Consider the following 72,089-nt stretch of genomic DNA (forward strand, 5'->3'; position numbering starts at 1 on the left):
GATTCGCACTCGTTCCCTCTGGTGACGCCGTCGGAGCCGGAACTGGCGGCGAAAGGCGCGTACGGCGAGGAGATGAAATACATGGTGGCGGATGTGAAGAAGGTTTGTTCAATAGTCGATTAAGTTAATCTATTGTGCTCTGGTAGTCGATTAAGGTTTATCGACTCCAATTTTTATTTTATTTTTGGACTTTTTGTTTATTGATTCCAATTGTATAACTAAGTTATAATGTTTGTATTTTTTTTTAAATATAGTTGTTTTGCATTTTTTGTAGTTGTGATTTGATATTTTTAGTAGTTAGATTCTTAATCGATTATGCTTCATAGGTAGGGGTGGAAATCGAAAATAAGTTTCTGATTTCCGCCGAATCCGATCCGAAGATTTCCGATTTTGGAACATTTTTTGGTAGTTCGATTCCGAAATTCCAATTTCCGAATTTTCCGAAATCAATCGGATCGGAATCGAATTTGATACCAAATTTTTGGAATTTCAGAATTCCGATCCGAAAATATTTCCGAATAATTCCGTTTTTTCCGGAATAATTCCGATTTTTTCCGAAATAATTTCGATTTTTTCCGAATTATATATATATTTTCATACTAAAAGTAGGTCACTACTTTTGGCTGGGCCATAAAAATAGTCTTACAAATATTAGGATTTTAACTCATTGGCCCATTCAACAAACCACACCCGCCCACCATCCACCCCATCTTTTACTTCAAACCTAGTTCTTTTACTTCTTTGTAGCTGCGCCGCTTTGCTTCTCCTTTACTGGTCTTTTTTCTTCTTCTTTTTCTTCTTCTTCTTCTTCTTCTTCAACATTCAACTGCATTCCATATGACAATGATCGTTTCTTCGAGCACCCAAATGGCAAAGGCGTCCTTGTCGGGCCGGCTTAAGCCTTGGCGGTTAGGGGTTTCAGCTATCTACAAATATTTTTTTCTATTTTTCTAACCTTGGTAGATATTTTAGGAATTATTTGTGTCTAATCTGTTCATTTTTTCCGGTAATAAGGAGAGAATATAATTTTTTTTATTTATTTAGCTGTGTGGAGAGATTTGATGTCGATTGTTTTTGGGTTTTGGCTGCTTTTTGGGTGCTTTCGAATTTTGTTTTTTTTCTTCCCTTTTATTCCGAAAAATTACGAAAAATTTGGAACCGGAACTCATTTTCAGATTCCGAAAATTTCGGAATCGGAATCGGAAGTGACATTTAAGTTACGAAACAAACCGTAATTTTTCCGAAGAGCCCATATTCGATGTGATTCGTCCGATCTCCACCCCTATTCATAGGCGATTAATATACCTATGAGAAAAAAAAATTAAAAACGAAAAAAAAGGGCTGATGACTAGCGCATGATGCAATGATGATGTGTGTGTTTGCTGCAATGATGATGTGGCGGGCAGGGGCAAAATTGGAAAAAATAATGGCTCGAAATGGGTGTGAGTTTTTCTCAAATGTAGCTAAATATTTTGGGCTTCTCTCCATTAAAAGAAGTGATGGGGGTTTTTCTCAAAGTACCCCAATTCATTTTGCACCTCTGTAATATGTGAAATGTATCATTTATATATCCTGATGTAGAGAAAATATCAAAGCCTTCCTATTGTTGTTAGCCACTTTTCTGATTCCGTTAGTTAAACCATTTGATTGACTATTACAAAGAGAGGTGTTGGCCATTTAATTTTTTGACGAAAATACCCCAAAGAATGTCTATATAAAGGTTGCTTAGTTTTGACCATTTTAAACCAGATTTTTTACTCTTTTCAGCCTTCCTTTTCACTTTATTCAGTTATTTTTTTCACTTTTTTCAACCATTTTTTTCTCTTCTTTTATGTATAAAAATGAAAAAATCGAACCAATAAATGCAACACGCACAAAAAGAAAACTGAAAACCCCTTAAGTCTAAAAGAAATCCTAAAATTGAAATAAAGCTCTAATTTGAAAAAAAATGAAAAAATACCCCAAAAAAGAAAACTAAAAACACTAAAATCGACAAAAATTTCTAATTTGAACAAACGCTAAAAATCGTCGATAATCCATAAAAATACACCTTATTTTTACTTAAAATTGTATCCTTAACCTCCGAAGTTCATTTGATTAAAGAATCCCTAAAAAATTTCACTGTATCCGAAAGTTCATCCTAAGATCAAAATTCGTGCACTCAAACCAAAAGTTCCTCAGAAGTTCCTCTTTCTAATGTTCTCATATAAGAGTTCTTAAACAAAATTTGAAGAAAAACTTTGAAATTCATAATGATTTTGTAGGTTTTGTTTTTTACGTGTACTTCTGCGCTAGTGTTTTGGTACGTGTAATTTTTTGCGAGTCAAAAAATCCTCCTTTTATTACAAAGAATCACTAGTGACAACAACATTAGTAGTACTGAGGTCGTGTCTGCAAAACTTTTTTGTTTTTTTTTTTCTAATTATTATTTTTGTAACTCTTAATCATTTTTTGAGTGTTCATAAATATAAGGGTAAATTACAACCACCCCTTGAGGTATGGTCAATTTACGAAAAACCCCTCTTGTTTGGATAATTACATGTACCCCTCAACTATTATTTTTTCTTACACCTTCACCTTTATGGTTTCAAATTCGATATATTCATCTAGATTTCGTGGAATGTGCTCTAGTCTGTACTCGTTAGTTTCTGATGCACCACAATCTGATATATACAAGACAAAAAACACATATTATGATCATCTTGCTTCAAAATGTGGAGTTCGAATGGGATAAAACGGGTACAAAAGTGATAATATTTCATATAATCTCGAAGATTCCACTAAATTTGAAACTGCAAAGGTGGATGTGTAAGAAGATTTATAGTTGAGAGGTGGTTGTAATTAACCAAACAGAAGGGGGTTTTCGTAATTTGACCATACCTTAGGGGTGGTTGTAATTCACCCTAAATATAACCTTTTATTTTACTTATCTTAAAAATAAATTTAGCTCTCAGCCAATGACAGCTGGACAAGTAGCGTCATTAACTACCAGTTAGAGTGAATACTCTGAAGCCGGGAAACAAAAGTCAATTATTCAGAGCAGAAATCAGTTATATTTCTCTCTCCCTCTCTCTCTCCTCAACATCTCTTCCTTCTCGTGTTTCTCTCTGTCTATCCTTCTAAGTTCCAGATTAGGATTAGGGGTTAGGGTTGGGGTTTTCAAGCATTCGTGATTTTCCGTGAGTTTTAACACAAGTCCGGCCGAAATGGAGGAATCCGTGGGCGAAACCCTAATGATCGAAGATTTAGGAGATGATGTTATACTAGAAATTCTCAGTCTGCTGCCGGCAAAATCATTCGCTTCGGCGGCGCTTGTTTGCCGCAAATGGAACGTTATCTGCAATTGCATTTTGTCTTCTCCGAAACTCTCCTCTGCCGTCTCTCTTAATCCCTCCCTCGAGGTGCTACCTTTTTCCCCCTTTTTTTTTTTGTTTTTTGAGTTTTGAGAACCGGTTTCTTTGTTTTCTTGCTGTTGATTTCCATTTATTTTCTTGAATTTTTGTTCTACAGAAAAGGGGATTTTTTTTACTTGGTGAATTGTAGGTTGATTGGTTAACCAAAGAAATTGAATTTGCTTTTCTCATGAAATTGTTTTCTTCCCGATTTTATATGAATTGTAACTTATAAGCAAGTGATATTTGAGGCTGTGGAATTTTGTGTCTTAGATATGGTGTATAATAGCAGATAATACGATGAGAAGGAAATAATTTCGTAAACAACCATGAGATACAATCTTTTTCATTTTTCCAGCATATTTTAGTTTTTCCGATTTTATGTTATGGTGATAGGAAGCTGTGAATGAGGTTGTTGACAAGGTTTTGTCGGAACCAATCCGACTTCATTTTGCACTGGCCTCTATTGGCACCTCCTTTGTTTTGCAAGAAGCTCTGCTATTGGTAAGATTCCTCGTTTTCCTTGTACCTGTACATGTATATCAGGTTGTGTTAAATAAGATAATTATTATTTGCATATTGAAAGGAAATTGTGTTCCAAGATTCCTATTATTGTCAGTGTGGCTGAGGGAGTCATTGGCAAAGATGTGCTCACAGATAAGTTTGTAGAGGTAATATCTTATTTTAATTTGTAGATATTGAATGGTTCTTTTTTCCGAGTTTTGCGAATACTTATCTGAATGATCTGAGTTATTGGTCTAGGTACAATGGACTGAGCATACCGTGACATGTGGCATTATTTTGACAGTTGGATTTTTGCCAGGAGTGACGGTCCATTTATGTCTTATATTCCAATATCAGGTAAACGTGTTTTCATTTCAATGTATGAATTGAATATAGTGGAGAAACTGCATCCTCTCCATCAACTTTAACAAAGGACTTTTTTCTTTGTGCAGATTGTACCGATTGATAAAACTAATTTTTTCTCTGTGCGATTGATCAATCAGTAGTTGAATATTGTTTTTAGATATTGACTTGTGGCTTTGAAATATCAGGTACCTCAAGGCATTGAAATGGATTTCCAAGCTGCATCATTTGATTCACATGTTTCATCTCCTGTCGGACTTATTCTCTATGCTGTGAGTTGAATATTCTTGTTTATTTTTTTTCTCCCTTTTCCTCTCACAAATTTTATTGTGCTGATGTCTTATTATCTTCTGAGTTGAGTTCCTTGGACTCTTTCTTAGTTTTGAAAATTGTAGTTACTTCAACAATCGGTTAAGCAAAAACTACTCTCTTGTTGTTATTTGGTTGGATTAAAAGTTTGTTGAGTGTTTCTTACTTTGTCCACTGTTGTCCCAAAAGAAAAAAAAAACGAAAAAAAAATACTCTTAAGGTGTGCATTGGACTTCAGATATTAGGGGGAAGGCTGAAAATTTTGGTTATATTTGAGGGTTTTAGACACTTGTTACATATTTTAGTAGGTTTCTTTGTTCAAGTTGTTTCTTATATATGAACTGAATGATATGCTAGGGCCGGAAAGCAGACGTCAGACGTACTGTTCAAGGAATTGGTAAGTAAACTATGTTTAGACATTGTTATGGCACACACATTAAATTAAGTTTAAATTAAGAAAAAGAACTTGCTTTTTATCTGTCTTTGACACTTGTCTGTTGGTATTTTTCCTTAGAATTAGTCTTTCCCGAGGATGGTTTCATTGTGGGTGATGGAGGTAGCAGTAATTTCATAGTTCGATATCAAAATACTACCACGCTTCCAGGTTTGGCTGGCGTTTCCCTATTATTCACAAGGGACATAAACAAGCCATCAGGTAAGTCATCTTTTCCTATCGGTCTCATGAGAAAAAAATCTATTCAGATGGAGTTTAATATTTTTTTTTTATTTTTTTGAAATACAGATAGAGTTTAATTTACAAGATCAATATTTTTTTTATCTTTACTTATTTATTTGCGTATAGGTGTTGGAGAAACTGAGTTTCATGTCATGTTCTCAACTGGTGTATCACCAGTTGGTCCCACGTACGAGGCAAATATTATTAGAGATGAAGAAAGTTCAATGCATATGCTCACTGCAACCAGAGAAACAGTTCCGCATGATCTTGGAGGTTATGCTATTCTAGATGATTTACGCAATCAGGTATCTATAATTGACATTCAAAATTTTAATCATAATTTATTCTTTTACCGTTTCATCTCTAACAAGGATAGTTGAGACAGGTTGGAGAAATTATTCAATTTCCTGTTGCCCCCTCTCTATGTTGGAGTAATAAGAAGTAGAGGAGCTACAGATGGAATGGAAATAGCACCACAGATGCGATTTCACGAGCTCCATAAAGTTTTGGTGTAAGTTTTATTTTGTTCTGCTCGACTCATTTATGTACAAATTCTCTTTCTTGATGAGGCGAAAATTTCTTGCCTTATTCGTCTTTGTAATTGTCCAGAGAATGAGCAACTTTTTTTTTCTTTTCTTTTTGGCCTTTCAGATGCGATGAAGAGTACCTAGGTGTGAATGATGATATTATTTCTGGAGCGAAATTCCGTTTCTACATCCCCGATTCACAAGCTGCTTTGTCTTCTAAGAAAAGTGTTTATGATAAGCTGATGCATCTAAAGCTGGATTGTGAGAAAAGTGTAAGTAGTAATGAAAAAGTACAAGTCTTTGGTGGAATTATCTTCTGCTGCCGTGGGCGTGATAGCTCCTTTTACAAAGAACCTAGTACAGATATCTCCCCTTTTGTGGATAACTTTCCCGGTGTTACTTTTGGGGGAACATATTGTTCTGCCGAAATTGCTCGTGGGAATTTCGGCTATTTGTATGACCTATCTAATGAAGAAGACAACTCTGTACACTACAATCGTCATTCCTACAGCGCGGTTTACCTGGTTATGTTGTACCGTAGTCCAATACGTAGTAGGACTTTATCAGGTGGTCTTAAAGATTGTTCAGGTGCAGATGTAGTGAAGCTTCAAGATTAGTGATGATGGATGGCCTCTTGTAAATTCTTTCTGAACAATGTGGGCTTTGCTATAAAGTTCAAAATACTTCCTATTATGAATGTGCAGTTTCTACTCCCTTTTTGAAATAATTTCGTCTTCTTATTTTTTGAATCGCGTTGGGTTTCATTGACGGTATTACGGTTGTTTTTATTACTTTTAGTAATCAATTTCATAATTTGACAAAGATTTTAATAGTATGTTCCTTAATCTACTATGCCTTAGTTGATAATCGATTAATTCACCTGACAACAGAAAGAAAAAAAAAGTTATACTATGGAAAAATAAAAATAAAATAAATAAATAAACATAATAAAAAATAGTAATAATAAAATAAAAATTAGAAAACGAAAATTAATTTGAAAAAGGAAATGAAATGAGAAATTGGAAGGGAGAAGTAGGAATAACACAGTAAAAATGGCAATTTGGAAATTATAGAGAAGAGAAATGAGTATTCATTTATCTCCAAAAGTGAAATATGGATTGAACCTCTCCAAAAGGTTTGAGGGGGGTTTTCCCAAAAAAAAACATTTTTTTTTTGTATAATTAATTTCGAGCAAATCAACAAACAAATAGGATTAAACATTAGGTTGAAATTAAACTTTAAAGGAGGTTTGAATAATTTCTCAATTTTGAGGGACCTAGTTGTAACTAAACGTTATTCAGAAGAAGGTTGGTGTAATTTACCCAATAAATAAATTAAGTACTTACAGCGTTTTCAGCATATTTAACTGCAATTACACTTTAATTTAGGGTAGTTGTAATTTCCACTTATATTATCTCCCTAAGAACCCCCAAAAAATGGGCTTATTTTATATACCCCTATATACCAAATAAACTAGGGATAAACCCAAGTTGGATTTTTCCTTTGACATACTCCTGAAGAGGTGAAAGTACTATACTACCCTTATATGCAATTTTCGTCCAAACTGCATTCAACATTTCTGGTCTTGCATTTAGCATTTTTGCTGATTTATTTATTATTACTTTTTAACCTGTTTGTTAATTTATATATTATTCTGTTAATTTTGTTATTAATTTTGTTATTAACTTTTATTTACCTTTTTTAATTTTTTTAAAAATTTTTTTGTAGAATCAATATGTTTACTGTACTGAAAATAACTACATATAATTGTAGTAAACTATAATCATTCGTAGTTATGTTATTTTTCTTACCCCATATTTTTAGTCGATCAATTATGTACACACACGAATATTGGCTTATACAAAAGAAATTCATAAACCCCAACAACAAAAAATTACAAATTTTAATATTTATATTATAAATTACATCATAACCAATAAAATACAAATCGAAAATACACAAAATATATGCATATGTAACTACATGTAACTATAGTAAACTGATACGAACCAGCCAAGTACGCAAGCTAGTGCCGAGCTAGATGAAGGAGTTGATGACTTGGACGAGTTGCATGTGCCAAGAGGACCGATTACGCAAGCTCGGGCCAAGCGCATTAAAGCAGCCATACTTAACTTAGTGGAACACGAGCTCCAAAAGGAAGAATTTACGAAGTCTAGTTCAATCCCAGCTGAGTTTAATTGGAGCGAATTATCGGGCCAGGTTGTGAAGCAAGCCGAGCTCTAGGACTTGAGCCCCTCTAGTCTTCCAGCCGAGAAGACGTGACTTGGAAAAGATGATTATTATTTATTTTCGTATTTTATTATTGAACAATTTATTTCTTGCTATTTAGAGTCCGATTTGGTCTAAATTTAGTTTATTTGGTTATTTCCTTATGATAGATAAGTTAAGATTTATTTTCCTTGTTAGATTAGATCTCTTTGACACTTATAAATACGTTGTTTTAGGGTCATTATTATTTGGACATTTTAAAGTATTATTTTGAGAGATTAAAATTCTCCTTTGTTGTTCTTCAACAACTCTTCGGGATATTTTGCGAGTGGATTCTTGTGAATTATTCTTAGCAATATAAACCCTAACTATCGACCAAATTAAACCCTAACTGTCATAGCCGTCGATCAAATTGAACCCTACCCTACCTCCAAAAATCTAGTCGTCTACCAACCCTAGGCACCTACCAAATTAAACCCTAGCCATCAACCAAATTAATCCCTAGCCGCCATAGCCGTCGACCAAATTAAACCCTAGCCGTCGACCAAATTAAAACCTAACCGCCACCATCTGGCGTAGATATGACCAAATTAAACCCTAGCCATCGACCAAATTAAACCGTAGCCGTCGATCAAATTAGAACCTAGCCGCCATAGCCGCCACCATCCGCCGTAGATCTGTCCTCCACCACCATAGTCATCGTCACCTCCTCCCTCCATAACCATCCCATTATTAACGTCGCCTCCATCGCCATAGTTGCGCATAGCCATCGCCCCCTCAGGAATGGTGAGAAGTCATGGAGAGAGAGAGAGAGAGAGAGAGAGAGAGAGAGAGAGAGAGAGAGAGAGAGAGAGAGAGAGAGAGAGAGAGAGAGAGAGAGAGAGAGAGAGAGAGAGAGAGAGAGAGAAAGGGAGAGCGAAAGAGGGAGAACGAGAAAGAGAGTGAACGAGCGAGAGAAACAGAAGAGGGAAGAATATAAGAAAAATAGATCTGAGAGAAACGTGTTGAATTTATGGATTTAGGTTGAGGGAAAATTTGGGACTAAAAAAAAAAAGGTAAATGATGTGGGTCATATTTATTTTTGAAAAATGTTTTAGTTCAGAAAAAAAATTAGGGTTGTATCCCATATCTAATTACGTTTCCAACTAGGGACCTCTAGCATATCAACCCTATATTTTAAGTGTTATATTTCAACGCCCATTTTAAGTGTTAGTTAAATAATTAAAGATTGTGAATATAGAGTTGGGAACTTTTACAATTGTACTATGATTTTATTTTACAAAAATGATTTTGCCACTTCATAATCTTGGTGTTTCAAATTTGACAAGCTGAATTTATAATATGCCATGTAGTTTATAATATAAAAGAGTTGTTGGAGCTCCAATTTTAAGTAAAAGTTGTAAAATTTGCTGAAATTTAGCATATAGCACAACTGCTGGAATTGTTCTAATATCATTGTCAATCACATCAATATTAATTCTTTTAGCTTTTTATTATGTTAAAATTTGTTGAACGGTCAACATATTAATATTACTCTATTACACAATAATAATAACTTTTGTTGTGTTAAAATTACTGTGGTAGAGATTAATATAGCAATATTAGTGTGTTAAACTTTAGTATTGTTAATAATACTGTGTTTAACAATAATATAGTTAATATGATTGTCAACCACAACAATATTGTTGTTTAAACGGCGCAAAGGATGTTAAAGAAAGAAAAAAAAAAGTCAACACCGGAGATCGGCAGTCAACAAGCGAAATTGTAATCAAAATTGAGTTTTGGGTCAAAGTTAAATAATTTGTGAAATTTGGGGTCAAATTGAGGTTAAATTAAATTAAAGGGTGAAATTGGAGCATATTAAAACGTGAGGGTTTAGTCATTTACACATCTCTGGACAATGTGTCAATTTTTTTGTAATTTTTTTTTTGTCTGGACTCCTTTATGAAGAAGTATTCTATGATGGGCTTATTTGTAATATGCCCTATAATATTTTTTTAATAAATTAAAGGGCTTATTTTATATGGGCTATTAGTCCATCTAACCTTTTTTTTAAAATGGGTTTATGAGGCATAACTCCCCATTACAAAAAATATTAGGACTAACCACCTCTCATTTTAAATGGGTCAAACCCCATCACATTTACCAATTACTAATCTACCCCCATATTTCTAATAGCAATGACCCTCTACCGTTTTCCCCTAAATCAGTAAATCTTCAACAATTTCTTCAATGTAACATCTCCCCAAATTTCCACTAGTTTGCTATATTTCTTCCAAGAAAATCGCAAAAAAAATATGTAAAATATATAAGATCCTTTCCCGATTCCAACAATACCCTAGATTGCTACATGTGTTCACAAAACGAAAAAACTAACATTTGTGTGAATTGCAGAGAAATACAGGCTGACAACAATGGTGAAAGCTAGCAAACCGAAGACAGGTAGTTTCCTATACATTTATGGCTTCCGTGCACTTCTATTAACCTAATTTATGTAGTTTTACAACATAATTTATGTTTTTCACCGTTCTCAGCGACATTGAAGGACAAATCGAAGTCTCATATAGAAATCCTATGCAACAGTAAGCCTGAAATCGACGAATGATTTCACTTAGATTTGTTGCAAAGTTGATAGTTGTTCTGCGAATTATGTTAGTTTTCATATATGAATCACTGAATTTTCCCTAATTTCAGTGTTGCTGAAATCAAAGAAACGCGACGACCATATGCAACTGTCTCCGGCGTTGACTTTTTTTTTTTTTTTTTTTGAAAAACTTTTTTTCCCGGAATTTTTTTTCCGGCAAGTCTCCGGCGTTGACCTTTTTTTTTTAATTTTGTTTTTTCTTAAAAAAAATATTTTAATTAATATTACTGTCTTGGCTGCTAAATTACTGTCTCCGGCAGTTATTTAACTGCCGGAGACAGTAATTTAACTGTTAATTGACTTCTTTTTTTTTTTTCAAAAATATTTTAATTAATATTACTGTATTCGTTGCTAAATTACTGTCTGCAACAGTTATTTAACTGTCGGAGATAGTAATTAACCGTTAATTGACTTTTTTATTCTTACAATTTTTTTTTAATTAATATTATTGTATTTGTTGCTAAATTAGTGTCTCCAGCAGTTATTTAACTGTCGGAGACAGTAATTTAACTGTTAATTGACTTTTTTATTCTTAAAAAAATATTTTTAATTTATATTACTGTATTCGTTGCTACATTACTGTCTCCAGCAGTTATTTAACTGTCGGGACACAGTAATTTAACTGTTATTGACTTTTTAAAAAAAAAAAATTTCTTAAACAAAATTATTTTAATTAATATTATTGCCTTGGTTGCTAAATTACTGTTTCCAACAGTAATTTAACTTTCTTAGACAATAATATTAATAATATTACTGTTCGAGAAAATAATATTCATAATATTAATGTCCCAAACAGTAATATTACTGTCTGAGACAGTAATTTAGTAACCAAAACAGTAATATTAATTAAAATAATTTTTTCTAAGAAAAAAAATTCAAAAAAAAAAAAAAAAAAGTCAACGCCGGAGACCGGCGGTCAACGGTGGTTGACCGGCCGGAACAAAATTTCAAGAAAAAAAAAGAAAAAGAGTCAACGCCGGAGACCGGCGGTCTCCGGCAGTCAACCCCGGAATCTGGTCGGAAAAAAAAATTTAGAAAAAAAGTTATTTTCCGAAAAAAAAAAATTGGGGGTTAATGTGATATATTTGTTTAAATTCGGGGTCAATGTGTAATATTAAGGAAGTTTGAGCATAATGGATGGAATTGATAAGATTATATTAAGGAGGGTATTTCAAGCTAAAGACATGGGGATGAGTTTCATTGAGAGACTGTTTTTTTTTTTTTGGACCAAAATGCATTTAAGTCCCATGTGATGGGCCTTTTTGCCATTCGCCCTTTATATATATACACCCCTAGATGCCTGATAACCTAGGGATACACCCAAGAGAAAATCATCCTTAGGTGTACCCCTAGAGAAGAGAAAGTACTATACCGCCCTTATATGCTATTTTCGCCCAAACTACATTCAACATTTCTGGTCTTGCATTTAGCATTTTCGCGATTTATTTATTATTTTTTTAATAAAAACCTATTTGTTTATTTTATAATATATATATATATATATATATATATATATATATATATATATATATATATATATATATATATATATATATATTATTTTCGCTGATATATTTATTATTTTTTTAATAAAACTTTTTTATTTATTTTATTTTATTATATATATATATATATATATATATATATATATATATATATATATATATATATATATATATATATATATATATATATATATATATAATATTAATTTTATTTTATTTTATTTTTATTAATATTTGTTTTCTTAAATCAATATGTTTACTGTACTAAAAATAACTACATGTAACTGTAGTAAACTGTAGTCATTCGTAGTTATGTTCTTTTTTTGTACCCTAATTTTTTTGTCGACAAATCATGCACACACACGAATATTGGCTTATACAAAAGAAATTCATAAACCCAACAACTAAAATTCAAAATTTCAATATTTATATTATAAATCACCTCATAGCCAACAAATACAAATAAAAAATACAGAAATATATGAATATGTTACTTCATATTACTATATGTAAATAGTAATGTATAGTAATGTACACTAAGAGCATCTCCAACCATGATGAATATGGAGAGTTAAAAGTTAATATAGCTTTTACCTCTTGTAAATAGATAAAAATCATCTCCAACGGGTAAGCTAAAATTTAGCTCACATGCTAAAGGAGGAGAGAGGAATGGTATACATAGCATTCAACTATTCACAAATGGTATAAGAAATAATATTAAAATAATAGATTTTTGGTGGTAAAAAGTAGAAAGTTAAAATAATAAATATTCAACACATAATTAAATATAATAGAATGGTAAATTATACATAATATGATTGGAGTGAATGGTAGAGAATGAGTTGTTAAAACACTATTTGTTAGCTAAAATAGATATAGCATCCCATATTTTACCACTCAAGGTTGGAGATGCCCTAATGGATACAATCTATAGAACACAATAACTTGAAGCAAATGCAACTTCAACCAATTTTTTTGATACCTTCAAGGAGAGGATCAATGGCTTCCATTAAGCTGTAATTGCAAAAAAAATAAAAATTTATTTTAGTGCAAATCAACAAAAATTGAAGAAACATCAAAAATCAAAAAAACACTCAGAGATCGAGAGGCCATATCTGCGAAATACTACGAATTTTAGACCAAATCGCCAATGACTCCTCACCCCAAGCGCCTCCTACCAAAACTCTAGCCGCTGCTAACCAGCCAAGGTTTCGCGCTCGCAAATGAAAAAAATTGTATAAACAAATCAGACAATAAAAAAATGAATGAAATTTCCAACAAAATATAGAGCTCGATGAGAGGAATCCAATGGTGGATAGTCCGTCAAGTTCCGACTCTCGGAACACAAATTACACCTACGACAAGACCCACCATCGTCGAAATACGCGTCGACCGTAAAACGATTGGTGAAACAGATTCAGATCTTGAAACTGTATGAAATCATTACCAAAAGAAATAGCTCGACGAGAGAAATCTAACGGTTGTTAAACCATCGATTTCCGAACAAAGGAGAGAGAGTTATGACTCCGAGAAGCAACATCACCGGTTGGAGACCTATGGGGGCGGAACTTGAATTTGAGAGTTGAGAGAGAAAGAGAAAAACGATTGTGAGTTGGCTAGGATTTTAAAACTGATTTTAAAATGACATTTATGTAATTCAAAGTGGCCAGAGGGTATATCAAATTATTATCATAAAGCAGGAAGTTTGCACTAAGGTGTAATTTGCTTGGTGGTTAGTTATATATAATTTCCATATGAGAGGGTCCCTACAATAATCCCTAAATTAAATAACTATCCATTTTATATATTTTCTATGACAAATTGATACACTAGTTTATATTTTTTATGTTTTTAAATATTAAATAAATACGACAAAAATTGACTTAATTGTGATTGTAATAAACTTGTTAGTAGCAATAGTTTTATACATGTATATATAGTACACAAAAATAGTTACATATATATTGTACTGTTAAAAAAAAACTGACATATAAATGACGAACATTAAAATTTGAGGAACATAGTGATGGATAAATGATAAAACTCAAAATATGATGTATTTGTGACTAAATGACATGTGACATATGATGTTGTGATGGACAATTGGCAGAAAGTTTAAATATGGCAGATTTGTGACATACTTGTGACGAAAACATATTGTGACAGAATAATGACGGAACTTAGAATATGACAAACTTGTGACCGAATTATATGTGATACATTTGTGAAAAAAAAAGTTTTGTGAAGTACCACCGATATAATTTACAATGTGATGGTATTTGTGACCGAATTTTATGACACACTTGTGACAAAAAGGGTGTTAAGACAGATTTGTAACTGACTTATACATCCATAAGTATAGTATGACTTATACAGTGATGGATTCTGAGATACTGTGACCAAATATTTATTGTCAAAAAATGGGTCACATCATTCATCACATATCCGTCACAATTAATCGTAATTCTTTTTACTGGAGTCCGTCATAAATTCATCATTCATTCAGTCGGTCATTGTGACAAATTTAGTTTGTCACATGATTTATGTCACAAAAGCCATGTTTCTTGGTACTGACCTATTCAAGAGCTGGGGCTTTTCTTATTTATTAGGGGGCTTTTTTCTAAAATGAAATTCACGGTATTTTTTTGGCACATGGTTTTAACACAAAGGATAATTACAAAAAAAAAATATTATGAGAAAAATAAATGTCATTAAAAAAGAAAATACTGTGAAGCGTATTCAATTATATAATATTTCTAGTTCTACGGTGCAAGTTTAAAGCCATTTTGCCTTTTAAATTTATATTTTACTCAAAAAAATTCTTGTTGCATGCATGTATATAAATATAATTAATGAGCCACAATACTATTTACCGTCCCATAAGGCACCATAAATGCCAAAATCTCTTCATAAATCAATAAATCTCAGCTGTAACTCTTATGATACGGTGTCGTAGAAAAGGAAACATATATTGTAAGAAAATAAAATTAATAGGTAGACAATATTGCGGGTGATTGATAAGTGTTCGTTTTGCACTATTTTTCTTTAACGAATCATTGAATTTTGATGTTCGTCCATTTGAGTTTTCGGCTTTATTTGTATATATTATGTCTTTCTTGATTTGTTTTTATTTTAGGAAAAGACAAGCTATTTTTTTCGATTCGAAACAATTTGAAAGCGAGACCACCCAAATTGCGACCCACTTCTGGATCGCGATCAGTTGGTTTATTTCAGGAGACAAGTGATCAGGACCAAGACTCTAATCGCGATCCACTTCCTGATCGCGGTCTGGGAGCAAAATAAAGATAATTAAGCTCCCATCCGTATTGCGATGCACACAAACCTGATCGCGATCTAGCTAGGCGGTTACCAATTTCCCGAGTCACCAGATAGCGATCCAAGAAGCCCATATCACGTTCTGGGCACAATTTTTGAGGCCAAATATGTTGTTTAAAAAGTTTCCTCGAGAAGCTTAGCAAATTACTATAAATAGAAGGCCCTATTCATTTGAACATTTTTCTTCGACTTTTCTTCGGTATTCGATAGTTCTTCGCAGGAAGCTTCGATAGGGTTCTGACTCAGGTTTTTCTTAGAATTTTTTTTACGAATAGTTTATCATTTCTCTCCTTCTTTCTTTTGACTCGTTATTTGTAATGAACTAAATATTTTTTTTCTAGGGAAACAAAAACTTGTATATTTTAATTTTAATTTTCAGATTTGTTATCTAATCGACTTATTTCAATTTCGCTTATATTTTTCTATATTAAATACTTTTGATTGATTGATCACCTGTCAGATTAATGTTAAATATGAGTGAACTAAGAGAATATTTCTTGTTTGAAGTTATGAAAATATAGTTTGGGTTGTGGAAAGGGAGTCGTGATACATCTCTGGTAGACCTTAAGGAATTGACCTAAATGTTCTCTTAATAGCAAGTTCTGAATGGAGATGTCAGATCTTTGAGTAGAATCTAACTTCACTAAAGATGGATGTTAGGGTATTTTAGTGTTTTGGTTAGCGAATATGAACTTGGTGTTGGGGACCAGGCACGTGTACGCAGCGGAAAACAAAAAAAAGAAATTATTTAATTTATATAAACAAACACGTGCACAATAATTACAATTAATTGCCTACCTTTGCCCTTCCAATCACCGACAAACATGCTCGCATATATAATTAATTTAAATAACATAGATTAAATAATCATACCATGCTCGTGGAATTAAATCAAATAATAAACATGCTCAACGAACGATTCACATAAATACATAATCGAACATATAGATGCATGTGATTCAATAATCAATTAACATGCATTAATCTCAATTAATATAAATTAATTGATATATGTATATTAATTAGGGAAACTATATGTTACCCTTGAAGCGTGAATGGAACGAAGACTCGAGAAGATGGCTAGGTGTTCTTCCTACTCCAACTGATCCAACATCTTCTCTGATCCAAAATTACAGGTCTGCTCCGACTTCAATATCGCCATGTTTATTGATTGAATGGACAATTCCTTCGATTGATTGTAGATCTGGACGATTTGAAGCGTCAGCCAAACTTCCACATTCATCCGATAACCGATTGATTTATGGCGAATTTTCTCGGTGGACTGCGCAGAAAATTCGAGAGTAGTTTTTCAGAATTGTCTTCTCACATCACTGGCTTGTGGCGGCGCATGGAGACGACCCTGGTGATGGCGTTGGCGGCAGAAGAATCTTCCTCCTCTTAGGTTTCACCTCGTATATTCAATTCACTATCCACGCAACAATAGATACGTGATAGGCTAAGTACAATGAAGAAGAACGAGGGAAAAAGAATGATGCCGATGCGGCGGCGACTGGAGGCGGCGCGACGGCTGGTGGCGGAGATAGGGTTTCGGTTACAAGGTGGACAGCTGATTTAGGGAGAGAGACTAGGGTTTCATAGATACGTTTCGTTGTTTTTGTGTGTGTTTCACAAAACATATAAATCCTATTTATATGCTCCTTGTGAAAACCCTAACAGGCCTTAAGTTGGGTTAGGCCCAACAACTCAAGTCCACTCTCTTTCACGGCTCGTTCCTAACAAACAAACGCTCGCAAAAATATAACAATTATATTTTGACGACAAGAATAAATTCTCATCGATACGAGTACCACTTTGCAATTTACCGATTTCCGACATTGGAAACCCTAATTTAGGACCTGCCAAATTGAGAAACTTCCCAAAATAAAAAGTTCACTAAATTTCCGTAGGATTCTTTTCGTCTACTTATTTTCATCCGTAAATAACAACTACGAATGTTGGAATCAATCACATTGACTTCCAATTACACTAAGATTAACTAATTAATCTTTGCTTGTTGCATTAAGGATCTCAAGTACACGAGCAGTGTGACCCTCGATGCTTCAGGTGTAAGCTAGCCTTGGGCCCACATCCCATTGTGGTTAAACTCGTCCCTAGAGTTACAATTAAGTTGAAGCTAGTTTCAACTTAACTACCCAACGAATCAAGATTGGCGTCTAGCAACTACGCGTCATGATTCCCTAGATACAAATGAAATGCCTACAAGAACTGTGTGATATAGTTAACGTACAGTACGATCCCTTCGATACATATATTCCGATTGAACTAGAGGCATTGGTTCATCGATACCTCTTTATGAGTTCAATAACTGTGTGGTCGTTCTTGATTATATAGTCCGTTCGTGTTTGACTTAGAGAAACATATTTCTCTAATCTCGACACTTTCAGCTGTGGCCACAGACTTCATGGATTATAAATTGTAAGAACACACAGGATATCCATGACTGATCAATGATCGCATCCCCTACTACAATGCACAGACCTCCCACTAGATTTCGGACTGCACAAACACTAGCCCTTGGGACGGTCCTCGGTGGAACTTAGGGATAGGTCACGATACAGTTGGTCCTCTAATGAAGTCACGGTGATGTATGGGTGTTAAAGATTAATGGTGTACAACTATATCATAAAAACCTCTACTCAATTATTGGGAACCACTTAGAGATTTCTAGATTGAGGGGATTCATTGAACTCATAAACTTACTTATGAGCACCCACTTATGTATGCCGATGTCACAACACCGTTGACTGATGAGACGCAGTACACATACAATAAGTACTAGTCTTGAATGGGAAAGGCCGATATCCTCATTAATGGCGTAACCCGTTGACTAGGAACCACGTTTAACAGTTACTATACTTAAATAAATAATTTCACGATTCTACTAGATCTCTTTATAGTAATTAAGTAATTGTAAGGGCCATATCTATGCTTATGCAAGTGACAAATATATAGAATGCCAATGGGGATATTTATCATTAATACAAAATAGATTATGTACGAGTAACATGAGAAAACACAATAATTAGTTGGCTCTTCGGTCACCTACTCTAACATTTGGGTTTACATGTCGGGTTTGTGCATCTTCTTTGATTAGTACATTGGTGGATTTTCCTCCAAAATCCTTTCACCAACCGAAGCCTTCACGTCAGATTTGCCACTATTACATTTGCGGTTATTTTTATTTGCATGTTGATGATTGTCTATTTTCAATTGTTAGTGTTAATCACAACTCTATCGAATTATGACCGATAAGATAATATTAGGATAATAAAATTACTTTACCAACATCTGAATCTATAGGTCCTTGTGGAATGATATTCAAGATCACTATTCTTCAAAATGCGATTTTGTATTATGTATACATATATTTTACGCGTATCAGGTCAAAAGAGAAAGAAAATAAAAAAGACTTCATATATTGTAAAAATGATTTGTCTACAATTCTAACTTTTGTAGCTTAGAAGTCGGATACAAACACTGCATGCAACATACATTCTATCAAATTCTCAATATCGAAAAGCTACCATTGTGTCTACATACTTATAAAAAAACATTCAATACTTAAATCCAAAGTTGGGTTTCCATTTTCTATTATAATTAGTGTGTTGCAATAAATTTTAATGGGATTATCAGAAAATAAGTATGAAGACGTATAAGTTTATAACAATTGACATGTATACTAATGAATAATAAAAGGTGATAGGAAAAGTCTTTTATTATACTAATGAATACTTAGAGGTATAAACTTATATCTTTTAATAATAAAAAATCATTAACCTTCAATTATTTGACTGTATCAGACAGTTTTAATTATCAACTCTATCTCGTAAAGTCTGACTTACATAATAAAAAATCTTACATAAATATATTGTATTGTATTTTATTTATTTTTAGAATTCAAGAAATATAAATATTAATTATTTCAACATTGCAAGCAAATAAATGCAATTATGTTACTTTATAAGATTTGAAAATCTTATTAATATAAGAATTCAACATTTCACTTTTAATACATATTAAATAGTTGTCGTAATTAAGTCGTGTATTTCCCGACTAGAATATCTTTTGAATACTTCCTATATTAGCATTTAAGAAAAAATTAAATGATAGCATCCGAATCAAGATTAATTCCATTTTATTAATAAAAATAAATAATTCGAAGTGGCTCATATATATGTAAAATTAGATTAATAGGGTTTTTATTAAATCTATGAAAATGTTTTGAAATCCTGTTATAGTTATTTCATATAAATTTATATAAATAAAGTCTAATATTCATACAAAATCGAACTAATGTTCTTATGTAAATAAACTCAATAATAATTCTTAGTAAATTTTATAGTACTCTTCAACAATTCACCTACTTTTTGAAGCAAGCAATTCCACAAAATATTCTACTCATCAAATGAAAGAAAAATAAGTCACTTTTCCATTGTAGAACAACAATTAATATTTTTTGCCCATTTCGTCCTTACCTTAAACCACCCTATTACGACCATTGCTAACTCATTTTAAATGTCCCAGACCACTTGTCTATATATTGAATGCAATTGTTCCTTTTACGCATCACACACAATACGAGACATAAGAGATATTGTGTTACATTTGTGAACAAAAGAGAGAAGGTGCCAAAAAAAAAAAAAACAAAGGGTTTGAATCAAAAGTAAAAATTGAATATGGTCAAAGGAGGATGCTCAAATATTGAACATAAATACACAAGAAGAGCACACACATCTGGTAAAAACTGCATTCAATTTTTTCTCACAGTTTTTTTAAGACTTAATCTATATGAACAATGTGTATAGATTTTTTTGAGGTCTTTTTTCCCCTTAATTTTCACATCTCTCAGTGACGGAAGTAAAAAAGCATGTATTAGTTCTCTGGATTTGGTTTTTTGGGTAATCGATCTTCTACTTAACGAATTTGGGGCAATTTAGGTTGACAGATCCTTTTTTTGCGTCATGGATCTCCTTCCTCGTGTTATTTAGATCAAGAGCGATAATTTTTTCGTTGTCGTATATCGCTCTACTATAACTTCTTTTACGTTTAACAAGCTGCATCTTAATTAATTTTAATTTTTATGGCAATTGAAAAAAAACAAATTGGAAAAGACATTAATATTAACGAATTTTGTTCGTGTACTAATTGGATTTCAATTTTCCTTTTTATTTTTGCCAAAAACATTTTATTATTCCATTATTTTGAAAGGATTGGGGCCTCGTAAAAACCTTGTGGGCCTACATAAAGAAAAATAGTACCCCTAGAGTGACAATAAAAAATAAGAGGAAACCCTAATTAGTCTATTACACAAAAACCCCTAATTGCATTTCAATTTCGCTTGTCTACTCTTAATTTATTTTTTCTATATATTTATATATATATCCTATTCACAAAAGTTTTCTCACTTTAATCCAATGCATTGTAATTAGTTTTTTGATTCAATTACAAAGTCCAAAACTAAGAGTTATTCTTTATTTTATCTCAAAGTAAAATGTGATTTTATATGAATTAAATCAGAAAGAGTTCTTTACCCATTCTGATGAAAAGGGGTTAAGTCACTATTTCTTTTTTTCTTTTTTATACATCTCTATTTCATTTCTAGGTATATATATATATATATATATATATATATATATATATATATATATATATATATATATATATATATATATATATATATATATATATATATATATATATATATATATATATATATATATATATATATATATATATATATATATATATATATATATATATATATATATATATATATATATATTATAGTGACATTATCAATATTTTTTTATATAGAGTTGTATTAAATAAAAGAAAACATGAATGTCGGAGTTAAAAATGTATAAAAATATACGAGTGTGAAATTAGTGCAATTAGAGTGAACTTCTCGTGCTTTTTACATAATTTTTTAGCTATTGGACAAAAATATTTTTGTACGTGATGAAGATAATAGAAGATGGTGATAAACACGACCAACAATTAGCAAGAAAACAAGCAAGTTAATTTAATTTATACGTGTTTATTGAACCTAGTTCAAGTTTTTAGTTTGTTCAACTTATATATTTTTGAAAAATATAAATTTTTATTTATGAAATTTGCATATACCAATCATAAATCGCATGCTTGTGTGTATGTATATGAACTAGGTATATACATTTGAATTTTGAACTATATATGAAGTTATCAGTGAATAGGAGATAAAGAGACAAGATGTGAATTTAAATATATTACCAATTATATTATCATCGCATGTATCCTTCCAGATATAGTCATTCGGGAAGGGAGTGTTGCCCCTGCTGTCGCTGCACCGAACGCTACCGGCGCACAGGTGAACCAGGAGCAGTAGCGAGGCTTCAAAAGAGACGTAGATCAGTATATGCCGTTAGCCAATGTTACCTGCATCATGCGGCGCGTCCTCCCCACCCACGCCAAAATTAATTGCCGACGACGCTAAGGAGGCTATCCAGGAATACGTCTCTGAATTCATCAGCTTTGTCACCGCCGAGGCGAATGGGCGGTGCCACCGCGACTACCGGAGGACGTGATTGCGGCAATGGCATCGGTAGGTTTGGACGACTATATGGAGCCGCTCACCCTTTTCCTAAACAAGCACCGCGCCGAACAGAACTTTGAGCACGGATCTATGAATTTGTTACCGCAATTCGTCAGGCGAGGGGGCGACGCTGGCACCAGAGTTGGATTTATTAACAACCACCAGCCGCAAGCTAAGGTACTCGAAAGAGAGAGAATTTGGTGGGTTGACGACGACAATACATGAATACATCTTGCGTAACCATGGGGGTGGAGAAGGGTCCTCTGGCGGCTGCGAGTTTGATCCATTTCAGAAGTTTTAAGTACTAGACTAAAGAATTTATGATATAATGCACTAAAAACCCACAAACAAATTAAACTCTTTTTTTATGGGTGTTATTTTATTTTATTATCATTGTTAAAGGGTTGATAACAAAAATTCGTTATGTGCATGCATTAACTTTCATAAATTGGTCGAAATTAATATTTTTCTATTTTTTGACAATTACATTTACTTTTCTCTCTTTATAAAAACATGTCATATGATTTTGGTATACCAAACTAAAATTACCGTAATAATAATACAATTTAAACGACATTGGTACAAAATCATAAATAGGTACTAAGGTAATGATATCACATTCTCCGTACTATAGTAATAAAGTCACGTATTATGTCTAGTTAATATCACGATATTATACAATTTATGTAGAAACGATTACATGGCATATATATGTATAGATTGGCCAAATATTTGTAATTTATCGCTCCATATCGTGATACAATACGATATCATAATACAATAAGATAGTTACAATATTTGTTTTGATATGATTTGTGCGATTCTCGTCACATTTTTGGTTGATTTTGTGAGAACGTTAGCAGTTTTTTTGGGATGAAATTGTGCGATTGCAACATTTTTATTGTGATTTGTGCAATTTTTAGCACATTTGAAGTGACTGATGCGATTTTGGCAAAATTGTTCTATAACACTTGTGTTTGGGCTTTTTTTTTCGTTTTGGTTTTTTAATTAAGGCAAAGCCAAAAATAAATAGATTCAGAAAAATTCGATTATTTTTCTAAAAAAAAGGGACTATTAAAAATAAGATCATCATGAGATACTTACTCATAAAGAGGCTTTTTTAGAAAAAAAAGTTCAGACAAAGTTCGGAGGTGTGTGAAAGACTAAAATACCCCTTTACTTTTTAATATGCTTCAGTATCATCCCTTTAACCCAATTTAACCTCATTTTTACCCTAAATTTCACCCATTATTGAATTTTGAACCCTAATTCAATTTTGACTCAAATTTTTACCGTCGTTTCCGGTCTGCTACTGTTGATCGTCGGTCTCCGGTGTTGACCGTCGGTCTCTGGCGTTGACTTTTTTTTTCTTTCTGCCTTTTTTCTTACTGTCGCCGCCGCTGACCTTTTTTCTTTGTGTTTACAGTAATTTTACTGGCAACAATAGTAATATTACAATATTAGACAATAATATTATTACGTTGACAGGTCAATAAACCAAACAAAATAAAAAAAAAAGCCAAAGAAGAAAATAATATTAATGTAGTTGACAGTAATATTATTGTGTAAACAGTAATATTACTTGCACCAGTTAGCGGGGGTGGGTAGAAAAAAAAGAAGCAGGAAAAAGTATTTTAAAAAAAATTCAACACTAGGAACCGGCGGCAGAAAAACAAAAGTTTGAATAAGAAAACGTCAAAACTGAGTTTTTAAGGTTACTACCTTGACTTATTGGGCTAATTTAGATGCTTTTAGACAAGCTGAATTTGATAAACTTGCTTATTCTGTGATTATCTTGAACTTATCTGATAATGTGATAGAAAGTTACGCAATCATGCTTCTGCTAAGGTTTTAAGGGATAAGTTAGATGAACTCTATACTGAAACTTCTTTGTCTTTTAAAATTTTCTTGCTTCAAAGATTTTTCATATTCAAATTGGACTTAAATAAATATATTGATGAAAATCTCGATATATTCACTAAAGGTTTTTCAGGATTTAAAGTTTATTGGAGACAAAAATATTGATGGATATACTCATTGTTTTGTTGAATGCTATTCCCGATTCTTGCATTGATGTCAAGTTTGCTATTAAGTATGGTAGGAATAAAGTGTCTCTTGATATTGTGATTAATGGTCTAAAAAGCAAAGAACAAGATTTTAAAAATAAGAAATGGTATAAGCCTCATGGTGAAGTGAATCTTGTGACGGAAAGACAAAATTTTAGAGCTTCTAATAAACCCTTTACAAGTTCTAATCACCAAAAACATACTCCTCATGGTAATCAGAAGAGCAGAGGTAGGAGAAGGTCTAAGTCTAGGACTAAAAATAGAAGGTGTTATAATTGTAATGAACCTAGTCATTATGCTAATGTGTGTACTAAGCCTAAGAAAGAACAAAACATTGAACATGCTAATCAAGTCATTGAAAATGAGGGTGGTGTGTTTATGATTACTGATTATGAGCTTACAGATGTGAATTATGTGATATTTTATGTGAATAAAGATGATTGGTTCCTTGATCTCGCATGCTCATTTCACATAACACCAAACAGATCCATGTTTTCATCATATGTTGATCTTTATAGAACATTTTTTCTATGATTGATAGTATTAAAAGGCATGTGTATGGTATATGAGATGTATGTCTTAAATGTTGACACTGGTATGAGTTAACTTTGGAAAATGTGAGACATGTTCTTGAACTAAGTAGTAATTTGATGTTATGTGATATTCTTGAAGATTCTACTTTCAATGTAGTTGGGATGATGGGGTTATGAAAATTATGAGGGTAGCATGCTATCTTGTAAGGCTATTATAATGCATAACATGTATGTTCCTTCTCCTATTTCAGTAACTTAAGAGAATTCTGTGCAGCATGATGAAACTGACCTTAGGCATAACAATACTCGCTTGATTTTATTAAAAAGAAAAATAATATTAGCCTTAGACATCCCCATTGCTCTCATTGCTACATTGTCTATCCATCCATTTTTTCCTTCACAAAAGGGAAAATTAGCATTACCGCACTCATTTGGCAAATTCGTATAACAGAGAATCCTCTCTTTTTTATAATTTGAGACAACCCTTAGGTGTTACACTAGCAGAATTTTAAACTTAAAATACCAATACTACCCTTAATTCCTTTCATTGCCCCATTGTTATTGTATATTAATGCACATTTTGTTGTCAGATTCATACTCTCTCTCTCTCTCTCTCTCTCTCTCTCTCTCTCTCTCTCTCTCTCTCTCTCTCTCTCTCTCTCTCTCTCTCTCTCTCTCTCTCTCTCTCTCTCACACACACACACACACACCCCAAACCATAGGTTTCATTCACTCTCTTCGAATTATGCCCACCATCGCACATGTCGTTGCCGCCGTTATTTAATTTCGGCGAGATGGCGTCGGCTTTTCTGGATTCTAGACTGCGACATCTCGATAACAACGAGGACTGGCTCCTGCGATGTCATGCTCAAACTCCGGTTGCGTTAAGACAGATTCGAGCACATCTTCATCGTCCGTGTGATGAAAGTTGATCATATCAACCAAATTAGCGGCTTCAAGGTTCAGCGGGGATGGATCCATCGGGGATGGGTTGGGAGGGGGCGATGGTGGAGCAGCAGTGACTAGGGAGGTTTCTCGACACTAACCATTTTTTTATAGTAAAGATCTGACGATTTTGGCTAGTGTTTTCAGGGATTTATTTATAGGGTTAATATGCTAAGAGTCCCTTGAATAAAACCTAATTTGAACTAAATGACAATCTTAAATTCAATCTTTTAATTAAATCCCTACTTTGAAATAATATATGACCTACATCCCTAATTTTTATTTTATCCCTAGTTTGCCCTTATACCCAAAATATAATATCTCACGTTTCTTCAACTAATAAGATTTAATTTCTTTTCTTTCTCTCTCGTATCTCGCCTCTCGCCTCGCCTCTCCCCTCTGTTTTCTCGACTCTCCTTCTCGCTCTCTCTCTATCTCTCTTTCGCTCATTTAATTATGGTGGCTATGGTGGACGGCAGTCGGAGAATTGCAGATCTGCAAACGGCAATCGCCTCTTCCTCTCCCTCTCGCTCTCTCTCTATCTCTCTCTCGCTTACTCAATTATGGTGGCTATGGTGGATGGCGGTCTAAAATTACATATCTGTAATGCAGCGGTGATTTATGGCTCGTGACGAATTACATATCTGTAATGCAGCGTTGATTAATGGCTCGTGACAATTGAGAGCGCAGCGGTTGTCATGTATTAGAGCGGATGGTTATAGCGGTAGATGGCCATTGGAGACGGTGGTGTGAGGTTAGTCTACGGTGGGAGGTGGTTGCATCAATCTAGGCCTCTTTGATGGTGCTAGGGTTTTGGTTGGCGGCTAGGGTTTGGTGGATAGAAGTTGGTGGCGGCTGCAAATTGTTGACGGCTAGGGTTTGGCGATGGCTGAGAGTTGTTTTGCGGCTAGGATTTAGAACAGTAGACCGTAGTAAACTATAGTATACCGTAGTATACTATAGCACAAGTATACTATTGTACCCCGTTGTATGCTACACTAGACAGTAGTATACTATAGTCTACTACAGTATTAACAACAGATAAAATCAAAAAAAAAATATTTAAACGTGTGTAAAAATTGCTACAATGAAGAAATAGAAAGAAAAAGAAAAGGATATTAAACGTGTTTTATATAAAAAAAATTTAAAATGTTTGGTTGAAAAAATTAAAATATATTAAATGCTGACTAAAAAAACAATAAATGTAATTTGAATTTTAATTAATGTATATTTTGAATTTGTGAGTGGGAGGGCATTTTTGGAATGAATTTTATGAAGGATGTGTAGCAAATGTTTAGTTAAGGTTGTCATTTAGTTCTAATAAGTTTTGTCACTAGGGACCTATATCTTAAGGCCCTTTATTTATGATGCATTGTTTTTTTTTTATATTTTATGTGATTATGATTGTGTTATGTTTAATTTCATTTTGATTTTTTTTTTTAATGGAACTTTGCTTCTCGATTGAAAGAACGAAGGGAGCAGAGAAGCGAGAGTTTGGCTATGAAGAGGTCTAGACTTTCTGACCTCTAAGCCATCCATGTCTCCTTAGTTTTACTTTTTCCATGAAATGAACGTACCTGGTTGTGCATTGTGTAAGCAACTTGTTTGGGACCCATTATTCGGCCTAGTTAGATTTGATGGTTTTAGTTTGAGGAGGTTTTGAAACTTTCATGTAAGTGACTACTATTTATTTTTTGAAAAATATTTTGGGATGTGGATTAAAAAGAACTTGATTTGATTCTTGTATTAACTGGTCCTTAAATGATTTTTTCATAGTATTTCCCTTAGCTGAATGAAAATTTTCCCTATGTATTCTACTACAAATATTAGTTTATTTTTGAATTTGTTAATTATTTCTTATGTTAGTACATGTAGTTGAATTTGTACAGGTATTTTTGTTGATTTTTCTATTACATAATTTGTTGGAGATGTATAAGGCATTGATATTTGAATTTGATGTTTGTATATATTTTTTTGACATCAATTAAGTAGTCGATTACTATATGTATTAATTGATGAATATATTAATTTGAATTGTAGGTCGTGGACTTTTGCTACCATTATTGATCAATACCAGTCATTATGGCTCATTGATCAAGTCTAGCCAAAAGAAAGCCCATCAGAGGAGCAGGGTCCACATAAAGCGGTTGTCCGCGTGATTCCACATAACAAGACTCTCGCAAGAAAATCAAACAATGGATAACCTCCGTAACGAGTTGATGGTTGGCTATAAATTAGTAAGACACTTTATTGTCTTTGGCATATGCAGTTATTTCACTATTCACTTGAAGTGACATAGTAAATATAATGAGAGGTGATTTCACGTCCGAAGATATTTTACTCTAAATGATTGGAGAGGTTTAACTATAATGAAGAGAAAATTGACTTCCAATCACTGCCCTTTAAATACTGGATATTATGAGCCATGCAAGGTAAGAATACATATTATAAAATTTAAGACTTGCGAGAGAATCCCTTAAAAAATCACTGACTTATCGTCGAAGTGCTAACTCCAGCCTAGGTCCGACTTTTCCTTTCTTTTGAAGATCTCATGCAAAAGAAATCACTCCACCAGACCACAACAAAGGTTTGGCCTAATCAAATGGCGTCGTCTGTGGAAAAGTTATAGTCATACAGACGTCGAGCATCATTATTTTTGTTTAGCACCATCTCGTCATTTCCCCTTTTTCTCTCATATATTTCACAGGTCCCTCAAATGGCATCATCATCATATGACGTTCTAAGAGACCTATCTAAGGAACTAGATTCGCTGGTTACCCCAGTACCACCGCCGCGTGATCCAGGAGACTTTCTCGGATGAGAAAGTCCCGTTCCAGCAAATAATGTTATTCAAACGTCGGTCACAACTAACTCCGACTCCATGGTAACGATCATGGTTATCAAAATCGTACGATTTGCGATTTGATTCGTACGATTCAATTCGATTTGAATCCTTTTCGATTCAAATCGTTGAATAAATCGTAAATTTAAAAGAAATCGTATGCTTTACATTCGATTTGTACGATTTACGATTCGATTCGTACGATTTGTACGATTTCAGAAAATGTATACATTTACATAATAAAATTAAAAATTGTGCTAAAATATTCGATTTTAAGTACAAATACAAGTTAATATATGATAATTCCTCGCCAGTTGTATTTTAAAAGAAAATCAATAATATTTTCATTGTACTTTTACAACTCTAATAAAATTTTAAAGCAAGAGATATACTCAAGAGAGTTTTATTCTTATGTTTTTCGATGTTATATTTGATTTACTCGGACACGTCAATTTCCACCAACTAACCGCACATACGAGTTTGCGTGAGATCTTGAATATATATTAATTGAACCTAAAAACAATAAAAAATTTGTATTGACGAATACTACAAATTAAATGATAATAAATCAAATCCTCTAAATATTAAAGTTTTTGTTTCTATTGTATATATATGTATATATTTATTTATTTATTTATTGTTGTTAATATTATACAATGTCTCATAATACGTGTGTTCCATTTAATATATTAATATTTTAATACAATTTAAAAAATCTTACAATTTACGATTCGTGATTTTGACAAAACGATTTCCGATTCGAATTACAATATGATAACCATGGTCACGGTGACAATGGAGAATCTTCAAGCAATCCTGGCGGCCGCCCCTCAAAGAGGATCAACTAGTCTCAACAGTGGTCCAGAGGCAATACCATCAAAACGGCGACTAGCTCAAATGGGAGAAGCAAGTGAACTAGACATCTTCGAAGGAGAAGAAGACGAGAAATGAGGGGTGCCCGCAAAGCCAACACAAGCCTATTTACGACAGAGGTACTGGATGATGAGTTACCCAGCTCGTTCCCACATGTTACATATGAATATTTGGGTACCAACTAGCCGTACAAGAACGTTTGGCGATTGAACAACACAACCACTTTGCACCATTTTTCAGATGGAGTGAAGTGCAGAGTATTCGCAACAACCTTAGAAGGACTCGCACTAACCTGGTTCAGCCAATTTCGTCAACTCTGTACCGACTTTATGGATCATTTTACGAGCTTATAGAAACAAAAGCGAAGAACTCTAACCTTGTCTGCGGTAAAGAAACGGGAATGGGAGTCTATATCAGGAATGGAAGATATATTTAGCTCCCTCTCGAAAAAACTCTCGCTCCCCTTCAATGACTTACTTACGAAAGCAGAAAGCTATATGAACATGGAGGAAGTTGAGCAAAATAAATCCGGCTGAAACTAAAGCAAAGAGAAGGGAGACAAAAGAGGATAGTTGCAAAAGCCTAGACTTCCAACCAGAAAGGAAGGACCAAGCGAGAGGCGTGTGGGACCTCGTTTCGAGAACTACGTGCAGCTTGTCGCACCATCCGCCGAGATACTAGTAGCTATCGAAAACCACCCAAAGTTGAAGTGGCCGCACATGTACACCGAGACACCCAAGAAGAGCCCGACATTGGGGATCTTCTACCGATTCCACAATGACTTCGGTCACACAACAAATGAATGCCAACACCTGCCTAACTAAAATAGAAAGATTGATACCAGCAAAAAATCTATCTGAATTCATTAAACGGGCATCCGTAGTCAAACCACCAAGCCCCACCACGATGACCCAACGATGGTCGCAAAGACCCCATGCGAGTGGATAATCCATATGAAAGACGAGATAATCCCCACTCGGAAATTACATACATATGGTACTTGGGGGACCATCGAGGGGAGATTTGAACATAGCTTGCCGGATACATTTACGGAAACTCAGGGAGACAGAAGATCTGTTAGAAGAAGTAGATGAAGAAGAACAGAGAGGCTGTCGTGCTCATCTGCGATAATTTTACGAGCTGGAGGATCAACTAGAGGAGGCTCAATGAGTTTTGCATGTTTCTCGAATCGTTTTCAGCAGACTCGGTGAAGAAAGAGTACAACAGCCACACACTAATGCTCTAGTAACCACAACCTTGGTGGCCAACTTCGACATTGCCCGGATACTTGTGGATACGGACAGCTCCGCAGAAATCATATACTACAGTTGTTTTCAGCAGATGAACATCAATTTTGAGCTGAAATGTGCTTACCCATTTCTCTGCGTATGGAGCCTGTTCGAGCCACTAGATCGATAAATTTCTTGGGCTTGTATGTACCTTATACTTACAACATGATACATGGCCACCCTTCCATGAACCTCCTACAAGCATTTTTTTCCACGTTCCACATGAAGTTAAAATTCCTTGTTTTGGATCAAACCACAAAGATGCGCGGGATCAAGAATCGGCTAGACAATGATATTATGATGCATTAAGAAGAAGTGGGCATATAGATAGCATCCAGGCGGATGACATCAGAAGAGAGGAAGACCGGGGGCCGGTGGTGGATCCACCAAAGGAGAGGGCACATGTCCAGCCAATGGACGAATTGATGACATCGGGAGGCATAAGGACACCGTCTCATCACAACAACTAATTGATTTTTTGTGCAACAATAAAGACTTTTTCGTATTCTCGCAACAGACTTTACGGGAATTGATGAGCGGGTAGCTGTCTATGAACTCAATGTGAAGCCTGAAGTAAATCCCGTAAAAAAAAGAGGAGCCACCTCGGAGCATAAAAACATAAGATAAGAAATACAAGATCATGTACAAAATTTGTCAAAAGTAGGTCAGGTACGTGAGATTAGGTTTCCCTGCTTGGTTATCCAATGTTGTAATAGTAAAAAAAAGAGTAGATAAGTTGAGAATGTGTATTGATTTCCAAGATCCCAACAAGGCATGCTCAAAGGACTACTACCCATTGCCACACATCGACCAGTTGGTGGACTCAACAACGAGTTGCGAAATATTAAGTATGTTGGACACATCGCTGATACCATCAGATCCCACTGAGTCGAGAGGATGAATCCAAATTCAGCTTCATCACATTGGCAGGTACTTGTTGCTAGACCGTTATGCCATTTGGTTTAAAAATGCAGGGGCAACGTATCAAAGGCTGGTTGATAAGATGTTCAGAGCTCAACTAGGAAGAAACATGGAAGTATATATAGATGATATGCTGTGAAAAGCCAGAAAACAAGCACACATCTAGAAGATCTCGAAGAAACTTTTTGTACACTCCGACATCATGGTATGAAGCTTAATCCTAGCAAATGCGTTTTTGGAATTAAGACGGGCAAGTTTCTTGGGTACATGGTAGAAGTGAACCCAGAAAAAGTACAAGTAATATTGAACATCATGGCCCAGCGAAACATAAAAAAATGGACAAATGTGAGGTGGAAGAATCATGTCTCTAAGCAGGTGCATATCAAGGTTAGGATAAACAAGTTATCATTTCTTTAAGATCATGCGAAAATGAGCCAAGTTCAGGTGGATAGAAGAATCTAATACGGCCTACGCACAACTTAAGGCGCTACTCGCCCATCTACCATTATTGGTGAAACCTACCCCAAGAGAGAAGCTCTACATATATCTAGTTGTAGGCAACTTCGTAGTAAGCTTATTGCTCTTTCGAGAAAAAAATAAATTCAAAGCCCCATTAACTATACGAGTACACTACTGAGAATAATAGAAACACGATAGACAGAGATAAAAAAAATCAGGTTGGCATTAATCACAACTAGAAAGTAAAGGTCGTACTTCCTCTCGCATACAATAGTCGTTAGGAAAAATCACCCATTGAAAACGGTCACGGGGCGGAATGATGTGTCGGGAAGGATGGTGAAATGAGTCATTAAACTAGGCCAATTAGATATCGAATACGAGCCATGGGATGCAATCAAAGAGAAAGCCCTAGCCAATTTCCTCAAAGAAATAACAAGGCGAGAAGAACAAGATCAATGGAAGGTGTTCGTGGACAGATCAACCAATGTAGTCGGAAGCGGGGCAAGAGTTGTTAGAGTAGGTGACCAAGAGCCAACTAATTGTTGTTTTTCTCACGCTACTCATAAATAATATATTTCGTATTAATGATAAAACCCCCCTTTGGCATTCTATATCTTTGTCCCTTGCATAAGCATAGATATAGTCCTTACAGTTACTTAATTACTATACATAGATCTAGTAGAATCGTGAGATTATTTATTGAAGTATAGTAACTGTTAAACGTGGTTCCTAGTCAACGGGTTACGCCACTGATGAGGATATCGGTCTTTCCCATTCGAGAATAGCACTTAGTGTATGTGTACTGCGTCTCATCAGTCAACGTTGTTGTGACATCGGCATACATAAGTGGGTTCTCATAAGTAAGTTTATGAGTTCAATGAATCCCCTCAATCTAGAGATCTCTAAGTGGTTCCCAATAATCGAGTAGAGGTTTGTATGATATAGTTGTACACCATTAATCCTTAAGACCCAGACATCACCGTGACTTCACTAGAGGACCATTTGTATCGTGACCTGCCCTGAGTTCCACCGAGGACCGCCTCAAGGGCCAGTGTTCGTGCAGTCCGAAATCTAGTGGGAGGTCTGTGCATTGTAGTAGGAGATTCGATCGCTTGATTAGTCATGGATATCTTGTGTGTTCTTGCGATTTATAATCCATGAAGTCTGTGGCCACAGTTGAAAGTGTCGTGATTAGAGAAATGTGTTTCTCTAATTCAAACACGAATGGATTATATAATCAAGAACGTCCACACAGTTATTGAACTCATAAAGAGGTCTCGACGAACGAATGCCTCTAGTTCAATCGGGATATATCACAAGATTCTTGCAGGCACTTCATTTGTATCTAGGGAATCATGATGCGTAGTTGCTAGACGCCAATCTTGATTCGTTGGGTAGTTAAGTTGAAACTAGATTCAACTTAATTGTTACTCTAGGGACGAGTTTAAACCACAATGAGTTGTGGGCCCACGGCTAGCTTACACCTGAACCATCAAGGGTCACACTGCTCGTGTACTTGATATCCTTAATGCAACGAGCTAAGATTAATTAGTTAATCTTAGTGTCATTGGAAGTCAATGTGATTGAGTCCAACATTCGTACTTGTTAATTACGGATGAGAATAAGTAGAGGAAAAGAATCCGACAGAAATGTAGTGAACTTTCTATATTGGGAAGTTTCCCGATTTGGCAAGTCATAAATTAGGGTTTCCAATTTGGGAAATTGGTAAATTGCAAAGTGGTACTCGTATCGACGAGAATTTGTGCTCGTTGTCAAAATATAATTGTTATATTTTTGTGAGCATTCGTTTGTTAGAAACGAGACGAGAAAGAGAGTGGACTTAAGTTGTTGGGCCTAGCCCAACTTAAGGCTTGTTAGGGTTTTCACAAGGAGCATATAAATAGGATTTATATGTCTTATGAAAGACACAACAAAAACAACAAAAACAACAAAAACGACATAACACAAACTTGAAACCCTAGCTTTTCTCCCCATGGCCGTCCACCTTGCAGCTGAAACCTTACCTCCGCCACCAGCCGCCGTGCCGCCGCCAGTCGCCGCCGCATCAGCATCTTCTTTTTGCCTTCGTTCTTCTTCGCTGAACTTAGCCTATCACGTATCTAGTGTTGCGTGGATAGTGGAATGAATATACGAGGTGAAAACTAAGAGGAGGAAGACTATTATGCCGCCAATGCCGCCACCAGGGTCGTCCCCACGCGCCCCCATGCGCCGCCACAAGCCGGTGATGCGAGAAGGCAACTCTGAAGAACTGCTCTCGGATTTTCTGCGCAGTCCAGCGAGAAAATTCGTGATAAATCAACCAGCGATCGGATGGACGTGAAATTTTGACAGAAGCTTTATGACTCATAAATATACAATGTTCCAAAAGGAATTGTCCATCCAAAAAATAAACATGGAGATGTGGAAGTCGGAGCAAGGCTGTAATTTCAGATCAGCAAACAGGTTGGATCAATAGGAGTGGGAGCCATCTTCTCGAGTCTTCGTTCGATTCACGCTTCAAGGGTAACATATATTTTTCCCTAATTAATATACATGTATTAATTAATTTATATTAATTGAGATTAATGTATGTTAATTGATTATTGAATCACATGTATCTATATGTTCGATTATGCGTTTACGTGAATCGTTCGTTGAGCATGTTAATTATTTGATTTAATTTCGCGAGCATGCTATGATGATTTAATTTATGTCATTTAAATTAATTGTATATGCGAGCATGTTATTGGAAGCGAAAAGGTACGCAATTAATTGTAATTATTGTGCATGTGTTTGTTTATATAAATTAGTTCATATAAATAAAACAATTTTTTTTTATTCCGCTGCGTACACGTGCATGATCCCCAACAGTGGTATCAGAGCTACGGTTGCGCAATTAATTTCCTACGTGTTTATTGCTTTCGATTGCATGTGAATAGTTAATTGAATTGATTGAATTGGTGAAATTGGAATTGGGTTGGTTTAGTTTTAATTTGATTTTAAAATAGGATTTGATCGATTTTAAAATTGAAATTAGAAAATTGGATTTAATTTTAAAATTGGATTTGATCAATTTTGAAATTGGAATTAGAAAATTGGATTTCGGTTTTGAAATTGGATTTGATCGATTTTAAAATTGAAATTGGAAATTGGATTTAAAATTAAAATTGTATTTGAGTTTTAAATTCCAAAATTATTTTCTAAAAAATATTTGGGCCGGCCAGCTCGGTCATGCCGGTCCAACAGGTCTGATCGGTTCTAAGCGGTTCAGACAGCCGGAAATAAATAAATAAATATTTCTTTTCCCAGAAATTAAAATTAAATCAAAATTGATTTTGAATTTTTTGAAATTAATTATCAATTACAACCCAATCCATATATTCGATCAATTAATCAATAATGTTTAATAAATGAGTGTTTGATTAATTAATTAATTTAAACGTTAAATTAATTTCATTAATAGAGCACATGTATAATGATGATTATACTTCAACTTAATTAATTGTACCTTAATCTTATTTGATTGATTTAAGCTGATTAAGGTCCAATAATTATTTTGAAATAAATCCTCATAATTAATTATTGTAATTGATTATAATTTAGGTCGAAGGTTCCTCTTAGGACAATATGCGTTTCCATATACCTTTAGAGAACATAGTTGTAGGAATCCAATCGACCCGTCCAATAATTCTGATGAGATAACAACAAAACAATAATAAATCCCTCATTCTTAATTTATTAAGAATTATTTCAAGCTATAAAGAAAAACCAATTTGTTGAATTTTTCTTTCCTTCTACCAACGGTTAAGTTATGTGTAGCCCCTTGCAATAGTGCAGTAAGCCATGTTAGCGGGGAGTGCTATAGTAGGGTAAGCTGTAATTTAATTGACATAATGATGAAGGTAGCCATAGAAAGGGTTATGCTAGATTAACGTGGTCGGCTAGATTAACTAGGGGCTGCATTAGTTTGGTATAATCACTTCTATGAGCATCTTTGATTAGTAGGTTAGACTTGACACACAAAGATTTTGAATTCGCGAGATTAACTTATGTCATTATCAAGTGTGAGGAAAATATATCTTTAGGGTCATATAACGATATGATTGATGGAGATCTACCTTTGGACAAATGTAATCGGGCTAGATTAACTACGGGTTACATTTGTCTATTGGACCTAAAGCCCATTAAAATAAAAATAAATTTTCTCGTTTGTCTGCTAGAGGGTAGTGGAATTCGATAAAATTTAGTGGGAGTACAATTAAAGGATAAAAGTCCAAATCTTTAACTACAATCATTAATAACGAATGATTGATTGTGATCTACCTTTGGACAAATATAATCGGGCTAGATTAACTACGGGTTATATTTGTCTATGCGACCTAACGCCCATTAAAGAAAAATCGGTTTTCTCGTTTGTCTACTAGAGGGAAGTGGAACTCGATAAAATTAGTGGGAGAACAATTAAATAACATAAGTCCAAACATTTAATTCTAAAATTCATTTTAATACGAATCTCTAATAATCCTCTTCTCTAAACCTCTCAGATAATCATGTCTAAGAATCCCATAATGTCAATCCTCCACAATAAACTCAATGGCCCTAATTACCTAGATTGGTTGCGTAGTCATAAACTTGTGCTAACCGTTGAGGGGCGTCTCTATGTTCTTAATGAGAGGCTTCATGCCACTATACCAGCCACATCGACTGATGCTGAAAAGGAAATTTATGAAGCATGGAAGAAAGATGACACTCATGCTAGGTGTTATATGATAGCCGCCATGGAGCACGCACTTGCGAGGAAATATGAGTCTCACTTACATGCTTTCGATATCAAGGCTCATCTCGATAGAATGTATAGTGAGAATATTAGGGCATCGAGGTACGCTGCTACAAAGGAGTTCATCACGGCGAGACTGCGCGAATGGACTTCAGTCCACGAGCACTGTCTCAAAATGATCACTCTCCTTGAAAAGCTAGTGAATCTCGATGTCACCCTCCCTCCTAAGCTCTCGTTGGATTTGATCATGTTGTCTCTTCCGAGTTCCTATGAATCGTTCATAGTGAACTTCAACATGAACAAACTAGATCCTCCCTTGGATGATTTAATGAACATATTGATCAGTTTCAAGTCCACCATTAAGAAAGAGAAGTCTGTTCTCGTTACTGCTACTTCTGGAAATAAGAGTTCTTCCCAAAAGAAGAGAAAGGAAAGAGTTTCATTTCCAAACAGCAAGTTCGAAGTGGGTGAAGGTAGTGGGGGCCCCAATGCAAAGGTCAGCATGCAAGTTGATGATATTTGCCATCATTGTTGAAAGAAATGACATTGGCGCCGCAACTGCAAGGCTTACCTAAAGCAGAAACGTTCTGAAAAGGGTACGTATTTCATTAACATCAATTTGTCTGTCAATTCTTCTTCTTGGGTATTAGATACGGGTTGTGGCTCACACTTATGTAATTATTTGCAGCTAATGACAAGAAGTAGAAAGCTTAGAGCGGGTGAGACCTACCTAAGGATGGGGAATGGAGCAAGAGTTGCTGTTGAAGCCATTGGCGCAATTTAATTAAATGTTTTGGATTCTAGTTTTCCTATTGTTTTGAACGATTGTTTATTTATTCCGTCTCTCATTAGAAGCCTTATTTCTATTCATGTATTAGATATTGAAGGTTTTACTTTTGTTTTTGGAAATTCGATTTGCATTATACAAAAGAATGAAAATTTGATTTGCAAGGGACGACTATTAAACAACTTTTATGAACTAAATCCAAGTGAAATACCTATTAATGTTATATCAGCAAAACGTAAGGAGATAGATCAAAACCCCGCACAACCTTGGCACGCTAGATTAGGTCATGTCTCTTTAAGAAGGATGAAAGATTTTGTTAGTGAAGGATTGTTCACTTTGGACGACGTGAAATCACTACAAACTTGTGAATCTTGCCTTAAAGGGAAAATGACCAAGTCACCCTACAAAGGAAAATGGAGCGGGCCGAACGTCTTTTGGTTTTGATCCATACAGACGTATGTGGTCTACTAAGTGTTAGTGCGAAGGGTGGATACAACTACTTCGCTACCTTTACCGATGATTATTCTAGGTATGGGTACGTGTACTTGATGAAGTACAAGTCCGAAACATTTGAAAAGTTCAAAGATTTTAGACACGAAGTAGATAAACAACTCGGACGAAGTATAAAGAAACTACGATCTGATCGTGGTGCAGAATACTTGAGCATCGAGTTCATTGACTATCTAAAAGAGAATGGAATACAATCTCAATGGACTCCACCTGAAACTCCTCAACTTAACAGAGTTCCCGAACCTCGGAATAGGACCTTATTAGATATGGTTCGATCTATGATGGGGTTCACCAACTTACCGGCATACGTGTGGGGTCATGCACTTCGCACTGCCGCACATTTGCTAAATAGAGTTAACACCAAAGAAGTTAAATCCACACCATATGAACTTTGGCATTTCCGGAAAACCCAACTTCAAACCTATTAGGTTATGGGGTTGTCCCGCTTATGTGAAGCGATTGATGGGAGATAAGTTGGATAGTAAATTCGACTTATGCTACTTTGTGGGGTATCCCGGTGACTCAATGGGATATGAATTCTATTATGTCAAGGAAACAAAGACGTTTGTTTCGAGAAATGCCACCTTTCTAGAAAGGGAGTTGTTATCGGATAGAAAAGGCAGCATGATAGAACTTGAAGTAGTTCAAGAACCACAAAGTGAAGTTCAAGCGCAAGAACAAGTAATCGAACCAATACAAAAATCCACTAATATACCTTCTGAACCTACAGTGCGTAGATCCAAAAGAGTTCGGAAAATGCCGGATAGGTTATTCCTCCTCGAAAATGATGAAGGTCATGTTGATATTGGACAAGATCCAAGAACATACAATGAGGCCGTATCGGATGCGGACATGGGACATTGGCTAAATGCCATGAAATCCGAAATGGACTCCATGTACTCCAACAAGGTGTGGACCTTGGTAGATCCACCTAAAGGAATAGTTCCCACAGGCTGCAAGTGGATCTATAAGAAGAAAATTGGAATGGATGAAAAGGTATCGACCTATAAAGTTAGATTGGTAGCGAAAGGATATACTCAAAGGCAAGGTGTTGACTATGAGGAAACCTTTTCACCAGTCGCGATGCTGAAGTCCATTAGGATTTTGCTGGCCATAGCTGCGTGGTACGACTACGAGATATGGCAAATGGATGTGAAGACCGCTTTCCTTGATGGAGACATTGAGGAAGAAATTTACATGGCAAGGCTTCATATCTTCTGGAAGTGAGCAAAAGGTTTGCAAACTCCAGTGATCCATTTATGGATTGAAACAAGCATCCCGTAGTTGGAACATGAGGTTCGACTCAACGATCAAAGAGTTGAATTTTGAGAAGAACCCGGAGGAACCTTGTGTATACAAGAAGGTTAGTGGGGGGACAGTAATATTTTTGGTGCTTTATGTTGATGACATTCTACTCATTGGGAATGACGTAAGAATGTTGCAACAAACGAAAGCATGGTTGTCCACACGTTTCTCAATAAAGGATTTGGGAGAAGCATCTTACGTATTAGAAATACGGATCTATAGAGATAGAGTAAGAAAGATGCTTGGCTTATCCCAAAGCCTGTACATAGACACCGTTATGAAACAGTTTAGCATGGAAGAATCCAAGAATGGATTCTTGCCAATGTCCTCAGACACATAGTGAAATCGAGGAGATAAAAAGGACGTCGTATGCTTCTGCCATAGGAAGCCTAATGTATGGCATCCTGTGTACTAGACCTGATATCGCGTATGATGTGAGTGTCACAAGCCGATATTAGTCTGACCCCCGGTCCAGCTCACTAGAAGGCCGTAAAGGATATCCTCAAGTACATACGAAGGAATAAGGATATATTATTTGTCTATGGGGGTGCCGAGTTGAAGTTAGAGGGCTTCACCGACTCTAGTTTTCAATCGGATGTGGATGACTCAAAGTAGAACCGGGATTTATATTCACGCTTAATGGTGGTGTCGTGTGTTGGAAGAGTTCCAAGCAAAGCACGACGGCCGATTCCACTACCGAAGTTGAATACATTGCAGCCTCCGAAGCTGCAAAACAAGGGACTTGGATAAGGAAATCCATCCAAGAGTTGGGTGTCATTCCTAATGCTAATGATCCAGAACCGTTGTACTGTGATAACACCGGAGCCGTGGCGCAAGCTAAGGAACCGAGATCTCATCAAAAGTCCAAGCATATTCTGAGGAAGTATCATGTGATCCGAGAGATCATTGATAAAGGTGAAGTTAACGTAGAACGAGTCACCTCGGAAGAGAACGTTGCAGAACCCTTCACGATGCCTTTACGAAGATCGGTCCACGAGAAACATCGAGAGTCGATGGGATTGCGATTCATGGGTAGTTGGCTTTAGGTCAAGTGGGAGATTGTTAGAGTAGATGACCAACAAGCCAACTTGTGGTTGTGATCTTTCCATTTATTATTATACTAAATAATCATTTTTTGTATTAATGATAAAACACCTTGGCATTCTATATCTTGTCCCTTTGTCACAAGCATAGATATAGTCCTTACAGTTATTACAAGTACTAGTAATTGATCTTTAGGATCGTGAGATATTTACTTTAGTATTATAACTGTTAAATGTTTTCCTAGTCGAACGGTTACGCCACCAATGAGGATATCGACCTTTCCCATTAAGAGACTAGCACTTAGTATATGTGTACTGCATCTCATCAGTAAACGGTATTGTGATATCGGCATGCATAAGTGGGTGCTCGTAAGTAGACGAGTTCACTGAACTCCCTCACCCTAGAAATCTCTAAATGGTTCTCAATAATAGAGTAGAGATATCTATGGTATAGTTGTACACCATTAGTCCTTATGACCTAGACATCACCGTGACTTCACTAGAGGACCAGCTGTATCATGACCTGTCCATGAGTTCCACCGAGGACCGCCCCAAGGGCCAGTGTTCGTGCAGTCTGAAATCTAGTGGGAGGTCTGCGCATTGTAGTCGATGATTCGATCGCTAGAATAGTTTTGGATGTCCTGTGTGTTCTCATAGTTTGTAATCTCTAAGTCTCTAGCCAGAGCTGACTAAGTGATGATTAGAGAATTCAATTCTCTAAGTCATGCACATACCGATTAAAACACTTAGAACGACCACACAGTCATTGAACTACTAAGGAGGTCTCGATGAACCAATGCCTCTAGTTCAATCGGGACATATGAATCAAAGGGATCGTACTGTACGCTAACTACAACATAAATCGTCATCCACAGCGTTTGAAAAACGCTATAGTAGGGTTCTATAGCGTTTTTGTAAACGCTATATATGTGTCTGCCCGAGCTATAATAGGTCTGAGCTCTACTATAGCGTTTTACAAACGCTATTATAGTGTTATATGTAATAGCGTTGTTTTTGTGCTATTGTTTATCTTCTTATAGCGTTTTTAAAATGCTACCGAATGATATGATAGCGTGTTTTATGAGCAATTATATAACTTTTTATAGCATTTTTAGAATGTTAGTTCAATATATATAGCATTATTTTAGCGTCACTGTATGCTTTTGATAGCATCTCAAAATGCTATAATAAAACTTTAATTTGTTCCTTCTGAATCATTTTATATTCTTCTCATAGTAAAACACTTGAAAATATAAAATAGCTTGTGCTGAAGATTTATTAATAATAATAAAAAAATTATACGATTACATTATTCTGCAACATCTAGAAGATACAAAATAATAATCGTCCAAACTATATAAAACTAGCTATCTTGTAATATTCAGGCTAATAAATTATAAAATAGACATCCTTATGAAAATGTTACAAGAAACAACTAGTTTGGAATCCAAAGGAAGACTTCATGGCTACACCAATACATTGCATACAAATCCATTGTTGCTACGTTTCTTTACCATTCTTAACCTGTTATAAAAGAAGAAAAAATAAACATAATTTCACAATTATGTTATAATGAAGAAAACAACTATAATAGGTTGGAGAATGAATGCAACAAGTTTCTAATTAGTGTAGCACTTAACTCTACCAAAATAAATTTACATAGATCTCAATTATATGAGGGATTTATGATTAGTAAGACGAACTTCCTAAAATCATTAAAAATTTAAAATAACAAAAGGGTTGAACTTATTTTATTAAGAACAAAGAACAATTAGCATACAAAATAACTTCCATATGTTCTACTTACCTCTCCCGTTACGTTCTAACCAAATATCCGAATGGGGAACATGATAACTCGATAAAGTGCTTACAGTTCCATGTTTTAATATTAAATAAGAAAGAGGCGACCTTGTATCACCACTGAGACATTGTCGATCATGACAATCAATGACCGACTACAAAGAATAGTTATAGCGGTTGCTATTTCATTTTCAATTCAAAAATCTTATACGATAACAACATATCAAAGTTCGGACAAACCAAAATCTGCTTACATGATATAAACATAACGGATAGAAGCAATCAAATTGAAAGTTGTTAACATATCTATCCCCTAGTATGCATTAAGAATCAGTAATAGAGTGAAATATATAATTATCAAAGAAATGTATACCCACGAGGACTCCAGAGACTATTGACATGCAAATCCTTCAATTTTCCCTGCCGCATCACCGTCTTCCGCTGCTTTAGTACTAGAAGCAGAGCCCTGAGACATAAAAGAAAGCAACATTTGTAGCTAAAAAACAATACAATCAGAGAAAAGAAAAAAAATAACCTAATAATTAAAATAATTTTACAATTTCCTAGTTAGCCATAATCCAGTAAGAAGAAAACGAGCATAAAATGGATGTCAACTAAGTTAACTCATTCGTCAATCTATATCTATGTGACATCATTTTATGCTCGTTTTCCAGACTCTATTTACTTCTACCCACGATTCCACATAGATACAGATTGACGAATGTTTTAATTGTGTCATCCCCGATTTTAATCCCCAGTCCACCCAAATTTCACTGCATATCAATCCGATAAGGGTCCCTGAGAAAAGAACTGATAGTGAATGGATTAAACTATTAAAAAATTAAAATAAAAAAAGACAATGATAATTCTCTATATAAAATAAAATAAAGGGGTGAAAGAGCTTTACCATTCGATGAATATTTTCCCAGAAAATTAATTGCATAGAAAATTCCATGGGTGTTATCAATTTGCGTTTATCACTCTAACATGCATCCACAGTTAGATCTGGGTTGAAAAAAATAAGAATTAGGTTTATTGGGAAAAAAAAATTGTACGCTTTTACAAATAGTAACATATATGGAGAAGAAGATATACCGGAGGACGGAGATGGATTAGACAACAACGAATCGGCAAAATGGAGTGCCGACAGATCCCCGTAAAGAAACGGCGTTCTAGGTTTGGATTGAGGGGATATCGACGATTGTGGGTTTGAAAGAAGTAGGAATATCTTTGACCCAATTTTGTTGAACTACAATAATAACATATAATATATAATAACTGATATGAATGATAGCGTTTCATATTTTATTTTTATTAGTTATTCCATAAATAAAAATAATTATAGCATGACGCGTAAAAACGCCATCACTTAATGCTATTAAAAACCAAATTTGTTGTTATATATCAAAAGGTTCTTGTAGGCACTTCATTTGTATCTAGGGAATCATGACGCGTAGTTGCTAGACGCCAATCTTGATTCGTTGGGTCATTAAGGTGAAACGAGCTTCATCTTAATCGTAACTCTAAGGGACGAGTTTTGACCACAAAGGGTTGTGGGCCCACGGCTAGCTTACACCTGAACCATCGAGGGTCACACTGCTCGTGCACATGAGATCTTTGAATAAACGATCAAAGATAAAATGTTTTATCTTTGCATGATTGGAAGTCAATATGATTGAGTCCAACATTCGTAATTTGGAATTATGAATGAGAATACGAAAAGGAAAAGAATAGGCGAACATCTTAGTGAACTTTCTAAATCGGGAAGTATCCAAATTTAGAAAGTGCACTGAATTAGGGTTTCCACTTTTAGAAAGTTGAAAATAGAGAATTGGCACTCGTAACGACGAGGACATTATAATGATTCCGAAAATGTAATCATTACAATTTTCCGATCATTGAATTGAGAGGAATGAGCGAGTAAAGAACTAACGAACTTAAGTTGTTGGGTCAGGTCCAACTTAAGCCCGTTAGGGCTTTCAGGCAAGACTCTATAAATACTTGATTTATAGGTCTTGCAAACAACACAGCCCTAATACGAAACCCTAGCCGCTCTCATCTCTCTCTCGGCCAACCTCAACCCGCGGCCACCACCGCCGCCGTCGTCGTCGCCACCATCTCGCCGGAATCGGCCATCCCTTGGCCGATCGTCTTGGTAGTTCTTTTCTCTTTTCGTTTCTTCCGTTTTATTCTAACTATTTCGTGTCTAGTTCCACGTTTTAGTAGATCGAAGTATACGAGGTGAAATCCGAGAGGAGGAAGATCGAAGAATCGAGGAGCAGCCATCGAGCCAACGACGCACGCGCTCCCACGCGCCGCCCGAAGACAGCGCGTGATCCTCACGCGTCGTCGTTGCTCAAGTCGTCGCCGCTGACGTTTCGCCATCGCCGCTCCCGGATTGCACGGATTGGTTTCCGTGGCAATCTTGCTTCGTTTCGTGCGCCTACCTCACGCTTCAAGAGGTAAAGTTTCGAATCCATAGTTATTCGACATTGATTTAATTTAGATTAAATATGTATATTCGTATCGTAAGTATATTGTATGAATTTATATGTATTATGTGATTACATGAAATTTGTAATTTACTGCAAGCATGATTAATTGATTCAATGCGAGCATGCTAGTTGATTTAATGTCGATTAAATAATTCGCATGTATGTTGTTTTTAATTTCGCTGGAAGCGCAAAGGTACGCAGTTAATTGTTTACAATTATCGGGCATGTGATTTTGTGATTCAAATTCGTTTAATTCGCATAAAATTTTTGTTTTCCACTGCGTACACGTGTCCGAGTCCCAACAATTCTCACTACGGATGCATATATTTAATGTGCCACAAATCTAAAAATGATAAATTCAAAGAATTTAAAGTTGAGTCGGAGAGACGCTTAAATAAAAACATCAAGTCACTTCGTTCTGATCGAGGTGGCGAATACCTTGCAGGGTCATTTAAAACCATCTTGGTGAAACAAGAGATTTTATCCCAGTTGTCAGCGTCGGGTACGCGACAATGAAATAGTATTGCGGAAAGAATAAAAAAGACTCTCTTGAAAATGGTTAGATCTATGATGAGTTATGTAACTCTACCTATTTATTTTTTGGGATATGCATTACATACAACAACACATATACTCAATAGAATCCCGTCTAAGTATGTGCCCGACATTCCCGTTGAATTGCAGCTTGGCGGAAAGCCTACCTTGAGCAATATTCATGTGTGGGGTTGCCCAACACACTTGCTTAAATCGAATGCGTATAAATTAAGTTCAAAGATGGATGTGTATTTGTTTATTGGTTATCCTAGTGGAACGAGGGGTTGATATTTCAACTACGAATTTAGTAGTCGATTTTCTTAATCAACTAAAGCTCATAGTCGAAAGTTTAATTTTAAAAATGGCAAATTATGAGAAATCCCTTGAGGTAAGACCTAATTACAAAAATCCGCTCACGTTTGGCAGTTACGAAAAACCCCAAAAGTTATGTTGGCGTCTTACAAAGTTCCCCTTACAATGATAATTTTGACATAATCTTTTTGGTTCTATGGAATATTCCTCCAATGCTACTATATTTGTCTGTGTGTGTGTGTGTATAAATATATATCGATCGTCTAAATACTGGTAAATGTATCACTTGATTTCGTGATACGATACGATATCGCAATATAGTTGCGAGATTTGTTTTGTGGTGATTTGTGCGATTCTCATTACATTTTGGGGTGATTTTGTGTGAATGTGAGCACATTTTGAGGGTGATATTGAGCAATTGCATCTTTGATTTATCATGATTTGTGCGACTTTAAGCACATTTGAGGTGATTTATGTGATTTTCGACACACTTATTTCATAACACTTGTGTGTTGGTAGTGACCTATTCAACAGCTGGAGATTTTTTTATTGCAGAATTTCCATGGGTGTTTTGATCTTTTCACAACCCATGAAGGCGTAAAAGGCCAAAGGGTTGAGTGTTAGGTCTAAAGCACTAATTTTGTTTTTTTCACCGATTTTTATTGTTTTTTTGCACATAAATATTAACACAAGGGATAGATGCAATTTTATTTTTCAGTAAAATAAATTTCATTAAAAGGAAAAATACCGTGAAGCGTAATTAATTCTATAGCATTTCTAGTTTTATGATGCAATAATAAAGCCATTTTATCTTTGAAGCTTCGAACTCTACTCACAATCTTCTCGCCATTTGATTCGAAAGCTATAATGTCTACAGACCAACATATGCATTTTAACAAATTCACCGTGTGGACAGGTTGTCATTGTGTTATAGACTCTCATCAAAACTTTTAATTTTTTAATCCAAATCTTGGTTTACACTTTGTCACATAATTAGAGTGTTGCAGTAAAATTTGATGTGAGTATCAAAAATTTAATAAAAGATGATCATAAAATAGAGAACATTCAAAATAAAAAAAATAAAAAAAAAATCTTGTAATAGGATATCTTTAATTTTTCAAAATAATCAAATTGAAATATTTGTCTATATGGGACGTTTTCTTTTATCAACTCTCTTCTCATATAATTTGACCTACATAATAAATAAAAAAACTGACAAAAATATGTTATATTACATTTTATTTGCTTTTAGAATTCAAGAAATACGAAAATTAATTACTTCAAAATTGCAAGTAAATAAATACAATTATGTTAACTTTATAAGATTTGAAATTCTTATTAATGTATTAATTCAACAATTCGCTTTTAATAAATATTAAATAGTTGTTGTAATTAAATCGTGTATATCCCGACTTAAATGATTTTTTGAAGAATCATTCATATATTAGCATTTGAGTGAAGAGTAAATAATAGCTTCCTAATCGAAATTAATTCCATTTATTAGTAAAAATAAATAATTAGAAGTGACTCATACATATGAAATATTTGTTTAATATGATTTTTACTAAATTTCTCAAAACGTTTTAAAAAAATGTTGTAGTTATTTCTTAATAATTTATATAAATAAAGTTCAATATTCATAAAAATCAAATTCATCTTCTTATGTAAATAAACTCAATTGTATTCACTAGTAAATTTTATGGTACTCTTCAATAAGTCACTTACTCTTTGAAGCAAGCAATTCCACAAAATTTTCTACTCACGAAAGGAAAAGAAAACAGGTCACTTTCCATTGTAGACCAACAATTAATATTTTTTGCCCATTTTGTCCATGCCTTTCAGCATCCTAATACTACAGTTATGGACTCATTTTAATGGTTCCAGCTCACTTGTCTATATATTGAATGCAATTGTTCCTTGACAGTTCACACTTATCACGCTCACAAGAGTAAGAGGCATAAAAGATATTGTGTTACAATTGTGTGAACAAATAGAGGAGGTGAAAAAAATACTTAGTTTGAATCAAAAGTAAAACTTGAAGATGGAGAGAGGAGGGAGCTCAAATATAGGACATAAGTACAGAAGAAGAGCACACACGTCTGGTAAAAACTGCAGTCAATTTTTCTAACATTTGGTTTTTAACACTAAATCTATATGAACAATGTGCATGGATTTGTTTTATCTCTTATTAATTTAATCTTCACATTTCTCAGTTAGGAAAGTAAACAAAAAATGTGTTAATTCCCTAGATTTGGTTTTTGGATAATCGATCTTCTATTAACGAATTGGATCCAATTTTAGTTCCCAAATCTTTTTTTATGCTTCATGGATCTCATTGTGTTAATTGGATAAAGATAGATCTTTTTTTCTCTTTTGTATATCATTCTATTTTGATTTATTTTACGTTTGAAAAGCGGAGTCACGATAAATTTAAAATTTTATGGTAATTTAAAAAATATGTCGAGCATAGGAACCACGTTAATATTAATGGATTTTTGTTCATATACTAATTTCATCACAATTTTTTTTTTCACTTTAATTAAATGCATAGTGACTAGTTCTTTAATTCAATTAACAAATTTTGACAATTTATCAAAAAAAAATGTTTTTTATATGGGTCAAATCGGAAAGGGGTTGTTAATGGAGACGAATTTGTTTCGGTGAAATGGGGAAATTTAAGTCAATATAATCTTAATTATTTTTGGGATGAATCTCTATTTCATTTCTAGTATTGTAACTCATATTTTCGTTTCTCTGTACGCGTCATATGTGTGTCTGTATTAATGACATCATCAATATCTCCTTATATAAAGTTGTATTAAATAAAACAAAACATGAAATGTAGGAGTATTAAAATTTAGTATGTAGGAATTTCTAGTTTTTTCAACTTATATATTTTTTAGGGTAAATTACACACACACCCCTGAGGTAAGCTTAAATAACTGTAAGGTCCCTGTGGTATCGATAATTACACTTAGCCCCCTGAAACGTAGTCAGAAACTCTAATGGGATAATGAATTGGATACGTTATTCCGATAGGGTTCTAACGGACTATTGGTTTCAGAAAGTGGTGAAGACAACAAAGAGCTATGGGGTGACATGGCTCCCCGAACATTCCCGAACATTTCTTAAATCACCCATAGCTCTTTGTTGTCTCCACCACTTTCTGAAACCAATAGTCCGTTAGAACCCTATCGGAATAACGTATCCAATTCATTATCCCATTAGAGTTTCTGACTACGTTTCAGGGGGCTGAGTGTAATTGTCGATACCACAGGGACCTTACAGTTATTTAAGCTTACCTCAGGGGGGTGTGTGTAATTTACCCTATTTTTTAAAAATATTGTTTTTTCCTTTATTACATTATAATTTGCACATATCAATCATGCATCGCGTGCATGTTATATTTGATTTTAAAAATATTATATATGAAATGTGCATATGCATTTGAAATATATATGAAGTTTAGCCAAATACATATCAGTGAGTATTGAGATTCCTATGTAAACGAGATAAAGAGATAATTAAGATGCCCATTAAAATTTGTTAACCAATTAATATTCCTTCAATTATATATCATTCAGGCATAGTCATCCGGGAAAGGGGAATTGCCCCTGTTGTTGCTGGCACAAATGCCGCCAACATCGCAGACGCCCCACCGAACGCCGCTATTGGAGAGGTGAACCTGGAGCACCAGCACGGCTTCAAAAGAGACGCAGACCAGTACATGCCAATAGCCAATATCACCCGCACCATGCGGCGCATCCTCCCCACTCATGCTAGAATCGCCGATGACGCCAAGGAAGCTATACAAGAATGCATCTCCGAGTTCATCAGCTTCATCACCGCCGAGGCGAATGGGCGGTGCCACAACGACTATCGAAGAACCGTCACACCAGAGGACGTGTTGGCGGCAATGGCCTCGCTTGGTTTCAACGACTATTTGGAGCCCCTCACAGTTTTCCTCAACAATCACCGCGCCCAGAATCTATGATTGTAGCATGAACAATGTCATGTCTGGTTGCTTTAAAAAATATGTCAAATTTTCAAAAAGAATACTGCAAGAACAACTACCTTGCCACCGAATGATATTTCTTATTTAATGATAGATTTCATAGTGTTATCAAGTGTTTCAAAATAATACATGTGCATCATGGGATTCTCGTTCCAGATAATAAGATTCAGTTTAGTCACCACAACTCGGCTTGGGTATTTTGTCGATTAATCTTGCATGTGGAGTTCTCATGACAATTAATTGCATTACAAATCTTGAATGAGTAGTTCTGCAACCGGGAAGTAGCAAAGATGCAATTCCAGTGGATGCAACTTTCATAACAATTTATTCTTTGGACCGAGCAACATATAAATATCTTCAAATGTATGTATTTCCTATTCCTCATGACCATAAAGAAATAACAGTCCACCAATTTTATTTGTACAACATTCATCATTGAAAAAAAAAAAAAAACCAACTCCAATCCGATTATGGAATAAAGATAGTTCTGAAGTTATTCACCCATTGCATCAACGTCGTAATCTAGATTGTTAGAACCATTCTAGCATCGACGAACAATTACATAAGCTATTTCATTTGATTTGCATGATTTTCTTATTTGTTTATTATCATTTTTAAGGGTTGTTAAAGATTGTTTGGTACATGCATATATTGACTTTCATAGATTGGTTGTAATTAATTTTTTTCTCATATTTCATAATTACATATTTTTTGTCTCTTTATAAAATATGTCATCGAATTTTAGTATACGAAACAAAATTACATAAATAATACCCTTTCAAACAACATCGGTACAATATCGTAAATAGCCGTATGGCAATGGTATCACATTCTCAATACTATAATAATATAGTATTGTATTATATAATGTAGTCAATATTGTAATATGATACAATTTCTATACAAATGATCGTAAATAGTCGTACGGTAATAGTATCACATTTTCAATACTACTATTATAAAGTATTGTATTGTATAATGTAGTCAATATCGTGATACGATACAATTTCTGTAAAAGCAATTACGTGGCATATGCATCTATCGTCCTCAAGTATTGATATATATTGCTCGATACTGCGATACGATATTGCAATAGGATCGATATTTATGATATTTTTATTGGGGGTGATTTGTGCGATTTCGCAGCACATTTTGGGTGAATTTGTACCCTTTTCAATATATTTATTGTGATTTGTGCGAATGTTAGCACATTTGGGGTGATTTATGCGATTTTTAGCACAATATTTTCATAACACTTGTGTTTGGATTTTTTGTTCTTAATTCTAGTTAAGGCCAAGCGAAAATAAATTGCTTCAGATAAATTCTACCGTTGTCCCAATCAAAACTAACAAATCTATTTAAACATCACATAAATCAAAAACAATTTTGATGATGCTAGAGATAGATCACCTTTTGTAGTTAAGGTAGGATGAGCTGGAAGAGAAAAGTGGATCACTGACTCACGATCTTTATGATCCCGAGATACTTATTGATCAGAGAACACGTATTTAAGTCGGGGATTGATCCGGCGGAAACCCCTCAGACGCTCAAGTCAGGAGTGTGGATAGCAAAAGTCGTAGAGAGAATGCTAGAAATCGTATCGATCAAATATTAGAACGTACCTTCACAAATGAATTATAATCTTTATTTTGATTGGGCTACTGTTAATTGATTGAGATTGTCGGGCCCAAACGTTATCTGAAGGTGGTTGGGCCTTCGTTGTAGTGGTCTTCAAAATTGGGCTCGTGGCCCAGTAGATTAAGAAATTGTAGGCCCATTGGACTGATCGAATTAGGCATATGAAATTTATATAAGAAAGATAATAAAAACCGACACTGGCATTTTAAATCTATGGTTATTCAATATTTAATATTTAATAAAAACCGACACTGGCATTTTAAATTTATATAAGAAAGATAATATGACTTTTGATCTACATAATAAAAAAAAAACTGACATAAATATGTTATATTATATTTTATTTGCTTTTAGAATTCAAAAAATATAAAAATTAATTATTAATATTGCAAGTAAATAAATGCAATTATGTTAACTTTATAAGATTTGAAAATATTATATTAATATTAATTCAACAATTCAGTTTAAGAAATATCAAATAGTTGTCGTAATTAAGTAGTGTATATCCCGACTAGGGGTGTGAACGAGACGAGCTCGCCTCTTTTGGCGGGCTCGAGCTCAAGCTCGTTGAGTTCCTTCTTTTTTAGCTCGAGCTCGAGCTCGTGTCAATTTTGTCGAGCTCGAGCTCCAACCCAAGCTCATTCTTTTTCTTAATTTTTTTTAATTCTTATTGTATTATTATTAAAAATTATTTTAAATAATTACAATATAAAAACTAAATTGTAATTATATATATTTTTTTAATATTTTTTTTTATTTCTATAATATTTTATATTATTATTATACATTATTTAAATAAAAATATATATATAAAAAATAAAAAAATAAAAAATAAGAAAGGCTCTCGAGCCGGCTCGCGAGCTCATGAACAACTAAAAACTGACTCGAACTCGGCTCATCAGAAAGCTTGAGCTCGAAAAACTCGAGCCAGAGTTCGGCTTTTTTCGAGCCGGCTCATCGAGCTCATGAGTCGGCTCGACTCGTTTACCACCCCTAATCCCCACTTAAATTATTTTTTTGAATAATCCTTATATTAGCATTTGAGCGCAAAGTATATGATAGCATCCGAATCCAGATTACTTCCATTTTATTAGTAAAAATAAATAATTAGAAGTGACTCGTATTGATACGCCTAAGTGGGCCCTTAATGGGTCCACTAATTATTTCACTATATTGGGCCAGAAGCTAAAGCCCAAAAGAACGAGTCCACTGGATTAAGGGCTCAAGCCGATTATATTTATTAAAGACCTAATTAGAATTATACTCTAATTATGAGTTTGCCATTAATTAATTATAAATAAGACCTCAGCCTCATGGAAAAAGTACGCTCCAACAAATCTCTTGAGTTATGTTGATCTCGTGCTCTCTATCTTGTTCTATGTGCTAGCATCTGACTTGAGGGTCAAATGGGTTTTCGTCGGATCAACCCCCAGTTTAGTTCAAGTTTCCAACCCCATGCGGAATAACGCAAGCCCCCGGAGATCGCCTAACACCACACCAAGAGGCGCGAAGAGAAGAAGAGTCCATGTGGTTCAAGAAGTTAGAAGAAATAATCCGACCCCAAAGAGAGGCACAAGGCACGCATCACAAAAGCCTATAACACCAATGTGAAGCCTAGGTCATTCCATGTGGGGGACCTCGTACTACGAAACGGAGACGCTTCACGACCCATAGGCAAGCTTGACTCTAAGTGGGAGGGTCCCTACAAAGTCGTGGAAGTAATCGACACATGAGCTTATCTACAACAACATCTAGGTGGTCGCCAAGATTCGAGAACTTGGAACGTGACGAACCTCAAGAAGTTCTATGCCTGAAGGAAGGTTCTACTTTAAAAGTAATCTCGCCTAACAAAGGTAGTTTTTTCTACAACTACTTTGTTTTTTCTATTGTAGCTAGTCGCGTCTACACCACCTAGTGGTTTTCTATAGTTTTCTCCGGTAAATCAGGTTACTTTTTCGTTCTCAACATTAATGAGGCTTTTCTTATTTTTATTTTCCAGCTCCACTACCCAAATCTGCGGCTCGCCGGCTTCAGATGGCTAGCCCGACACCACCGCCTGCGCCGCTGCCCAAGGGGGCGGCTCGCCCAACGCTGACAACCCAACCCATGCCGCGGCCAATTCACTAGCTAGCCCCCTCTCCGCGGCTCGCCCGCCACCCTCGGCGCCACCGCCGCCACTACACCCACCCTCCTTCTCTGCGCTGCTGGCGGCGCAAACAAAGCCACCAACCGCATCGCCGGTTTATCTTGTGAATCGTGTACCATCATCCATTATAAACTTTGAAACAACATAATTTTGAATTCATAGGACACATCATGAATACTCAGCACTTACGGTCTTTGTTTCTAAGTGTTTTCCTTACGTTTTGGATATTCGAAAGAACAAATTTGATCCAAAACTGCTTCCATGTGTATTTGCGGGTTACAGCGAAAAACATAAGGCTTACAAGTGTAATCATCCCTTGAGTAAAAAAAAATGTTTATTTCACCATGTTTTCATTGATGAGTTATGTTTTCCATTTAAATCCGTTAATGCTTCATGTATAATCAATAATTAACCATTTTTATTCGTGGTTATCAACTACTAACATTTCCTCTTCTCGTACTCTTTCGGTGCCCCGTGTCAAAGTCCTTTATTGACAATTAATACTTCTACTCTGGTAATTAAATGCTTCTACAAGTCCTAACACTAATGAATCGTCATAACAATCTCTAGCTCCCACTCGAATAAAAAATCATCAAATGAATTTCACCAGCCCCTTGAAAATAATTATCAACGTGACACTGCCAATAAGAGTTCCACGAGTCTCACGAGGTTGTCGAGGAATTGATCTTTTTGTTTTTTCTGATGCAGACTAGACAGGGTGCATTATGACGAGACAATCTACCACCGGTTATTGCACATTTCTTGGCAGCAATCTAATTTCTTGGTGTACAAAAAAAAAGACTTACAAATTCTCGATCGAGCACCGAAGCTGAGTACCGTGCAATGGCTAACACAACGGCTGAACTCACTTAGATGTCTTTCATTCTCAATGATCTTCGCATTACAATACCATTTGCCCCTTTACACTACTGTGACAACATGACATGAGTGCTCTTCATATGACAACGAATCTCGTGTTCCATGCACGGAGCAAACATATAGAGTTGGATTCTTAAAAAAAGAGAGTGCGGAGGGGAAAGAGGTAAGGCAAGATAGACAGTAGATGAATATTTAAAAAGGGGCAGTTTAGGAATAAAATATGATGAATATATCTTCAAATAAAAGTTGAACTTAAAGATTCTTCTACAGGATTTTGAAATCCTAACAAAACAATTGTAGGATATAAATTACAATCATTTGCAAGAAAAATCATATCATCCCATAATAAATCCTCGGTAACAAAACGTAATATGCAACAAACTCTACTTAGATATTTTGAGATTGGAAATTTCTTCAACCAAAAACTTGGATTCAGTAGCATAATCAATGGGAGCAACAGCCTTGACAGTTATGCGCTGCCTTTTCTCATTGTTGTACTCATTTTGAGTTACACCGATTCGGAAAAGGTGAGGAACCCATATCGCTTTCTTTAGCTTCATTTGGTAAGCACTCTCTCCCTCCTGAGATTTCAACTCATTTAGCTCATCTGCCGAGCATCCCAATAGTTTCTCGGCTTGTTCATTGAAAACCGAGAGATATGCTTCACCACTTCCATCTGAAACTCTAACCGCCATTATGTATCTGTATTGTAACACCACAAATATTTAGTACATTCAATGAATACATAAAAGAGTATTATAATAAATATTAATCAATAAATTCAAACCTCAAACTGCAATCTTGTTCATTCTTCTCGCACTTTTCACACCAATAACCGGACCCAACAGCTTCGGTAACCTTCTTGTTACACGTCTTGCATGCCTGATACCACATTGCTTGATCGTGTTTTATGTAACTAATACATGCTTTAATGCAATAAAATACAGGCTGCGCATAATAAACAAAAGAAAGACATGTCAATTTCATTATCAAGTACACAATGAACGTTTATTTGTCCCGATAACTTAAGATATAATAAAAGCATAGTACCTTGTCGTCTCCAAGCAAGGGGTTACTGGTAATATGAGATAGTGAAACTCTATCGGAATACATGGATCGGGATCCACTATTTGTCGAAGGGCTTAAGCCAGAACCTATAGCAGCCATGCTAGTGTCTTTGCCTTCAGAATCATACCTATTTATATACATGTACATTCATTAAGACCATAAGAACAAGTAGTTGATAAATTAAGAAAAAAAAAAAGAGTTGAAAAAAATGTATTAGTTACCAAGATCTGAGTTTTTCAGCTTCGGGTGAGTCTGGATTGACTACAATTACGCTTTTGCTCACTGCAGATAACGATACACCTGAATCAACAATGGAAGCAAATTGTTCAGCTTAACAATATAAATCCAATTTTTATTTAAGAAGAAATTAAATATGAAATAATTACCCTGATAATCACCAACTTTGAGGGATTTAATTGCAACTACAGGAGATTTATCAGACATATCCAGCAGCTCTTGTCCTATATTCGTTGCAAGATCATTCCATAGAGACACCACTACAGTTTTCTTCCTGTAAATAATATCCACGAGATGTATTTTTTTTTAAACATTAAGAAACAGCATGCGGAAAAAATAAAAATAAAAAAATAATAATTAGAAGGCATACGTCGCGTCTGCAATTGTTATGTCACGCTTTGGAATAGTCTCGTTGTTGATTTTCCTTCTAATATTCATTGTAGGAGTTACACTCTGAACCACACCGATAACATCTGTAACAATCAAAAGAAACACAACCCATTTATGTTATTTGTCTGAATCAAAAAGTATTATTTATTTATTGAGTATATTAAAAAAAAATGAAAAAAAAAATGGGCATATTACCGACAAGCTCCCTTCCGTTGACATATGGACCAAGTTCATCAATTGCAACAAAATTAAATTTTGTTTGAGGAATGAAAGACGGCTCGTTGTTGACTTGATCGACCTCGGAATTCTCATTCAACGTCATTTCGTAATCGTTCTGCACAGTTTTGAATTGCTTGTTTGCTACTTTGAGTGTTCCCTTTGATATGTAATAAACCTTTCCCATCTGGAACTTTTCAAAGAATTTCTTTGCAGCCTCATTAAACATTGTTGCTTGAATTTGTGTTCCCTGAACCAATATTTGACAAACGCCATTAATTTAAAAAGAACACTACTGGTGAATATAATATAAGATTTTTTTCAATGTTGACTTACATCTTCGTCGGTCAACTCTACATTGAACACACAGCCTTCTCCTCTAGCATTCTTGTAAGACCTCATGTTTCCTTTTCCGGTCACACGAACTTTAATAGTCCAATTTCCTTGATAAGGATTCAACGAAACGAGTGGATGGATTCTTCGTGTCATTGCCATTCGCGCTGAAGGTGCCATACTGCAAATAATAAGAATCTCACATGTAAGAATTAAAATATACACATGTAACAACTTTAATTAGAGATTTTTTTTTTTTTAAATACAAAAATTCATACTTTCCGTGTTGCTCGTGGACTATTTGAGCAGCAGATTTAGTGACAACTTGTTGCTTTGGCTTCAAAAAAATGCCGGCAGCTTCATTATTGGATGATTCAATCTTAACATCAATTTCATGTTTAGGCTTCTTAGCAATTCCGCCTTCCTCGGATTTCACTTCAGCTATCATGTACTCCTCTTCAAGAGGAGGACCCACAGCCTCACATTTTGATATAATCAAGTACCTAAATAGCAAATATAAAACTTCAATTTTCATTGACAAATTTAATGGAATTTTTTTTATAAAATCAAGAGGAATAACAATTTTACTTTTCGTTCTTTGTGGGGATGTCGTTGAGAGTGTAGTCGAGAACACGAATGAGAGAGCGATCCTGGATTTTACCAGAAGCTACTTCAGTTGATAAAGTGGATTGCAATAGACCCTTCACCTTCATTTTCCCATCATTCGCCATAAACCTGTAATTACAGATGTAAACTATTTTTTTATGTAAAATTAAATATCGATGAACACAATTAATCATGTTTCTGGCTGAAACAGATCTCGGCTTTAAGTAAAAATACACAATCACTTTTAACAAAGCTCAGATCTTGCTTGTAATTAAGCAAAAATAAACCCAATTAATCAAATCTATAGATTATAAATTTTGAAAAGAAAACACAATTACAACTAGAATTATATTATTTCGTAAACTTGTTTCTGAAATTAGAAAAACAAAAGAAGAGAGAGAAAATGAACACGTACGTGTGTTTGACGCCGAGAGGCTTGAGATCAAGCACCTGTACGATGATTTCCGGCAGATCTGAAGAGGAATTAGGGCACGGGTTCGCTAGAATAAAAGATATCGCATCTGGGCTAACTGATTTCGCCATTTTTTTTTCAATTCCTTCTAGGGTTTATAGCAGAATAAAACAAAAGGGGGAAACCCCAAATCTTATTTTGTTAAAAGGAGATAGTAGAAAACGTGAGCAATGGAGATGAATGGGAAACAGGACGGGGGCTCTTGTATATGCTGAAAATGGGCGCGTAGTTTTTGGAGGGTTTTTTTTTCGGATTGAAGCGGGAATTTGAGGGTTTTCGATTTTGCTGAATAAGTTTTGCCGCCATGTCTCTGATATGATTTATTTTAGTACCCGAAATTAATTTTTAATAAATTAAGGCTAATTTCAGTAATCTTTTTTAAGTGTTAACCTTTTAAGGTCAAAAAATGACAAACCAATTATTTTTATTTTTCTCAACCCTTCAGTCAACTTTTGAAGCTATAATGTGTAAAGAAATAAAAAGAATATCTCATCAAATTACTTGAAAATTAATATTTCTCACACACAAACAAATAAATTATTTTACAAACTCATTTAATAGGTAGGTCTTTTACCAGAATTGGTAAAACAAAAAAAATGGTAATATTCAAATTTTGGTGACGAAATATTTGAGATGGAGATAAATTAAAACTGTAACATGCACTTACAGTCTTACACGATAAAAATAACTAAAATTAGTATTGAAAAGATAGAAATAGACCCATTGAGTTTTTAAATATTCAATATGGATTGTGTATCTAAATGATCATATTTTTGCATTTTAAATTTGTTTAGGGGTTGATAAATCCTTAATAAATTAAAAGGATTATTGAGCTAATTGCAATTACATCCCCTGTGTAATCTCGAATTGGTAAATACCCCCTGTCAAAAAAAAACTCACCAACGCCCCCCTATGTAATCAAAGTCAATGCATCTAAACCCCTTAAGGCAATTCGTGTCTCTCACTCGCGGGCTGTGCGAATTTTTATGTTATTTCTAGGGTGAAATGTCATAAATACCCCTGTATAAACAAAAAAAAATCTGTCAGATTAAATTATAAATAACTATAATTTATAGGGACAAATTGTGAATTTTAAAAATTTCAAAATTGCAAAATAAGGAACAACTCCTCTTCCCCGTTTCATTTCCGCCGCCCACCTCCCAACCAGGAAAAGTCCGGCATCGCCGCCGCCTTCTGGTCCATCTAGCACCACCGCCGCCTTCTGGCCCGTCTCGCACCACTGTCACCCACCTACTCCTTCAAATTGCTCTCCCTCGTCACCGCCGCCGTCTGACACCACCCATTTCTTAGTGAGAAATATAGGAGAGAGTTGTGTATGGGTGAACCGGTGGTGGTGCAAGAAGGGTGAGCCGGTGGTGGGGCAGCGGCGTGGAAAGAAGAAATGTTGAGTTGGGTGCAGGGCCGACCCTGCAGTTCTGAATGCCCTGGGCGAACACGAAAAAATGTGCCCCTAATAAAATAAATTAACGAAAAAGAGTACCCGATCGTTTATCGTTACAAAAAACAAAAAAAAAAGAAAAGGTTCATCTACTAACTATTTATCTTCTATAAACTAAAATTTTATAGCCGAAGAGCCACCATTTTGTCCTTCAAGTAGCCAATTACCTACAAGAATAAACCAGTAGTTAGATGAATCATAGAAGATGTCTTCGAGTTGCACATTTAGAGGCAAAATCATCAATGATATCATCATATTGAATATTTTCCAACATATCTTTTTCAATAGATAAAATTGCTAACGCATTCATTCTACCTTGGGTCATTGTGGTACGCAAGTAGGATTTTAATAATTTCAATTTTGAAAAGCTTCTCTCGGCAGATGCTACAGTTACGGGTATCGTCAACAATATTCTATAAGCAATCATGACATGCGGAAACATATCCATCTTTTTTACAAACTCTAATATTTGAATAGCGGCCCATGGCTTACTTCTATCACATGATTCATTCGGTAACATCACTCGTAACACTTCTAATTCTGAACATAAACATTTTGCATCAATATCAGAAGCATCACCATGTTTCAAAGCATTTTCAAGTTTCACACAAGCATTCATCAAATCACCATCATCCAATGAAATCAATTTCGTAACATCAAATAAGAAACCAAATATAGATTCAAAGTATTGCAATTGTTCAAACCTGCTCTTCAATTGACCTATAGCAATATCTACAATAAAAAGAAAATAATCAATTCTAAAAGATTCTTCGGCAGGTTGATTTTCTCTTTCATTATTAGAAACCTCATCGAAGTTTCTTTTTCTACAAATTTTACGTTTCTCATGAAAAAGAGGTTCAACTTCTAGTTCGTAAGCTATGTTTTTTGCCTCAATTATGGCAGAAGCAAACCCGTTTTCTCTATATAATTCAAAAAATGAAAGAAGTCCGGCCAATTGTTTTACAGCAATGTCAAGACGCATGTCCTCGGATTGTAATTTTTTGCTGACTAAGTTAATTTTATGCAAAATATCATGCCAAATCACCAAACTTAAAATAAATTCGAAACTTGAAAGTTCACCGGATGCTAAAGTTTCGGCATCTCTACTTAATTTCGCATCCTCACTGATTTCTACCAACTTAAACAAAGCTTCTCTAATTTTAGAGGCTTGAGTTTTTATTGCTTTTACAGATTCAATATGACTTTCCCATCTTGTTGTAGACAGTGATTTTAAAGTTAATTCATCAACATACTCAAGCAAAACATTCCATCTCTTTGTAGAATTAGCAAATACGTTGTATATGCATTGACATGCTCCAAAAAATGATTTTGCTCTAACACAAGAATTTGCCATATCACAAACAACTAAATTGAGACAATGAGAACCACATGGCATATAAAATGCTCTAGAATTAATATCAAGCAATCTTTTTTGCACACCTTGATGTTTACCTTTCATATTAGAGCCATTATCATAGCCTTGCCCCCTCACATTATCAATATCAAGTTCTAAAGATTGTAAAATAACTTGCAATTCATTGAAAAGTCCCAAACCAGTTGTATCTTCGACATTCAAAAACTCTAAAAAATATTCTTCAATTTTAATTGGAGAATTTGACATGTCTACACATCTTATTATAAGAGTCATTTGTTCTTTGTGACTTGCATCCGGTGTACAATCAAGAATTACCGAAAAATACTTTGCCTCTTTAATTTTTTTAATTATTGCTTCTTTGACTTTTGAGGCTAAGCAACACATCAACTCATTTTGAATCTTATGACTAAGAAAATGATAATGAATTTTTTTTTCTCGAATTAGTCGAAAATGTTCTTGCATTATAGGATCAAATTCCGCAATCATTTCAAGTATGCCCAAAAAATTGCCATTGCCATCTTCGTAAATTTTTCATGTGTACCACAAAATGCCAAATTATGCGTAGCAAGACATTTAACAACGGCAATTATTCTCAACATAACATGCTTCCAATGTTTTGTATTGCTTTTAATTTGTTCTTGTAATTCTTTATCAATTGTGCTATTTTTGTTCAATCTCATTTGTAGTTCAACATAAGCTCTTAAATTAGTAAGGTGCTCTACGCTATTTTCATGTTGTTTCAACTTGGCACCTAAATGTTTCCAATCATTCACTCCATCGGTTGCTAAAGTACTTTTGGTGTTCATAACTTTAAACAACTTACAACAAAAACAAAAAACTTTATCTAACTCCTTTGAGTAGACCAACCATTTTCTATCGCGAGTCTCACCATTTGGTAACATTTGAACATAATATGTATAGGAAAAACGTCTAGATTCTTTATCCATGGGAAACTTGAAATTTTCATCTCTTTTAGGACCATTTTCTACAAGCAAATCTCTCATTTTTTTTATCTAGACCATCCCAAGTTCTTGGGTCATAAATATTCAAAAGATAACTTGGTTCTTCATTCACATCATTTTCATTCTCATTAACATCTTCATTAGAATTATTTTGATTTTCTAAAAGTTCTTCATTCACATTATTTTCACTCTCAAAAAATTCTTCACTCAAATTGTTTTCATTCTCTCGATTATGAGTTGAATTTTCTACCGTGACATTGAACTTCTTACTCCAAAGTTTTTTAATTGAATCTCTTAAACGTTTATCCTCCTCTTCTTCGTTTTTCTTTTTTTCTCGTTTTTGAAATCCAGAGAGTTGTTTCATGATTATAATATATGATTCAATAAATTTATTGCAACAAGCAAGCCAATAACGCCCAAACAACAACCAAGTTCAAAAATAAGAAACTAAAAAAAAAAAAAAAATTCAACAGTTAACAAAGAAGGATAAAACCTGATATTAGCAAATTCTTCTCAATAATCTTGACACATGCCTTATGCCCTTGGAGGAGTTGATAGTTTGTTGGAATTGAACAATTATATTGCTCAAGAATCAAGATTAATGGAGAAATTTGAAGAAGTCCTATGTAGAAGCCCTAAGCAGGAAAGAAAAAGAAATTAATTTGGGTCTCTCACCCGTAAACCCTTCAACGTCTCTTTCTCTTTTTTATTTTTTATTTTTTTTATTTTTTTATTTTTTTTCGTGTTTTGGGCTGAAATTTGGGCTGAAATCAATTTTGGGCCCCTCCTCTATTTCGAACTTCAAAATTGTTTAGGCCTATATATATTAAAAAAAAAATTATGGGCCCCCCAGGATAATGGGCCCTGGGCAGCTGCCCCACTTGCACTGCACCAGGGCCGGCCCTGGTTGGGTGGTTGGTGGGGTGGGGTGGAGCGGGGAAGAAGAAGCTGATTTTCCCCCTTTTGGTTTTTTTTTTTTTTTTTTTTTTTTAATTTTTTTTATGTAAATTAAATTGTAATATAAAAAATATATAAAATATATAAAATCTTTTAATATAACAGTATATGTTTAATTTTCTTTTATAATTTTTTTTTTGTGTAATTAAATTAATTTCAGAGTTGAGAATATTTTAAAAAATAAATATGTACAATATATATAAAATCATATATATTTTACTAATTGCTGAAAAAACTCGTAGGGTATTTTTGTCATTTCACTTTTAGTCAATGCCTAAAAACACAGAGGGTGCTGTGAGTTTTGAATTTGATTACACGAGGGGGCGTTGGTGAGTTTTTTTTTGACAGGGGGTATTTGACAATTAGAGATTACACAGGGAAGGTATTTGCAATTAGCTCAAGGATTATTAGTGAGAACCCCTCACTTAAATAGATAGATGAAGATGGATCTCATCATTTTTAATATTAGTGAGACCCCTAATTTATTTGATTAAATAATCAAATTACATAACAAAATATATAGTAATGTTCTTAATTTACCTCTTCTATCAAGTAATATATTATTTCCTCTCATTCACCCAAACCCTAAAATTCCTTCTTTCTTATTTCACTAATGAAAGAAACACATGGCTAGGGCGGTGTCGGTGCCGCCAAGATGAGGACGGACAACGGCCTTTTCTGGTCTCTCCATTTTTCTTTATGAGGGCGAGTGCAGATTTGATGGTTGTTTCTTCAATTTTTGAAGCATTCCTACAATCCTTGTTGGAAACAGTACCCACCTCCACCACTGTTGTAATTGAATCAATGACCCCGATGAGGATGAAGAAACTTTGGGTTGCATTCATGAAGAATCGCGATCACAGACGTCCAACTGTAACCTCTAACGTCGTTAACAAAAGCTTTGTTCAATCTATTCGGTGACTATCGCCGTTAACATAAAAGCTTTGTTCAATCTATTCGGTGACTATCAAAGGCGGTGGAATATCTCTCTACCTCCACTCTCGTCTCCATCGTCGGATCTGGTGACATCTCAGCCGCCGCCACCTCTTCTCCCTTCCAGCTTTGCCCCGCCACTACCATCATTTTATTTTTTTTTTTGTTTTTGGAGATGTTTCTTTACGGTGGGCATCTTTTATAGCAATATAGTTATTTTTGCTTTTATGTTATTTTTTATGTATAGTTGTTTTCGTTATTTTGCTATTTTTTTAGTTGTTTTCGACATTTTTAATTGATGTTCGTTTATTTATAGTTTTTTCAATAATATGACTTGCTGGAAAGAAAAAATCGAAAAAAATGAATTAAAAGAATGAAAGTGAAAAAGTAAAATTGTAGTTGTATATTTAGTTGATTTCGATTTTTTTTGTAGTTTTTGGAAAAGGAGCAGGATTTTATGTTCTTGAAAAAATAAACTAAAAAGCGCTTATGTAGATATAAATAAATAATCAGAGATTTTTGATATTATTATTTTAATTCGGTGGAATAAAATTTAAGAAATGGGTTACATTTTATTCAACACAATCTCTTCGGAAACTGGTTCAAATTGGACAATTATTATAATTTTATTTTACTCTTTTAGGTCTCATTGCAAAAATAAAATTGCGAAAATAAAAACAATAACTTAGAACATATGAGGATTAAGCGAATATAAGGGAAGATGGTAGATTACAAATTTGAAGAGTATTTATGATATTTTATATACATTTGGTGGTGATTTGAGATAATTTGAAGGTGGAAATAGCAGCACTCTTAAAAAAAGGCACTTACTATATGCAATCGCACAATTACTTAGGGGCAATACCAAATCAAATTTCCTACCAAATGAACAACTAAAAGATTATAATGCCCTTATTGAAATACCAAATGAACTACTAAATAACCGGTTATCTTGGAGCATCCTCAAGAAACCTTACTTGATCTCGAAATTATGAGTATCGATGGACGGATACTGGATGCTTGGGCGGAATCCATCAAGAGTGGGGACTATGTAGTCCCGAAGTGTCCGCGGCCTTACGACTGGCTATAGTGGAAGCCGTGAGGATTGGTCTTGGATTCGAGTTTCGTCTTCATCGAGCAAATAACCCTCTGCGTCTCTTTGTTGTTCTTCCTCCATCGGACTGTGTCCACGTTGGAATCTCGTAGCGGCTCGAAAGGTTCGTTCAATCTCGGATCAAACAGTTCTCTGTCGAGATTTAGTCTCCTGCGCATAAAACGGTACAAAAAAATTTTAATTTTTTGGGTGAATTGTTCAAATTGTTCAGATCTAGAGTTGTTATAAAATAGATAGTTAAAATATTCCCCGACAACGGTGCCAAAAACTTGTTGGTGATTTTATCTACACACAAGTGTACGTATCGAACAAGTAATATAATGGACAAAAGTCCAGATATCGATCTCATAGTTAATATTAAATTATATAATTCTCATAGCTAAACTCCACCAATTATTATCAAGCTCACCCTACACAGTCGAAAAAGATTGACTATTCTAATTTAACTAAATTAAATTAAACCAAATTAAGCAGGCAAGAGCAAGAAAGCCAATAAACACGAAGGATATCAGATTAAACAAGTCTAAGATTTTATTTTCTCCCTATGTGATTATTAATCCTCAATTCCTTCAATTATTCAAGTAGGTAACTTGAATTATTAACCTGAGATGCTAAATTAATCATAACCCGTTTCCGTGTGTATTATGATTCTAATATTCTAGATTAAATTATTGTATTCATACGCAATTAGATTTAGAACATAACATTAAGTGTAGATCTCAATAATGACTACCTAAAAGGCTAACTATATTCATATGATAGAACAACAAAGATTCTTCTACCAAAGTTCTAATTGTTAAACTCATGCGTCAAACAATAATAGAAAAACACATAAAGTGGTCAGTTTCGTGCACTTAATAAAATAAGCAGAAGAAATAATATGAAATTAAAACTTGCATAAAACCATAGAAATGGTTCATAAATTTCACATGAGGTTCGAAAAAATCCTTGAATTAAAGTGTTTAGCTATTCACGGTTAAAATTAAAAGCAAAAAAAAAAAATTCATGAAATATAAAATCTATGCTTAAAGTCTTCAAAATTTACGTCTTTGTTGTTGCTTCTTTGCTATCAAACTTGCGTAAAAAGAGAACTCTTAATTTCGTGCTTGAGATGGTCTTTTATAAGGTGGAAAAATTGGTGAAAAAACAGTTTCCTTGTACAACTAAAAGTTCCTTATTGTGCACCAAATATCAATAAAATACACCAAAAATTCTAATTAAAAGATATAATTAAATATAAAAATATACACTTAAAATGCTACTACTCAACAAATGCATGCCCCGAGAAATCCAAAGATTGTTGCCATCCAAAGTCTCCTCTTTCTTCTGCTCTAGTTTAAATGTTATATTAAAAAAAAAATTGAGAGATTCTTTAAAATAATACTACTTGTCCTGAAAAACAACAAACGGAGCTCAAAAGCCAAGAGTAAACGACCCAAGATTCAACAAAAAGATAAATAGGAAAAAGAAAATTCAAATGAGCAGACTAAAATACCAGAAAATGGATTTCCATGAACCGACACTTGGACAAATTAAGGAATACAAATTACCCATTTATCCATCCACAAAGTAATTTTGGGGTATAACATTGAGATGAGATTCACGGTCTCTATCGCTACAAAGATTTGAAATTAAGGCTGCTCATAAAAAGACAGAGAGAGAGATTGGTGAGAGCCCCCAATACTGATGGAAAAGGGATAGAACCGTGTGCCAGACGGTCAATATAATTTTGAGAGGGGGCGATACACAATATGTGGTGGCGATAGGATCGAAAGGTCAAATTTTGAGAAAAATGAAGGGTTTCAATTTTTGACGAATATCCTTTGGGAGATGGAAGGGAGTTTGTTTAGGGGTTTGTTTGCTCAAAATATATTTTATTTTTGCATTTATTAATTGGAAACGATAGCATTTATAAGAAAAATGCTATACCTATTAAAAGACATTTTTATTGTAGTGGCAAGAACTACTCTGCTCTGCATCAGGACTTTAATTTGTTGATGCATGCCTAGATACGTACTACGTACTAGCTGGGTAGATCATTTATTAGCAGTGGTGGTGGCCGCCTGGCTAGCTTCGTCACGTTTCTTCCCCCAGTCATGCATCCTGAGGTGGAGCTCCGCCGCAGCAATAAGGAAGTAAACACCCTGAATAGGAGTCAGAATAAGGATCAAGTCTTTAAGCGTGTTGAGCCTCAAGTCATCAGCCATCTGCAGAATCCCAATCAGCCCCTTCTCCTTTGGTGCCAGAGCCCCATCAACTAGCCCCTGATGATGAACATGTCGAGAGTGATCAGTCAACTCGACCATCGAAGAGTCGGCCATTGTCTCCTGCAGCTTAGCCAGCTTCTCGGTTATCATCTTCTCCTTCCATAAAGTAGTCTTGTGCAACTTGTCCACGCGCTCCATCTGACCGTGCGAGAGCTCGCCTGTGTCTTTGTTGTGGAGGCCGCATTTGGAGTAGAGTAGGTGGAAGGCCATGGTGGGCCGCCACCCCCCCACCCACATGTACGCTTTCTCTAGGCTGCTCCTCCACGACGGCCTGAACATTGACAAAATGTCCTTCTTTGCCCACATTGATTTCGTCTTGTAGTAATGCTCGTAGTGCTGGACCACCAGTGGAATCAGCACGCTGGCCTCGGAGGCGGAGGCCGAGGCCGCGGAGACAAGTTCTTGGAGATGGTGGTTTTGCTCCACCATCCAGGAGTCGAAGAACATGTGGAAGGACACGTGTTCTCCGACCCCGTTTCTGGTAGCATGCGCCGTATGTGTGATGCCGTTGGCCAAATTCGACATGATCGGGTGGGAGTGGGAGTGGGAGTGGGGGTCTCTTTTTTGTTTTCTTTGTTTTTTTTTTCTTTCTTTTCCTTTAGTGTCAAATTAGTGTGTGTGTGTGTGTTAAACTCAACTCTCTTCTGATGTATATATATAGAGTGATTAATTAGTGATATTATTATACATAAATTTAGGTATGTTCATTTTCCGGTTTGTGGCGTTTGATACATGTATCTCAATCAAGTTGTCGGTTAGAGAGGATTCTAGGGACTTGCCTTGTGCTCTGTCTCACTGTGGTTTGGCGCGTGGGGGCCGGGTGGGATATCATAACTATTATACTTTTATCAAATAACTCAAACAACCCTCAAAATATCCAAATCATTCACTTTACTCCTTATTTATATAATCATGCTCGTCTATAGGAATTCAAATATGCAACAAATTATGGGTCTTTTCTTTTTTTTTTTTCCTTTGATTTTCGCACTTTGAAAAAGAAAACAAACATCATCTTGTGTTGGAAAAATTCAAACTGTCACAATAAAATGGAAAAGAAAAGTGCTGAGCAAAAAAAGAAAAACATAATAAATTAACATAATTTGGACACAATTATAATAATTATTTTATTATTTTTTTATGTTTAAATAACATAGTGAATTACGATAGTGAAAGCAAAAAGTCAGAAGACCGTGTAAAATGGTCGGAACAAAACAACTTGGTGTTATAATCTTAAAAAAAAAACATCACGGATCAGATATAAAATATTAAACTATAAATTAAGGTTAATATACTAATTTAAAGCCATCCCCATCCATGAGGGGTGTGGGCGGGTGAGGGAGGGGGTATGCTATGCCTTATGAGTCCACTTAAGAGTTACATACACAATTTATATTATTATGTGTAGATTTACGGTTTAAAATTACATAGGTGTATTTCACTAGGTGTAGGTTCTACAAAACCGTATACTATATATAAACCTGATTAAATGAAACATTTTATATATTCTAAATTTTATAGATCATCACCGTTATTATTATAAATTTGTAGATATCCTTGTTATGTTTTGTACTATTGTATCCTTATTGTTTTCTATTATTTTATTAATTGTTGTTAAATTCATGATTTTTATTTAAATAATAAAAATAATAACTTTAATACACAAAAAAATCTCGGAAAAAAATACAATTTTCAGATAGTCATGATGTTGGGAAATAGAGAATTTACCGGTAAATAATTCCTTTAGAGCATGCTTGGTATGCATGAATGAGTTCGAAATGGAACGTGCATTCCCAAGCTCATTCCAAAACACATATTTTGTATGTTTTGAGTGTTGGGATTAGCCATTCCTATAGCAATCAATAGTCATTCCTTCACCTCCCCATGTGATATTAGTTATTCTCTACTATTTCAATAAATTTTGGGTACAATTGAAGGTTTAACCTAAAATATTTAGTTTAACATGAAACCCACCCATCATTAATTAATTTTTTTTAAATAATAAATTAATATTATTAGTAAAAAAATTATATATTTTTTATTTATCTCTATTTTAATGTTCAAAAAATCTAAAACAAAATAAAATATATTTCTTAATAATAAAAAAAATATTTATTTATTGATCTTAGGATAGTGTTATAATTATCAAGGAATGAACTTATATTTTTTTTTTAATATTATAATTATAAATTTAATAATACCGAAAAAATTGAAGATGAATACCAAGAAAAACATATCTGGCTTCATACTCAACCAAGCAATAATTATTTTATAAAAATAAAATTATATTGATGAGAATGCAATCTCCATACCATTCCAATTCTAGCTTATTCCATTCCTCAACTTATTCCATTTTACCGTATTCTATGCTGTCATACCATGCATGCCCTTGGGGTGCATTTTTTTATTTTTTTTTCTTTTGAGTAAATTCAGTTCATTACAAGGGAACAAGGGGAGGGGGACTCGAACCCTAGACCTTTACTCTATTGATAGATACTATGTACCAACTGATCTCCTAATGAGGGTTAGTTCCTTAGGGTGCATATGGATAGAATGATTGAAACAATAGATTCCAATTGTTTATCAAAATGGGACAACAATTGCAAAAAAAATTAAGAAACAACGGTAGTTTACATTTTCATTGTAAGAATGTATCATTAGATCAATTTAATGGATCCTAATAGAAATGATTATATATTCCAACTATGTAGTTATTCAAGAATATCAATAATTCACAAATCAAGATATATAGTTCACTTCATACTTTATAGTATAGATAGACACAACAATTAGTTAGTAATTATAGTAAATCATATAATTAAATAATTAAGTAATAACAATTAAAGCACTACTCGAGCGAAACAAATATTCGACATGCATGCATTATATATAATTTTACATAAAAAAGAAAGAAAGAAAAAAAAAATGTTAGTACATATATACTACAGAGTAAAAGAACATAAAATCTGACCTGAAGTCCAATGATATTGATATAGAAGCATCGATCTTGAAGGTAAATCTTGAGCTCAACACCCCTATTCAAGTATTTAAAATTAATAAATCAAAATATTGCATGCGTAATATAATTAATTAGTATAATTAAGAATTGTTACAACTTATAATTGTAATAAGGTTAAAGAATATTAATTATACCTGGTGGCCGGCCGGCACAGATTCTCCGATCGGGACACAATATTCGAATCTCCAAATAATTCTTCGATTTGAGATTTTGACCAATTAAATATCTCAAAATAAATCGTATTTCCAAATCATCAGATCTATATATATACTTTGCATATTTAATTTCGAACTGAAGAAACCTTCAAATTTTTTTTTTTCTGTGACGAAATTATGATAATTATTAATTCTAATGTAGAAAAAAATAGGTCTGTTTTTCATTTATATAGAGTACTAATTAATCACATATATATGCCTACAGAATTGGGTTTACAATGAAAGAAGAAAAAACAAGCTAAGGGTTTAGGATATTTTTGTTTGTGTCTCGCTCTAATCGCCTATCTCCTACGAAACAATTATTTTCCAAAACAAATTAAACAAAATAAAACAAAAACAGCTACGTGTTTGCATGTGTGATAGCCAAGTGTCAACCCTTAATGGTAACAAGTGTAAACAAGTGTCATTTGCGTTTGGGGGTATGATTCATGTCTATCTGATTAATTCGGTAACTGGTGTACATGCATGTATCCAATTTCCCTGCAGCTTTATTTTTAATAATGCAGCCCTATTTTATTTTCTCTTTTTTGGCCATGTTTAATTTGCTGCCGGAGCGCAATTCGTTGATTGCAGCAGCAGATTCTTTATCGGCCGCTATTCTTGACAATCTTACGGCATTCCCTAATTTCAGCTACGTCATCAAAGCTCTGTGGCGCAACTCTTGACAAAGTCCTTTAATTTTTGTTTTTATACACATTTTTGCAATGTTTTCAGAACCGGAACCGGACCGGCTATAGAACCGGACGACCAATTGGGTCATGGTTTATAGGGTCGAACCGGTTCAATCGGGTTTTTGATTTTTTTTAATATGTCATTATTTTATTAATTTTAATTTTAAAAAATATTATTTCCTTTATATTTTTAATCTCTCACTTATTATTTTCACTTTTATCTACTTCACCTCATTTTTTTATTATATGTTATTGCGTATAATCTATATTTTTTCATTTTTTATTCTTCAAATCCTGCAATCGGCCACCTCTATTCGATCACCCATGATCTTATCCGACAATCCTTCGACCACTCATGACTAGATCCGACCACCCACTCCTAAGTCTGTAAAGGTTCGCTCAAATCTAACCACAAATAACCAACTCAACGGTGATTCGAGACATTTTGGCCAAAAATCGGGTTCCTTGACTGACTCGTTGGTTCTCGGGTTTTACCCGGTCGAACCGGATTTCGGTCATTTAACCCCGATTTTCGATTTTTCCGGTTTTAGATGTCAGACCAGACCGCTTTATTGCCGGGTCACGGTCGAACCGGTCTGACCGGCCGGTTCGGTCCGGTTCTAACAACATTGCATTTTTACACAAAACATTAAAAATATTTAATTTTTTTGCTCCCTATGTTTTTTTTTCTTCTCTATTCTTTTATTATGATTTTCTTTTTTCTTTTTTTTTTCTATTTGTTATTACAGTATAAAATAATACTACTAAAATTTATATTTTTTTACTAAAAATTTATAAATATGGGTTTGTCTAGGGTGAAATCCTAGCAACACAGCTTATATGAAATATCCCTCTTAAATTGTGTCACGTGTCCCAGCAACACAATTGATTTTTTTAATAATTTGTGTATCTTATTACAAATATTTAATATTTAAAAATATAAATAATAAATTTTATACGAAATGTCTTTTGTACCCTTTGTATTTTTATAAATTTTTAATATATTTATTTGCTGAATTTGTAAAATCAATTATACCATTATTCGTAAACATCATTAAACCACCGGTCCAAAAATGTATCCTAAAGGATTCAAACTTATAACCACTTCAAGCATGCGAGAATACTTACCATTGCGACACAACACATGTGCATTTCTCTCTCTTCTTCTTGGGCTGCGTGCACGACTCCGCCCTCACACTCCATTAGCGCGGCTACACGTCGCGCAGCTCCTCCCTCACATGGAGGTCGCGCGGCTCGCCTGGACGGCTCCGCAGCCGCCGCATCCACAAGCCCTAATCGTGTATCGATCAACCGAACGCACAGTTTTTTCCTCCAAAGCAATTTTTTTTCTGGAACTCGATCCAATCACCTTCCCCACTGTTCCAAAAGTCATCTTGTTCTCCGATACCGGATTTCGCAATATAATTCGCAACTGTTTCTCCTTCCCCACTTTGCTCATATAAAATAATTTTATCTGACGAATCTCTCAACCAGGAGATATATTCTATTCTACCACAACATATACAAGAAAAATAAATTAAAGACATAAAAA

General features: G+C 34.6%; 4 protein-coding genes and 2 long non-coding RNA genes across 7 annotated transcripts; 2 read left to right on the plus strand and 4 right to left on the minus strand.

Moving 5' to 3' along the window:
* Positions 1-3,050: 3,050 nt before the first annotated feature.
* Positions 3,051-6,464, plus strand: LOC148768007 (uncharacterized). Of its 2 annotated transcripts, none has more exons than XR_016033412.1 (6): positions 3,051-4,063; positions 4,155-4,253; positions 4,349-4,965; positions 5,083-5,223; positions 5,371-5,549; positions 5,630-6,464. It is a non-coding gene; the product is annotated as an uncharacterized LOC148768007 (long non-coding RNA). The 2 variants fall into 2 exon arrangements; XR_016033411.1 differs by having other exon boundaries at positions 3,054-4,063; positions 4,448-4,965.
* Positions 6,465-41,684: 35,220 nt separating this feature from the next.
* Positions 41,685-43,471, minus strand: LOC148768008 (uncharacterized). The gene is made up of 4 exons (XR_016033620.1): positions 43,323-43,471; positions 43,135-43,232; positions 42,601-42,693; positions 41,685-41,951 (listed from the first exon to the last, which is right to left on the minus strand). It is a non-coding gene; the product is annotated as an uncharacterized LOC148768008 (long non-coding RNA).
* Positions 43,472-47,511: 4,040 nt separating this feature from the next.
* Positions 47,512-49,752, plus strand: LOC105962882 (nuclear transcription factor Y subunit B-9). Its single transcript, XM_088823487.1, has 2 exons — positions 47,512-47,670; positions 49,153-49,752. Exons 1-2 carry the CDS (start codon positions 47,610-47,612, stop codon positions 49,560-49,562), a joined length of 471 nt encoding a protein of 156 aa, XP_088679613.1. The 5' UTR covers positions 47,512-47,609; the 3' UTR covers positions 49,563-49,752.
* Positions 49,753-54,452: 4,700 nt separating this feature from the next.
* On the minus strand, positions 54,453-58,009 carry RPA70B (RPA70-kDa subunit B). The gene is made up of 11 exons (XM_012986990.2): positions 57,512-58,009; positions 57,079-57,225; positions 56,769-56,993; positions 56,494-56,671; positions 56,137-56,407; positions 55,922-56,024; positions 55,701-55,825; positions 55,536-55,614; positions 55,297-55,441; positions 55,034-55,194; positions 54,453-54,948 (listed from the first exon to the last, which is right to left on the minus strand). The coding sequence occupies exons 1-11, from the start codon at positions 57,637-57,639 to the stop codon at positions 54,630-54,632; spliced, it is 1,881 nt and encodes a 626-aa protein (XP_012842444.2). The 5' UTR covers positions 57,640-58,009; the 3' UTR covers positions 54,453-54,629.
* A 1,081-nt stretch (positions 58,010-59,090) lies between these two features.
* On the minus strand, positions 59,091-60,648 carry LOC105971122 (uncharacterized). Its single transcript, XM_088822733.1, has one exon. It carries the CDS (start codon positions 60,646-60,648, stop codon positions 59,224-59,226), a length of 1,425 nt encoding a protein of 474 aa, XP_088678859.1. The 3' UTR covers positions 59,091-59,223.
* A 5,215-nt stretch (positions 60,649-65,863) lies between these two features.
* On the minus strand, positions 65,864-67,272 carry LOC105962891 (protein DOG1-like 4). The gene has a single exon (XM_012987235.2). The coding sequence runs from the start codon at positions 67,158-67,160 to the stop codon at positions 66,405-66,407; it is 756 nt and encodes a 251-aa protein (XP_012842689.2). The 5' UTR covers positions 67,161-67,272; the 3' UTR covers positions 65,864-66,404.
* Between the last annotated feature and the right edge of the window lie 4,817 nt (positions 67,273-72,089).

The sequence above is a fragment of the Erythranthe guttata genome, chromosome 9 (assembly GCF_056151865.1).
Source record: "Erythranthe guttata isolate IM_541 chromosome 9, IM_541, whole genome shotgun sequence".
Lineage (NCBI taxonomy): Eukaryota > Viridiplantae > Streptophyta > Magnoliopsida > Lamiales > Phrymaceae > Erythranthe > Erythranthe guttata.

Bases quoted from the DNA above. Each gene is read 5' to 3' on its own strand.
- LOC105962882 (XM_088823487.1), top strand. From the start codon at position 47,610: ATGGAGAGAGGAGGGAGCTCAAATATAGGACATAAGTACAGAAGAAGA. The intron at 47,671-49,152 runs GTAAAAACTGCA...TATATCATTCAG, and splicing joins AAGAAGAGCACACACGTCTG to GCATAGTCATCCGGGAAAGG.
- RPA70B (XM_012986990.2), bottom strand. From the start codon at position 57,639: ATGGCGAAATCAGTTAGCCCAGATGCGATATCTTTTATTCTAGCGAAC. The intron at 56,994-57,078 runs GTAAAATTGTTA...TTTGCTATTTAG, and splicing joins ATCCCCACAAAGAACGAAAA to GTACTTGATTATATCAAAAT. The intron at 56,672-56,768 runs GTATGAATTTTT...TATTATTTGCAG, and splicing joins GTCCACGAGCAACACGGAAA to TATGGCACCTTCAGCGCGAA.
- LOC105971122 (XM_088822733.1), bottom strand. From the start codon at position 60,648: ATGTCAAATTCTCCAATTAAAATTGAAGAATATTTTTTAGAGTTTTTG.
- LOC105962891 (XM_012987235.2), bottom strand. From the start codon at position 67,160: ATGTCGAATTTGGCCAACGGCATCACACATACGGCGCATGCTACCAGA.